We start from the raw sequence: 68,720 nt of genomic DNA, 5'->3' as shown, positions 1-68,720 counted from the left end.
TGGGGACTTCTGGGACTTGTCTAGCTGGGGAATTCTGGGAGTTAAAAGCCCACAAATCTTAACAAGTGCTAAAGTTGAGAAACGCCAGCCTAGGGCGTGCTGCGCTCAATAAGCCTCTATTTAGCCAATCGTAGTTTTTTTTGGGTGGGGGGCGTCTTGCAAAAAAAAAAAACAACCTAGGGGCGCTTTCAATAAACCACCACTAAGCCAAACCCCAGTTTGGGGACTGTCGTGGAATAATAATAATAATAATAATAAAAGCGAGCGGCCGCGAGGGGGCAGCAAAGAGACGCCGGAGCGAAGGCGAAGCTCCGTGGGCGGCGCGGCGCGTCCCTCCGCGGCCGCCGTCCGCTCTTCCGGCAATCCCTCCCACGTGACCCAAACAGCCTGGCGCTTCCGGGGCCTTTCTCGCCGCCGCCGCTTCCCGCTTCCTCGCCGAGCCGGAGCCGCCGGTAAGAGCCTCGCAGCCGTCTCCCCTTCCCGGCCTGGCGGAGGGAAGAGCGGGGCTCTCCTCCAGGGCTGCTCCCGAGGCCGGACTACAAGGCCCATCGTCCCTTGCCGCGGCCGGAGGGGCCCCCGGCCTAGCCCATCATCCCCGGCCAGGCTAATGCGACCTCCCGACCTCCCTCCCTCCGCCTGGGTGGGAGGACGGTCTTTTGCATTTTGCCCCGCCGGGGCTGGCATCCCAAAGTCTGGATAGACTACAAAGCCCATCACCCCACCTCCCACCCTGATCTGCAGCCAGTCCTCTCCTATCTGCCTGCCACCACCCCGGCCCTGGGTGGGGGTTTTCCATTGGGGGGAGGCGGCCGTCTTGACACCGGTTCCTCCCCCCCGACCCGCTTCCGAGGCTTCTGCCCCCCCCCCTGAGTTGGGCTGGATCACAAGACCCATCCTCCTCTGCCAGCCCAGCCATTGGTTGGGGGCTCCATTCTGTATGGGGAATGGCCCACCCCCAATAGAAATCCCTCACGTACACACACAAACACACACACACACACACCCCGCTTTCCTCTGCACAATGGCGTATCCTGGGGTCAGATTAAGAGAGAGCGCCAAATATCTGGGATGTAATTAATATGATGTATAGTTAATATTTGGGGAGGGCCATTCAGCCCCTGAGCAAAAGAACCGCATCAATAAATAGATTTTATCCTGTTCAGCCAAAGTCTTCTTTCCTCCAGCAACTGAACACGCTAAAAACCTCCAAGCTATTCCACCCTCCTCTAAAAGTCAAAAATTTCTCCTAATCATCAAGAATGCAATTCTTGGGGTTTTTTTCCCCCTTATGGGAAAGAGAGAGAGTTCTACTTTCATTTTATCCCATCGTGAGCAAAGAGGGATTTAAATCGAGATCTCCTCGACAATTTATTTATTTATTTATTTAATTTGTATACCGCCCCTTCTCCCGAAGGACTCAGGGTGGTGAACAGGGCAATACGTATCAAAAACAAGATACAAAAATTAAAAACGATTAAACGAAATGCCCACGAATAAGTTAAAACACATTAAAAGTAGGTTAAAACACATTAATAAAACCCGACCCCATCCCATCAGGCCAGGCCAGTTTGTTCGAAAAGGTAGGTTTTGAGATCGCGCCGGAAGGAGCGGAGATCAGGCGCCATCCGGAGCTCGACCGGAAGATGGTTCCATAAATCTGGCGTGCCCACAGAGAAGGCCCTCCCCCTGGGGGCCACCAGTCGGCATTCTTTGACCGGTGGCACCCTGAGGAGGCCCTCTCTGTGGGCACGCACAGGGCGGAGGGAAGTCGACGCCGGCCGCAATCCCTGTTGCTTTTGCTGAGATTCAGCCTGGGTGATTTCCCTCCCCAAATGAGGGATCCGTTTATAGAGAGATCCATCAACCCCTGTGGGGGTTTTTTTGGGGGTAGGGGGGTAGGGAGGGTGTCGCCCCAAATCCTCAGGGCAAAGGCTGAAAGTGTGTTTTGCAGGGTGATTTTTGCTCTCTGCTTGGTGCCCCTTTGGGTAATGAGATGGGTGGCATAGCAATTTAAATAAACCTAATACATAAAAAGTGGGATCGGGAGCTGGAAATTCAACATTTTTGTCTTTTTAGGAGCGAATTTTTGTCTTCTAACAGAACCGCCTTCAGGTCAAGAGCTTATATATCCGGCCACAAAAAAAAACCAACAACTTTGCAATGAGAGAATGTTAAGTTTTGAATCTAATATTTTTGAGCCTCAGGTAAAGAAAAATTTTAACATGTGTGAGGGCAGAATCCTAAGAACACATTTTTTTATTTATTTTTTTACTGTGGGCACATTGGAACCCATTAAAAATGAGATTCTCTTGCCTGCTCTCAAAAGTGCACATACATGACACACATACAGACATGCTATATACATGCATAACCAGGGAAGGCTGCATTAAGGACAAACACACACATTTTCCACTGAAATACAATCTTGACGGATAAAACCCACAGCGTCTCAAAGGCCTAATGTCTTTTTTATTATTATTTTTATTTTGCAGAATTTGCTGGCAGTGACGGTTGTAAGGCCGGCCTGATGGAGAACACAGCGCTGGAAAGTTTAATTGAGATGGGCTTCCCACAGAACCGAGCGTATGTCTCCATCCCGAAAAAGTGTGGGAATACATGTGGGAGGACGCCAGCTTATTTAAGCAATCGGATTATGAAAATGCACACCTGTAGCTTGGGGGGGGAGGTGTTTTTTTGTTGTTTTTTAAACGTGTAGCTGGATTTTTATTGTGAGGCAGCAGGATGTGGAGAAAACATGGAAAAACAGAAGAGTGGGATCCTTGCTGCTCTCTGAGCTGGGTGGTTTTCCTGCAGACGTTTCATGACCCAGCTAGGGAACATCATCCGTGCTAGGAGGAAGGAGACGGTGGCTTGCCCTGTCAGTGTTGGTGGGGGTATTCTTGGCTAGATGGTTGTTTATTGCTTTGCGGTTTATTGAGTTGTAAAATGACAACACTAAAGGCAAGCGTAAAGGTAAAGCTTCCCCCCGCACATGCGTGCTAGTCGTTTCCAATTCTAGGGGCCGGTGCTCATCTCCGTTTCAAAGCCGAAGAGCCAGCGCTTGTCCGAGGACGTCTCCGTGGTCATGTGGCCGGCATGACTAGACGCCAAAGGCGCACGGAACGCTGTTACCTTCCCACCGGAGTGGTCCCTATTTTTCTACTTGCATTTTTACGTGCTTTCGAACTGCTAGGTTGGCAGAAGCTGGGATGAGTAACAGGCGCTCACTCTGCTACGCGGCACTCGGGATTTGACCCGCCAAACTGCCGACCTTCTGATCGATAAGCTCAGCGTCCTAACCCACTGAGCCACTGCGTCCCGCAAGCTACTTGTATATAAATAGAAAGTAACAGACCCACCCCTCTTTCCTTCCCTCCCAGCATTGATAATGTTCCCTAGTTGGGTCTTGAAACATCTCCAAGCCACCAAGCTCAGAGGGCATTAAGGACCCTACAGTGATCCTCCTCCTCCTCCTCCTAGCACTGATGATGTTCCCTAGTTGGGTCATGAAACGTCTGCAAGAAAACCAAGCTCAGAGAGCACCAAGGATCTCACAGTCCTCCTCCTCCTCTGCAATCCCCATTCCCTTCTAACACTGATGGTGATGCCTAGCTGGGTCTTGAAACATCTTCAAGAAAACCACCCAGCTCAAGAGAGCACCAAGCACCCCTCAGTTCAACCCCGAGCTGCAAATCCATCAGAAACGAAGCATCGCCGCATGAATCTTCCTTGTTGATTTACTTGCGACCTTCTCTGTTCCTCAAGGAGCTGTCAGAACGGTGGAACGGGCCTTATTCGGGGGGAGAGCAGGAAAACGGGGTGAAAAATCCTTGGCTTTCCATGGTGTGTGTGTGTGTGTGTTGAATTGCATGCTTTCTGTTCCCCAGGGAGAAGGCCCTGGCGCTGACCGGGAACCAGGGGATCGAACAGGCCATGGATTGGTAGGTATGCTCTCCTTCCGTCCCTTTCTCTGCAGACGCCCTCCTCCTCCCTTTCTCCCTTCTGAGTGGCGCCTCTCTCTTCAACCCAGGTTGGTGGAACATGAGAACGACCCCGGTCTGGACGATCCTTACGTGGCCCCGCAAGGCCACGTTCTGGGCGCGGAGGAAACCCCTGAAACAACGACGCCGGATTCGGTGCAGGGTGGATCGGGTCAGAACAAATTGTGTGTGTGTGTTGGGGAGGGGGCCCTCAGTGCAGGTGGTCCTCGACTTACGACGTTAAAAAAAGGGACGTGGGACCGTTTTTCACACTTACGACCGTTGCAGTTATCCTGCGGTCATGTGGTCAAAATTCAGTCATTCGGCAACTGACTCATACTTATGACGGTCCTGGGGTCACGCGATGCCCCTTTCGCGACCTTTTGACGAGCGAAGTCAACATGGGAAGGCAAGATCCACTTAGCAACCGTGTGGCTAATTTTAACCACTGCAGGGATTGCCCCTTAATGACTGTGGCAAGCGAGGTCATAAGATGGGGCAAAGTTCGCTTGACAAAGGTCTCACTTAGTGACAGAAATGTTGGACTTGATTGCGGTCGTAAGTCGAGGACCACCTGTAGAGTCAGCAGTAGATTGCTGTTTTTATTTGCCCGGTCCCTTGAAAAAGCCATAAATGAACTTTCTTTCTGCCCCCCCCCCCTTTGTAGATGAGCTGGCTGAAGGAGAGACGCAGCGTGCCCTGACGGAGGAGGAAAAGCAGGAACAGACGAAAAGGTTTGACCTCTCCTTCCTTCCCTCCTTCCTCCCTTTTCCTCCTCCTTCCTTTTCTCTTCCCATTCCTCCCTCCCATTCTCTGCTTCCTTCCTTCCTTCCCTCCTCCCTCCCTCCCATTACTTCCCTCTCCCCCTCCTTCCCTTCCTCCCACTCTTCCTTCCCTCCTTCCTTCCATCTTTTTCCTTCCTTCCCCCCTCCCTTCCCTCCTTTCTTCCTTCCTGCCCTCCCTCCCTTTCTCCTCCCTCCTTCCTTCCTTTCCTTTCTTCCTCCCTCCCTTTTTCCCCTCTCCTTTCCTTCCTTCCCTCTTCTTCCTTCCTTCCTTCCTCCCTTTCTCCTCCTTCCTCCCTCTTTCCCTCTCCTTCCTTCCTTCCTTCCTTCCTTCCTTCCTTCTTCCTTCCTTCCTGCCCTCCCTCCCTTTCTTTCCCTCTCCTCCTTTCCTTCCTTCCCTCTCCTCCCTTCCTCCCTTCCCTCCCTCTTGCTCTTCCTTCCTTCCTTCCTGCCCTCCCTTTCTCCTCCTTCCTTCCTTCCTTCCTTCCTTCCTTCCTTCATCCCTCTTTCTTTCCTTCCTTCCCCCTTCTTCCTTCCTTCCTGCCCTCTCTCCCTCCCTTTCTCCTCCCTCCTTCCTTCCTTCCTCCCTCCCTTTTTTCCCTCTCCTTTCCTTCCCTCCCTCTTCTTCCTCCCTTCCCTCCTTCCCTCCTTCTTGGTCTTCCTTCCTTCGGGCTGGAGGGGGGAAGGCAGCTGTGCCCCCTGAGCCCCTCCCCAACGGTTCCTCCTCCTTCCCCCCCCTCCAGGATGCTGGAGCTGATCTCCCAGAAGCAGAAGGAGCGGGAGGAGCGGGAGGAGCGGGAGAGCATCGAGCGGGAGAAGCAGCGCCGGAAGCAAGGCCAGGAGTTGCTGCTCCTCCGCCAGAAGCTGCAGGAGGACGAGATGAAGAAGCTGGCCGAAGAGCGGCGGAGGGAGAAGCTGGAGGAGAAGCTGGCCAAGTGAGGGGGGGGGTGCGCCGGGTGTAGAAGAGCACGGGCGTGTAAACCGGGAGGAATCCAGGGGCAAATCTCTCTCTTAAACCTCCGCCTTTCTGACTCTTTAAGACGGGCGGACTTCAACTCCCAGGATTCCCCAGCCAGCAGCCTTCAAGGGGCTTGGACCTCTGTTGTCTGTCTGAGGAATCCTGGGAGTTGAAGTCCAGCCCTCTCAAAAGTTTCTCAGCTCTGCTTAAACAAGAGGGGGGGGGTCTCTTGGACTACGCCTCCCAGCATCCCTCGGCCATGGCCGTATTGGCTGCCGGGAAGCTGAATTCAGCTCAGTTGTGGGCCTGGGGGGGGGGAGGGACTGAAGCATTGCATTCTGGGTAAAAGGGCTTTGTCCCTCTGCGTTCTCTGCCACCAGTTTCATCCCACGTTCCCCCCCCCCTTTTCCAGGTTCTTCCCATCCTTCCAAGATCTCCAGCTTTGGTGGCTGTCATTTCCCCCCCCCCCTTGCCCCCCAACTCTGCCATGGGTAAGGGGAGCCTTCCAGCGTTAACAACACCCCGCTCCTTTTTTCAGACAGCGAGTGCGAGAGAAGATTGAACGGGACAAGGCCGAGAGAGCCAAGAAGGTGAGGGGAAAAAAATGTTTTTTAAAAAACTTATTTAATGTCTTACGGTTTTCTTCCTCTCCTTACTTCCCTCCCTCTCTCCCTGTTCCTTCCTTCCTTCCCCCATCTCCCTTTCCCCCTCCCTTCTTTCCTTCCCTCCCTCATACTAGTTAGGAAATTCTGGGAGTTGAAGTCCACCCCTCTCAGTTAAGAGGCTCTGGCTTAGGGAGTGCACAACCTGGCAGGTGACTTTTGCCCCCCCCTCCCTGGTTTTTGCCCCCTAGTTCGGATGCAGCAGCGCCACCCAGACCTCGGCCCTGCCTGAGCCAGTGGACCCCGCGCTCATCTCCTCCCCCAGCCAGGAGCCCCCCGTCAAGCGGGAATACGACCAGTGTAAGATCCAGGTAAGGGACTTGGATCCGGATGCCTTTGGCTCCCCCGTTTCCCGCACTTGAATGCCTGTTGCGGCGTCCCCAGTGATCCCGTGACCGACATTGGGACTGTTGGTCCGTGACTCCTATTGATGACGGTCGCGGTGTCCCAGGGGGTGTCACGTGATCCCCTTTCGCGGCCCTCCTGACCGGCAAAGTCGATGCGGAATCCCAATTCGCTTAAGAAGTCGTGTGACTAACTTTAACAACGGTGGCCAGAAAGGTCGTCAAAACGAGGCAGAACTCAACTGCCTCACTTAGCAGCGGAAATGTCGGCCTCCACTGTGGTCGTTAAGTCGAGGACTGGTGTTTCGCTCCGGCAGGTGAGACTCCTGGATGGCACTTCCCTGACCCACACCTTCAAAGCCAAGGAGCAACTGGCAGCCGTGCGGCTTTACGTGGAGCTGAACCGCCAAGACGGCGGCGAAGACCCTTTTCACCTCCTGACGAGTTTTCCCCGGCGGGTCTTCACCGAGGACGACATGGAGAAGCCCCTGCAGGAGCTGGGTGAGTTTGGGCTCCAAGCCAGAGGCATCCCATGCTTTGCCTCCCAGCCTTTGCTCCTGAAATGCCGGGCAAGACCGCCAGCATTAAATAGACAGGCGTTTGTGCATGTGTGTAAAATATATAAGATATAGATATGGATAGATGGTAGAGATAGGTAGATAGCTATAGATATGATAGATTAGATAGGTAAAGGTAAAGGTTCCCCCGCACACGCGTGCTAGTCGTTTCTGACTCTAGGAGCCGGTGCTCATCTCCGTTTCAAAGCCGAAGAGCCAGCGCTTGTCCGAGGACGTCTCCGTGGTCATGTGGCCGGCATGACTAGACGCCAAAGGCCCACGGAACGCTGTTACCTTCCCACCGGAGTGGTCCCTATTTTTCTCCTTGCGTTTTTACGTGCTTTCGAACTGCTAGGTTGGCAGAAGCTGGGACGAGTAACAGGCGCTCGCTCTGCTACGCGGTACTCGGGATTCAACCCGCCAAACTGCTGACCTCAGCATCCTAACCCACTGAGCCACCGCATCCCTGATAGATTAGATAGCGAGAGATATATAGCGATATAGATACATACAGATATATAGAGCGACCTGGCTAGCTATAGTGATACATAAAAATATAGATACAGATAGGTAGATGATAAAGATACAGATGTATAGAAACAGCGAGCTAGATGATAGTGATACACAGAAATAAATAGATACAGATATAGATAGCGATAGAGCGAGCGAGCTAGATAGATGATAGCGATACATAGAAATAGATACAGATAGGTAGATAGATGACACAGAGATACAGATAGAAACACATAGATGATAGCATTTATTGTCCTTTTTTTCTGTAGGCACAACGGCAGACATTAAAAATGAAATTTAATTGCTTGCTCTCAAAGTGTACATTTACATATTTAAACATACTATATACAACATAAGTATAGATCTACACCTTTACATATAAGTAACATAAACATAAATATTTTCCCCTCCCCCTTCCTCTCTTGTCTCCAGGGTTGGTGCCTTCCGCCGTGTTGATAGTGGCGAAGAAGGGCAACAGCTGAGCGCCCCTCTCGGCTTGCAATGGTTGCGGCTCTCCCTCCTTCGCGCCGGTTGACGGAGGCTGACCTAAACCTCTGGCCACCGGGTGCCACCGTAGCACGCCAGCCCCTCCTCTCCCCAGAGACTCTGAAACAGCAGCCCTTGACCCAGGGATACCGAAACAGGCACTGTGTGGGTAGAAGAGTTGTAGAGGACCCAACGTTTTGCAATTGGATACCCCCCCCCACCCTGCCCAAATAAAACCTCTTCACTCTGGCGTGCTGTTGTTGGGTTTTCTTTTTCGCTGGACAGGTAGCTGGATGCAATCTGCCGGCAGGCAACCCTTCCCAAATTCACTCTCTCTCTCTCACACACACACCCAGTTCTGTGTCCCCCGAATACCTGGCACCGTTAGGTAGACTGCCTCGAGAGGAGGAGGCAGGATTGCAGCTTGAAACTCGCACAGTCCAGATGTAGCTGAACTACAGTTACAGTTGTCAATTTCTGAAAGGAACCAGCCCCATAAAAGGGCCAAGTTTGAAGACCCCTGCTTGTGGACTTCAGCTCCCAGAATTCCTCTGCCAGGCATGCTGGCTGAGGAATTCTGGGAGTTGGAAGTCCACGTCACAAAAGGGCTCAGTTTGAAGACCCCTGACGTTGATCAGTTTCACGGGCTGAGCAAAAAGAGAGACGACACACAAAACACACAAGGCAAAACTAGAAGTGGTGTTTTTTTTTCCCTCTATTCACCCGAACAAGCATTATTTTCGTACAATATAATAAAATATAGGAAATATAGCTTCTTCCATTTACTGAAGATAATCAGGTCCACATCCTTCTTGGAGATGATCGCTCAGAATCGTGACTGACCGTTTTGACACAGGAAAAAACAAAAAAGGACACGCCTGCGACAACAAGCAGCCATTTTCCATGGAAGATTAAAAACCCGCAACGTTTCTGTCCCATCTTAATGCGGATTCCAGGATACCCCAACCCCAAAATGAAAGGTGTTCCCCCTTTTAGGTATTGGAAAACCTTGGCTGATGAAGTAGGCCTTTCCTGTTTCACTTCGGCTGGATGGGATCTACGATGACTATGACTGCCCAAGTGGAAATGCCTGAAAAGACACAAAAATAGTTGTCGGCAAGGGGGGGTGGGCGCAATCAAGTTGGCGGACTGATCATTTGTGTTGTTCCGCAAAGAATTATTTCTCCCCACCCCCGGGATGGACAGCTGTATAAATCCAACGCCATAATCTATTGATAATATATTGACACTAAGATAGTAAAAATATTTTGAAAATATCACAGGCCACGTTGGTCTAGTAAGTGAAGCTAGAAACCAGGAGACTGGGAATTATAGTCCCACCTTAGTCACGAGACACAGCTGGGTGACTTTGGGCCAATCACCAGGAGACAGAGTGTTCTAGTCCCATCTTAGCCATGAAAGCCGGCTGGGTGACTTTGGGCCAATCACCAGGAGACAGAGAGTTCTAGTTCCATCTTAGCCATGAAAGCCGGCTGGGTGACTTTGGGCCAACCACCAGGAGACAGAGAGTTCTAGTTCCACCTTAGCCATGAAAGCCGGCTGGGTGACTTTGGGCCAACTACCAGGAGACAGAGAGTTCTAGTTCCATCTTAGGCATGAAAGCCAGCTGGGTGACTTTGGGCCAACCACCAGGAGACAGAGAGTTCTAGTTCCACCTTAGCCATGAAAGCTGGCTGGGTGACTTTGGGCCAATCACCAGGAGACAGAGAGTTCTAGTTCCATCTTAGCCATGAAAGCCGGCTGGGTGACTTTGGGCCAACCACCAGGAGACAGAGAGTTCTAGTTCCATCTTAGGCATGAAAAAAAAAAACTGCTGGGTGATTTTGGGCCAATCCCTCCCTCTCAACCCAGCCCGCCTCACAGGGCTGTTATGGTGGAAAAGAGCAAGAGAAAGAAGCATTGTCTGCTGCCTGGAGTTACTTACAAAGCAATAAAGGAGGGATGAAAAAAAAATAAGTACAGGAAATATCTAACAACAACAGCCTCGTATTTCTGAATAAAAATCTTATTCGAAGGCGCTAGTCCTCGTGATTCAGGCACCAGACTCTCCGCCCCCCACCCCGTTTACAAAAATAATAAAAGGCGGGGATATCACCAATACAACAATCCTTGCTAATAATCTTAATACTTAATTCTTGCGGGGGAAGCCTGCCACCTGGTGACCGAGCCGCGTCATTGCACCCCCCAAAAAAACCCGTCCAAGCGGGGAATGAGCTCCGCTCTGCAAGCACAAAAAGGCGTTGCACGTGTCAACCTTGCACGTCCGAATGTTCCCAGCCCCGCTTACCGATGGCGAAAGCTAGCCGGAAGACGTCAAAAGGCGTCCCGGGCCTCCTTTGCCGCAAGGACTGGCGGACGCCCATGTAGACCCAGGCCCCGGAGGCCAGCAGCCCGCCGCCGGTTAGGAGGCGACAGGCGAAGCAGGACCAGAAGCCGGACTTCTTGGGGGCCGCCGGGGAGGACCCCGCCGCCACGCCGCCACCGGGCTGGACCGCCATGATCCAGATGGCCGAGCCGGAAGCGCTCCAGCCGGACACCGGAAGCGCGGGAAGGAAGGTCGCCAGGGCAGGACGTCCGACCTCTATAAACGTCCGGTTGGGCAACAGGGCTCCTTGCCCTAGGTTCCTCCTCCTCCCCCTTCCTCCCATCTCTTTTCCTTCCTCCCTTTCTCCTCCCCCTTTCTCCCATCTTTTCCTTCCTTCCTTCCTACATATGCATTGATGATTAAATTGCAATTAAAAGTTAACCAGTTAAGCCACATATTATTTTTATTTTTTTTTATTTTAATTCCATTTATATCCCGCCCTTCTCCGAAGACTCAGGGCGGCTTACAAGCTTAGCAGTAGCCTTCATTCTATGTATATGCCTGCTTGTTAGGGCTTTCACACACACCCCAAGCGGCATTATTACAAAGTCATCTTAATTGCCCCCAACAATCTGGGTCCTCATTTTACCTACCTGGGAAGGATGGAAGGCTGAGTCAACCTTGAGCCTGGTGGGATGCGAACCTGCACTAATTGCAGGTTATTAAGTTATTAAAGGGCAGCTATGAAAATTTTAGTTGCTAAATGCCTTGCATAAAAACACAAGTAACTATCTATTTACAAATACACAAATGTCAATAAACGGCAGCCAGCATGCGGCTTCCGCAGTTTTTCTACCGTAAACGTAACTTGCCAGAAGCACTTCTGTTCTTCAGCATCTCTCTTTATCCATTTCTAGATCAACCTATGTTAATATTTTGCCTTGTTTCTTTTACTTTGTCACCTCTAGGCAAGACGGGCAGCTTATAAATTTAAATAAAATGAAACTTTTCAGGACGAACCAGACACTAAGCTAGCAACAGGCAAAACGTTTTGTTGTTGTTGTTGTTGCAGTTTGATGTGTGAATTCGAAGAGCCAGGCAAACACACAAGGATGACAGCGCTGGGCCACCCTAAGGACGTGCATTTGTCTAAGGTCCATTTTTTGATTGTTTTTGTCAGACATGAAACACACACATAATAACACTCCAAGTGCCCTTTTTAATTTATAAAGACAGCTTACCAAGCAAGCCGCAGAAGGACCCCGAGGAATAAACGGGTCGAAGGAAAAACATGATTTTTCATTACAGAGTCACAACACTGTGCAGCCCAAGCAGCCCAAGGCCTCTTTCGAGTCACAGGCATTGCTACTTTTTCCAGGAGAAAGGTTTCCGGGCCCAGTTCTCCTCTGTCGTTGCAGCCTCTTTAAGGATTTCCATCATCAAGGCGTTCTGTCGATGTGTGTCCGTATAGTTCTGACTGGACTCCCGGAATTCCTGCAAGGAGAACAAAGACGTAAGGAAGACAAACCAAAGTTTTTGGACATCCCTGTTGTGTTGATCTGTACATCACCTGAGGTGGACAAACTGCTTGTCCTTTGTGAAATAAGCCACATCTCTTCTCCTAAATAGGCGGAAAAGATTCTAGTTCTCATGGTTTCGAATACGATCTTCTTTAAGAGGCTATTCCTTGTGGCTCTGAATAGGATATGTTATTTAAGGTGCTAATCTTCATGTTTCTGAGCAGAATCCTATTTAAGATGCTAGTCCCTGTGGTGATCTAAAGTGCCACTTTGGTGTAGAGGTGAAGGTATTGATGAAATAAGAATCTAATAAGCAAATAAGTCTAATGAGTGAAATAAAAAAAATCTAACAAATACATAAATAAAAGCCTGATATTTCTGAATGCAATCTTATTTAAGGCACTAGTCCTTCTGATTCAGAACTGGAACTTACATAAGGCACTAGTCCTTCTGATTCAGAACTGGAACTTAGATAAGGCACTAGTCCTTCTGATTCAGAACTGGAACTTACATAAGGCACTAGTCCTTCTGATTCAGAACTGGAACTTACATAAGGCACTAGTCCTCGTGATTCAGAACAAGGTCTCATGCAAGGCACTAAGGTCTTTATGGAAGGTGCTAGTCCTCGTGAGGACTCTATGCAAGGCGCTAGTCCTCGTGATTCAGAACAGGGTTAGTCCTCGTGTTTTAAAGCAGCACCCTCGGGCCAAGGCCTCCGCCTATTTCCTCACCTTGCTGATCTTCGCCGACCGCACCTCGTCGGAGGGCCACAGCTGCAAGAGCAAGAGCCCCCCGGCGAAGATGCCCACCCCGGTGCCCACAGCCTTGACGACGCGCCACTGGATGGCCATGGCGGCGGGCCGAGGCGCCTCTTCCGGGAAGCGGAATGGGGGACAGGAAGCGGCGCGGGAACACCATAGAGAGCAGAAGGGCGCCCGGGCGGAGCGCCGCGGGCAGAGCATGCAGCTCAAGCACAAAGAGAAGCTTGTTAATCGGGTGTTGCGCGCCCTCGTGTGGCGGCCTGAGGAATCTTTATTTTTATTTATTTTATTTTTCAGCGTCCAGGTCTCATATTTGCATTCAGGATGCTGCAGTTTTGCCACTCTTTGGAACGGCGTTTCTCAACCTGGGCAACTTGAAGAGGGTTGGACTTCAACTCCCAGAAATCCCCAGCCAGCATGTCCTCCCATCCTAAAGCATGCCGGCTGGGGGATTCTGGGAGTTGGAGTCCACCCATCTTCTCTTTGCCCAGGTTGACAAAATGCTGTTTCAGGAGGCTCCCAGCTTCTTGCACAGACAGTTTCCAAGCCGGCACCGAACTCTACATTTTCCTCCAAAGCTCAGATGAAAAGCAGGGCAACCCTCTTGCCTTCCCTACAAACTAGATTTAGCCAATGTCTAGAGGTAAAGGTTCCCCCGCACACGCGTGCCAGTCGTTTCCGACTCTAGGGGCCGGTGCTCATCTCCGTTTCAAAGCCGAAGAGCCAGCGCTTGTCCGAGGACGTCTCCGTGGTCATGTGGCCGGCATGACTAGATGCCAAAGGCGCACGGAACGCTGTTACCTTCCCACCGGAGTGGTCCCTATTTTTCTACTTGCATTTTTTGCGTGCTTTCAAACTGCTAGGTTGGCAGAAGCTGGGACGAGTAACAGGCGCTCACTCTGTTACACAGGACAAAAGGCCCGATTTTTTTCAAACAAGAAATAAAAATGGAATTATTTGGATGTGCGCTTTTTCCTCTGCAACACCTCAAAAGCCCAGATTGTGCTTTAAAAAGCTTGTGTGTGTGTGTGTGGGGGGGGAAACTGGGGGAATTCTGGGATTTGAACCCCAGCCATGCCAGCTGGGGAATTCTGGAAGTCGACATGGATTGGAGGGGGAATTCTGGGAGCTGAAGTCCACCCATCATAAAAGTGGCTGAGTTAACAAGCCGTGCCTTAAACAACTTGGCTGACCTCTGTTGAGTCCAGGCGCAGCAGTCGTGGCTCAGGCTGTTGGCCCTCTAACCAGGTTTCTCTGAAAGAAGCTGGAGATGGGTCAAGGCCTCCCAAATAATCGATGTTATCCACGCCTCAGGGGGTCAAGGCTTATCTCCTTTTTGCCCGCCCTCCTCCGTGAAGATTACCCAATATTTCCTTGAGCTCCTTAGCTCTCACTGAAATTTCCATGAGCTCAGAAGGAGATTAAACTGGGCATTGTCACCTGGGCCGCTTCAGATGGTGACTCCAGCCCTGATTCTTCTCCAGCCCCCCCAGTTAGTCGACTGAGGCCAAAGGATGAGCTGCCGTTAGGGACCGTGTCTCCTTCGGCTTCCAAAATTTAGACCAGAGCTATTTTGATTCAAGAAAAGGTAAGCAATGGGGGCGGGGTGGGTGGGTGGGTGAAGAAATGCATGGAGATGGGACGCTTGGGGTTCAAAATTAGCGTCGGTTAAAAGTTGCTGGAATTCATCTCCTTTTCTCCCCTCTTGATTTCTCTGATCTTGCAAACTAGAAGAGGGTGGTATGTTTGGACACCGGCAAGGCTCTTGCTGATCTGCCTTTAACCAAGCCTGGGGTTTGGGGTTGTTTTCTCGCAGACGTTTCAGGACCCAACTAGGTAACATCATTAGTGCTAGAAGGGAGAGAGGTTTGGTGTTTACCTACAAACCAGCTTGCCTTATCCGCATTGTCGGTTTACAACTCAGTGAAAAACGGCCTAGTCAAGGAAAAAAACACTCCCACTAACGCTGGCAGCACAAGCCTCTACGGCAGTATCTGAAAGCTGCCTGGGGGATTCTGGGAGTTTGAAGTCCACGCATCTGAACATCACCCACTTCAAAAACACTGGTTTAGCAGCTGGACCTCCAGTTTCACGTGGGCCACGCACCAGAGCTGCAGCTTAGCCCAAAACAGATGTGCGTTTTTCAGCGTTGCTGCAAATAACTCCTGCTTGGGTGGGGGGTTAGACTAGATGACCTGCAAGGTCCCTCCCAACTCTGTTATTATAATTGTAACTTTCTGGCAAGCTACAGGCCAGCTGTCTCCTATTAAGGTTGCCCCACAGCAGGATGATCTGAAGGGGGGGGGGGTTCCTCTTCTGGCTGACCTCTTCCTCTGCCCCAGGATGATCTTGCCAAAAGGCCAAAGGCCTCTTTGAAATATCAATCCGGACGTTTATCTCTTGAAGGCCGCTAATCCTTGCTTAAAGCGCTTGGGAGGATGGTTTCCAGGAACCGCGGCCAAGGAAAGAGAACCGAGACCTATCTCGATGGTCGATGTAGCTTGAAAGGAATGCACCACGGTTCCCATCATCCCCAGCCAGCCGTGGGGTGGGTTGAGAGCCAGGCCGCCGAGCCCAGCGAATCACCCTCGGATGGATTTGCATTTAATATGGATCGTGAGATGCTGGTTCTTCTCTTTTTTGGTTGTATAGTATCTTTTTTTTCCCCCTCCACTGCTTTTATTTGTGAGCTGCTAAAATCCAAGAGAGGCCGTCCTCGTTTAGCGACTGCCTCATTTCACAACCAGTCGCAGTTGCAAGGGTGCTGAAAAAAAGTCACTTTGTGACCTGGTGCTCCCATTGACCGCCTTCGCGGGTCTGTCCAGCAAAGGAAAACGGAACTCCAGTCCTGGGCACGGCTGCGGTTTCCGCTTACTGACCGCTCCACTGAATGACCAAATGACCAACTTGAGTCCAATTGCGGACGCTAAACGAGGTCTGCTTGCGTTTTTTTTGCTGCCTCCGCAGATGCGAACATGATGGAAATTGTCCAGAAGTGTCAGAATCCCAGGACTTCGGCCGATGAACACAGTCCTTATCGGAGTCTGGCCCAGGATTCGAATCCAACGCCGAGCAGCCAGCCGGATCTAAACGCCAGCCAAGAAATGCAGTGGAGCTTGGCCAAAGAAGATTGCACCTGCTCTGATCCTTCTCTGAACAGGCAGGTAAGGCTCAGGGGTGCTTCTCCTGATTGCAAAACACACACCCCCTCGTTTTAGGGGAACGGCCCCCTCCGGGTCAATCCGCTTCTCTTTCCCAACTCATTCGCGGCCTCCTCGGCGGTTCAAGGCAACACCGGTATCGACTTCCACACAAATCCTGAGCTAGGTAGAAGCCAGTTTGACCTAGTGGTTAAGGCATCAGGCTAGAAAGGAGAAAGTAAGTTCTAGGTCTTAGGAGTGAAAAGCCAGCTGGGTGACTTTGGGCCAATCACCAGGAGACGGGGAGTTCTAGTCCCGTCTTAGGCATGAAAGCCGTCTTGGTGACTTTGGGCCAGTCCCTCCCTCTCAGCCCAACCTACATCACAGGATTGTTGTGATGGGGAACAAGGAGAAAGTGGATACGTTCACCTCCTTAAAAGTTATTTGTAAAATATAAGAAAGGTGGAATAGAGATAATAAAAAAATAAAAAAATAGAATATAGAATAGAATAGATAGAATATACAATAAAATAAACGCCCCATCTGTTCTCAGGCAGATCCCCTTGGTGTTTTATCTTCCCTCCCCCAGGACTTTCTGACTCCACCGCAAGACCTGGGCTGGGAGCTCTCCAAGAGTCCTCCCCTGGACACGGGCCTTCTCTGTGAAGAGATGTGCTGCCAGGATCCCCCGGAGCTTCTGGACAAGGCCGGAAGGCTTTCGGATGGCTTCAAGGAGCCGGACCGGTGGCCTTGTGAGAAGACACCCTTTCTGCTATTCCAGAAGAGCCGTCTGCCCTCCATCGTGGTGGAGCCCAGCCAAGGGAGCGATGGGGAGAGTGGGGAGCTGCTGTGGCCCCCGGAGGACTTCCCATTGCTGGAAGGGGCTGAGCAAGATGAGTTCCTGGCTGAAGAGGAGGAGGAGGAGGAACTGGAGGCTGGTGAGCCTGGGGTTGGGAGAATGGTTGGCCTCCAGGTCATCTGGGACCCTTTGAGTAGCTGGTCGGCCACTGTTTTGCTAGGATCCTAAGCAATCTTCTCAAGGTGTTCCTGGGAAGCTCCTCCAGAGGTTCCTGGGAATCCCTTCTTGGGAACCTCTTCCAGAGGTTCCCGAAAAGCTCCAGCTGATCTTCAGAAGCTCCTTTAGATGCCCCTGGAAACCACCTCCAGGTGTTCCCGGGAATCTCTTCCAAATGTTCCTGGGAATCTCCTCCAGATGTTCCCAGGAACCTCTTCTTGGGAACTTCCTCCAAATGTTCCTGGGAAGTTCTTCCAGATGTTCTTTGGAAGCTCCTCCAGATGTTATCAATCCATCCACGAGCCAAAATCCACCCTGACCAGCTTCACCATTGTGGTCCTACAGGTGGTCCTCGACTTACGCCCACTCATTTAACGGCTGAACCAACAACGGCATTGAAAAATGGGGCTTATGACAATCTTTGCATCCCGAGATCAAAATTGGAGCCCTTGGCCCTTGTCGTATTTAGGATGGTGGCAACATCCCGGGGATCACATGATCACCAAATGCTTCTGGCTTCAATGAGCCAAGTCAATGGGGGGAGAGAGGCTGGATTCACTTAACGACTGCAACTATGGCCAAAGAATTGATAAAATTAGGCATCACTCATTGAACTGCTTTGCTTAGTGACAGACATTCTTGTCCCGACTCTGGCCGTTCAGTCGAGGACTACCCAATTGTGAGCGAGCACCCCAATCCCTGAGGCTACGACTAAATTAACAAATAATAAGTAAATAGTGAGCTTCTTCTAGGGGATTAAGGTATCGTATATTTGTAATAAAATAATGCCAAATAGCGCTCAACTCTTTACCATTTTTTAATTTTTTACCGTTTTTAGGGTTCGCCTCTTTTGAAAGCGACGTGGAAGAGCTCTTAGTATAAAAACCCAAAGCTGGCTTTGTTAACCTGCGACTGACGGGACAAGCCGATGTTTTCATAAACCTCTTATAAACCAGAACCAGGATGGGAAACCTGGCTAGTACCGCCGAGTCAACGTGGAGATTGTGAAGGCCGTTTACCCCCCCTCCCCATTTTGGCCTAGTTCGTCTTCCTCAACCTCCTACACCAACCTTATGTCGTAAGCCGAGGACTGGTTTGAAATGAAAGATTTACACCCACATGGCAACATTTCCACCCGTTCAGCCGAGTTAAAATTCAGCCGGGTTTCCGTTGAAATAGTTGGGAGAATCTTGCAAGGAATTTAGCTGATCCCGGAATAAAATCAGTGTCTCGTGTTTCCTGCAACTTATTGTAAAAGTGGAGTCGGCTTTGGGATCAGACTTGAGAACCTGGCTTGGCCATTTTTCAAGGAAATGGGGACCGTGTTGCAACAGTTAGGAAGTTAGAGATGTACTGCATTCTAAATAATAATAATAATAATAATTAATAATAATAATAATAATAATAATAATAATAATAATAATAATAATAATAATAATTTGCATTGATTGAACATGCTTATATGTTGCCCAACTCTGAAAGACTCTGGATGGTTCCTACCAATTCAATAAATTAATTGCAATGAAATCAAGAGATGGCAGTTTTTGTTTTTTTAAACATATCGCAGTATTCTCAAGTCTCTAGAACGGGGCCAATCTTGTATTTGAACTCAAGAATTCCACTAACCACCATATTTACTTTGTGGTGCTAAGAGCAGAGCTCCTGCCATTAGGAAACTAGCTTTTTTGGCTTCTTGGTCTGCAGGAAACAAGCCAATCGTGGCTTGTTCCCCAAAAGTTGATTGATCTGAACAAAGGCCCTAAGGATGCATGGATGGACAGATAGGATAACGAGAGAGAGATTGCTTGTGTTTATGACTTTGCTTCACAAAGCGGAACTCAGGAGAGTTCAGACTGAGAAAATAAAACAAATTAACTACCGCTAAACAACTGGAGTGTATGATAAAAGATGCATGGGTATTAGGGCGCTTGTTAGATTTCACTCAATGCCGCTCGCCAGTTGGATTCCTCGGAGCTGCGGCGGGTTGCCCCACATCCGAGGGGTCTGGAGCCCGTGGGCTGAGCATGTAAGCATAATACGAGATGCCATTAAGATTGGCAATCTCCCCGACTTTGATGTTGGCTCCGCCGGCTGTTTCCAGGAACGGCACCCTGGCATCCGGATCCTCGTCCGAGATCTGGACGAGACATCCCTCCGGGGTCAGGACTCGTAGACACTCGGACACCAATTGTCTCGCTCGCCGAGGGGATCCTCGCAGGACCGAATCGCAGGTCCCTTTGTCAAGAACCAGGTGGAAGGACCCCAAAGCGAAGAGGTGGGAGAGCTTGGTGGCGTCGCCCAAGTGACACCGCAGCTCGGAAAGAGGGTGGCGCGGCGGGGGGCTATCCTGAAGCATCCGAGAGAGACACCGGATGGCCGGGGAGGAAAAGTCCAGACAACAGATATGAACCTGGACGGATGAATGTCGGTAGAGTTCCAAGCCTAAGGACGAAGTGCCGCAGCCCACATCTAGCACCCGGGCCCGGCCAGGGGGCAGCCCCCCAAGAATGGAGCTGAGAAACGTTGAGATCTCTTTGTAGCCAAAGAACCAGTCAAATGGATGGGGAGGTCCGTTTTTCTCCCTCCGGGAGTAGAAGCGATCCCAGGCTTCCCGCTGGTCCATGTTCCGAAGCAGATCATCTGCAAAGGGGGTGGGTGGGACGGACAGAAATTGAACGTGAGCACCCCACAATCAGACGTAAGGGGGGGCATTTTTTCCATCCTTTTGCGTCAGATACGAGTGCAGAGAAGAGCAACGAAGACGATTACGGGGGCCCCGGAGGTGCAAACAGACGAAGAAGAACGGTTGCAAGAATTGGGGATCTCTAGTTTAATGAAGAGAAGGACCAGGGGTGACAGGATAGCAGGGCTCCAATATTTGAGGGGCTGCCACAAAGAAGGGGGGGGGTTAACTTATTCTCCAAAGCACCAGAAGGCAGAAGAAGCAACGGATGGAAATGAAGCTAAACTAAGCTACACTAAACCACACTAAAGTAATAAAAGAAAATTAAAAGAAAATACATGTTTTTTAACATGTATTGCCCTGTTCACCGCCCTGAGTCCTTCGGGAGAAAGGCGGTATACAAATAAAATTAATAATAATAATAATAATAATAATAATAATAATAATAATAATAATAATAATAATAATAATAATAATAAATAAAATAAAATATTGCATTAAACTACGCTAATAAAATAAAAAAATAAATTCAAAAATTAGACAAGTGAAGCTAAATGAAAATAAGCTAAGGTAAGCTACACTATACACTAAAATAATCAAAGTGGTAAAATTAGAAGAAAAGAAAAGAATATTACATTAAACTAAGCTATTAAAAAAACCAGTTTAAAAATTAGATTAAATGAACTAAATGAAGCTGAGTGAAGGTAAGCTAAGCTAAGCTAAAGTAATAAAATGAAATTGAAACCAATTAAAATAAGAACACATTAAACTAAGCTAATAAACGTAAACATTAGGTGACATTCAATTCGATAAATTAAACGAAGCGAAATTAAGCTAAACCAATCCTAAGCTGAACGACACTAAAGTAAAGTAAATAAAATAAAATAAAATCTCCTTATCTCCTCCACCTGTCCAGGAAGAATAAGGAGCGACCGACGCAGGAAGCCTCTGGATCAGGAGTGTCAGCTTTTCTGCAAACGCCTTCGTGGCTGCCATTTCTCGGAGGGAGGAGGGCTAAGGAGGAGCCAAGGAGGAAAAGCAGAAAGCAAAAATGGCTCAGCAAACGACAATCCTCTCTCTCCATCGCTCCCCTCCTTTTTTTCTCTTCCTTTCCTTTCCCCTCCCCTCCCAAGCAATTAGAAAAGGATCCAAGGATTTCTCTTTCCGCCTGTCGAGCGGTCACCATTCACAGTGATTTACGGACCGATTGCTCATGGATCTTCTTACTTGCAGAGTTGCTAACCAAAGATAAGACAGTGGGTTTGTGGGTTTTTTTGTTTGGTTTGGGTCTTTAAAAGGAAGAGAAGTGACAGGTTTTTCTGATTCTGTTAAGACATTTTAAAAGCCTTTTTTAACCCACTCCTCAATTGAGCACCCCCCCTCCTAGCCTGAAACTGGATCCTTTTCTGATCTATTTAGGGCTTTTGAAGCCTTTTTTAACCCACTCCTCAATTGAGCACCCCTCCACCTCCTAGCCTGAAACTGGATCCTTTTCTGATCTATTTAGGGCATTTAAAGCCTTTTTAACCCACTCCTCAATTGAGCACCCCCCCTCCTAGCCTGAAACTGGATCCTTTTCTGATCTATTTAGGGCATTTAAAGCCTTTTTTAACCCACTCCTCAATTGAGCACCCCCTGCTAGCCTGAAACTGGATCCTTTTCTGATCTATTTAGGGCATTTTTTTTATTAAAGTGTTTTACAAAAACAAAATTTTACAATATATCCCCAAATCCCTCCCACCCCAAACCCGCCCACTTCCCCCCCCCACTTCCCAGAGCTAAATACAGGATTATAGTTACAATGATCATATTCTAAATAAAAATTATGCATAATATACAATTAACCAAATTCATAATGTGCTTTAACTCCCCTTTAACATAACTACAATCAAAGTACCAATAACAATATCCCACTAAGATCTACTCGTAAGCTAAATGGAACTTTTTAGTCCCATATTTGTTCTGAATATAATCTATCCATCTCCTCCAAACTGAAATATATCTTTCCTGTGAATGATCTTTCAAATAAGCAGAAATCTTAGACATTTCTGCAAGATTCGAAACTTTAAATCTATTTAGGGCATTTAAAGCCTTTTTAACCCACTCAATTGAGCACCCCCTGCTAGCCTTAAACTGGATCCTTTTCTGATCTATTCCACCCAACACAGCAACTGACTTCCCCCCGCCTCTCTGTGAGAGTAGATGATGGTGGCAAATGAAAACCAACACCATGGTTCACCCTGGTTAGTGAGAACCTGTGGGAATACCCCAGATAAAAGGACCCCTTCAGAGGATCCCCCTCACAAGGAGCTTCTGATGCAAGATCTGTTTTTTGACCCGTGAGATTCCTCCCAGGGGGAGGTGCACCGTTCCTGGAGGTACTGCAATACCAGGCCGATGCTTGGAGTGGACGGAGCAAGCCCCTATTCCATCTCCCAGTTCCAAAAATCCATTTAATATGTAGTCCTCAAATAGAGGACATATCAGATATTAAACTGATAAGAACAGATACTACACTTGATCTTAGCCAAAAGGCCGAGAAGCGATACCAGAGGCAGGCGGACGGGGCCCGAGACTCCCGTGCAGGGGGTCCTCGAGTTTACGGGGAGCACGAATGGCTTGCAAAGCGATCCCAGTTTAAGATCAGTGGATCGATTCTGCCCGGCTCTTCGCCTGGGCTGGACTACAACCGCATCTCCTGGGGGTGAAAATGGGGGGTTCTCTCTCCCCACTGCGTGTTTCCCATCATGCCAGCTGGCTGTCCTGGCAGCCATTGGTGGAACATTTGCATAGGGTGAGTCACCCTCTCCGTCACTCTCCGCCCCTGTCATTCCTCAGCTGGCCAAGGGGGGGCACTAGCGCCCCCCCTTCTCTGCCTGCACAGCAGGCCTGGAGAGCAGAGACGGGCTGGGGGGCTGAGCTGCTTCCCGCCCAGGGTGCCCCCCCCCAATCTCTGCTGCGGCATCTCTCGAACACGACCCACCAGCCCAGCCTGATGGGCACAGAGGTCCTTCCCCCCCCCTTGGCAGCTGCGGTTTGAGCATCACACGGGCACTTCAGGCCCGAACATCCATGCCACTTTCCTGGCTCTGGGTTCTGAATTACGGAGGGAGTATTTGCAGCAGGGGAGGGAAGAGAAAGCAGGAAGAAGAAAGGAAGGAAGGATGGAAGGAGAGAGAGAAAAGAAAGGAAGAAAGAAAAAGGGAAGGAAGAAAGAAAAAGCAAGGGAAGAAAGGAAAGAAAAGAAAGAAAGAAAGAAAGAAAGAAAGAAAGAAAGAAAGAAAGAAAGAAAGAAAGAAAGAAAGAAGGAGAGAGAGAGGAGAGAGAGAGAGAGAGAGAGAGAAAGAGAGAGAGAGAGAGAAAGAGAGAGAAGGAGGAAGGGAGGAAAGAGAGAGGAAGGAAAGAGGGAGGAAGGAAAGAAAAAGAGAAGGGAGGGAAGGAAGGAAGGAAAAAATAAAAGGAGGGAGGGAGCAAGGGGACAGCTGAAGGAAAGAAATAGGAAAAGGAAGGAAGCTAAGAGAACAAGGAAAAGGAAGAAAAGCAAAAAGAAAGAAAAGGAAGGAAGGAAGGAAGGAAGGAAGGAAGGAAGGAAGGAAGGAGAGAGCCAAAGAAACACAGCAGCTCAATTTGGCATCTGTTCCGATATTCAGTTGTTCCATTTCTATTTTCAAAGTGAGGGCTTAAATCCTCTTTAAGGCCCCAAAGGCAGTTTTAAATCCCAGATTAACACCCAACGTTTCTATCCCAAAGCATCTAGAACGGAGGGATCCTTTTTATTACAGTCAGAGATCTGCAGCCCCCCCCCCTATATCCTCCCCCACCCCCCACCCCAGGTAGAAACAAATGCTCTTGCTTGCCAACTTCTCATTTTGCAAACCTCCAAAATGGCCAGGAGGTGGCAGAACTTTCTGTGCCGTCATGCCGCCCCCTAGCGGCTCTCCAGAGGTTGGCAGCCCTTGCCTTCCTCATCAAAGCCGCAGAGGCAAAAGAGCTCCCACAGGGCAACCTGGCAGCTCTTAATTATCTTTGCAGATTAACTCATCCTGCTTGCTATAAATACAATTTAATTACTGCAGAGGTTGGTTAGGGCAGATAAAAATGCATCTTTGAAGGCTCACTGTGGGTGGGGGAAGGTGACTGGGAAAAGCAGAGGAGGAGGAGGAGGAGGGTCTCCCAACATCTGGCGAACATCTGGCAGGAGAAGCAGAAAGAGACCCTATCCTGAAGGGCCCCCATCTGAAAAAGACAAAAACAAAGAGAGAATAAACATTAAAATGGGAATTTGATGAGGAATTCGGGGAGGGGAAGTCCGCAAGTCATAAAAGGGCCGAGTTTGAAGACCCCTGAATTAAAAGAGCTAAAATTTAAATTTAATTTTAATTTTAACTGGGGTTTTATTTGTTCAGGGACGGATTTAATTTTTTAAAATTTGTTTTTAACTTTTGTATTTTTGTTTTTAATCACCCTGTAAACCGCCCTGAGTCCTTCGGGAAAGGGCGGTATATAAATGTAATAAAATAAATAAATAAACATATTTTTTTTAAAAAAAAACAACTAAAAATTAAATCAACAACTAAAACCTAAAAAACATCTGAAAATTAAAGGAGTAAGACGCACAAAGCAACCCCCACCCCCCAAAAAAAACGAAACCAACGCCTAAAAAATAATATAAACGAACATGAAATAAATAAAAATTAAACAGAAACGAAATCAGCAAATAAAACCGCATATTAAACACCCAACAAAAGGCTGACTTGACGTTGAAGAGGAAAAACCAGCCTCGCCATCCCCCCTTTTAAAAGCCATCCTGGTTTATACATCTTGAAAACCACCCAAGTCGGCCTGTTTATTTTAAAGGCAGCATTTAAATTTTGTAATTATTGTTTTAAGGTAACTTATCTTCTGCATTTGGGCAAAATTAGGGTTTAATTTGTTTTCAATATCTGCATTTGTGGCATTCTGATATTTATGTCACTGTTGACCGCCCTGAGTCCTTAGGGAGAAGGGCGGTATACAAATCAGATAGATAGATAGATAGCTAGATAGCTAGATAGCTAGATAGCTAGCTAGATAGATAGCTAGATAGATAGATAGATAGATAGATAGATATGATTAGACAGATATGATTAGACAGATATAGATGATTGATAGATATTAGATGATAGATAGATAGATAGATAGATAGATAGATAGATAGATAGATAGATAGATAGATAGATAGATAATGAAAAATAAAGCAGTACTGTACTTAAGAGCGAATTGCTCAGTGGGAGAAACCACCAGGCCCCGCCCCACCCCCAATTCCCCTCTCGCCTTTTTTTACCCCCTCCCCCCCGTTTCAATGACAAACTAAGTTGCTAGGCCTCAAGGAGGACGCGAAACACGCGGCCCGGCCTCTTCGGAAAGCAACGGCGACGCCTGGCGGTCCGAGGCGGAAGGAGGGGGCGTGGCTTGGCCTCCCGCCCTCCCCCGATTGGCTGGAGCCGCTCCTTTGTTCTCAAACCGCCACGCCCACGGTTGCTAGGCGACGGCCCAAACAAAACCCCTGCAAAGCCGCGATGGCAACGCATTTCAGCTCGGGGCAGGTGAGAAAAGGAGGGGGGGGCGCCCCCCCCAAACTCCCCCGCCCCCCCAAACTGGGGGATTTAAATGCATGTTGGGGGGAGGCAAAGCTCAGGACGGGCGGGGGGAGGAGGAGGAGGTCGACCCTCCCTGCCCCAAAGCACCCCCCAGATATGTTGGACTACAACTCCCATCTGGATGCAGATGGGGGAGGAGAGATGCTCGGGACTACAAATCCCATAAGGGTGACCTCTTGGAGCGCAGAACGGGGGGGATTGTGCAGGAGGGATTACACACACACACACACACACACACACACACACACACCCCTCCCCACTCCAATTTCACCTCTAAATCCCAAGTTCCCACAGGAGCAAAAGTTTTTCCAATAGAAAGAGAAAAATAAAATAAAATCTTTTTTATTGGGGTGGGTGGGTTTAAAATCCCTTTTCCCGCCGCAAGCGTGCCCCCCCTTTCTTTTCCCAACAGGCTCTGCCCCCATTTCCCCACCCCACCCCCTTAGTCCTGTTTTGGTCTGTTCCCCATTATAAACACATTAATATACTGGTTTCCTATATCAACATATATGTCTCTATCTCTTTTTTTTATTGAAAAGTTTTACAAAAACAAAGTTTTACCCCCAAATCCCCCCCACCCCAAAACCCCCCACTTCCCAGAGCTAAATACCGGATTGTAGTTATAATAATCATATTCTAAATAGAAATTATGCAAGTATATAATTAACCAAGTTCATAATGTGCTTTAACTCCCCTTTAACATAGCTACAATCAAAGTACCAATAACAATATCCCACTAAGATCTACTCATAAACTAAATGGAACTTTTTAATCCCATATTTGTTCTAGATATAATCTATCCATCTCCTCCAAACTGAAACATATCTTTCCTGTGGATGATCCTTCAAATACACAAAAAATCTTAGACATCTCTGCAAGATTCAAAACTTTAGACACCCATTCTTCTATAATAAACAAACTATCCTTTTTATATTCAACATCAAATTAGTTTCTTTAACATCACAATCTACAATAGTACCCCATTATCCAATAGATTCAAAATAAGACTAACATCCCAAACCTTTTCTATCATATACATTGATCTATTTTGATATATTGCTTTAAATATTTCGTTTCCCACCCCCACCCCCCACCCGCCACCTCATTTTCCAGTATGAAGATGCCTATAATCCACGGAATTTGCAAAGCTGGAATCTTCCCAAGGTCACTAAGGCGGTGAGTTGCTTCCAAGACGGGGGAAAAAAAGCCCCCCCCTTTTTTTTTTTTATAAACAGGAGAAGGCACGACCTGCTGAATCCCGGATTGTAGCCAACCGGGGTTGTGTGAACGCGTCTCGTGGTGTTTGCTTGCGTTTCGCGTCTCCTGTGGACTCGCAAAATGGTGGCGGTGCTAATTGCCGCTAACCCTGGGCAAACGGGGTCCTGAAAAATATCACCGGACCTTCGAAATAGATTGAAATTCTAAATTTCCTGGGGTGTTGTTTTTTTTTTCCCCTTGAAAAAAGGCTGATCTTAATCTCAGTTTTAGATCTTGCTTGAATTTAGGGACCGGAAGCTGGTTGGGAAAGTCAGAAATGGTGATCGCGTGTCCTGGGGACTCTGGCAACTCTCGTAAATAAATGCCAGTTTGCCAAGCATCCAAAATTTGATCCTTGGACTGTGAGGATGCTACGACGGTCGTAAGCGTGAGGACCAGCTCCAGGTCCCTGTTTTTAGTGCTGTTGTAACGTCAAACAGTTGCAAAATGGTTGGTTATAAATTCAATAATTTATAAAACAGAATTTATAAAATAAAGGGTAAACCTCTAAGGAAATGTGAACACTTTTTTTTAAAAAAAAATGTCTGTTCTAGGCCTTTGGTTCCACTTTGCGAATTTTGTCATCTTCATCATTTTTCGAGTCAAGATTTGTGTAAAAAAAAATCAAAACAAAAAATGGGATGCGCTTCTCACCGTCCTCTGGGGAAGAGCTTACAGCTCAGATGGGTTTTACGGGTTTTGGCTTCTGGATCCTTGTTCATTAACGAAGGTGGAGGTGAAAAACAAGAGCAGGACAAGTGTTAAATTTGCCAGATGAAGTCTAATGGATGATTGCATTTTGATTTTATTTTATTTTTTCTTGAAAAGAACGTAGGCACGGGAGAATAAGAAGCGAGAGGAGTGGGATGTGCTGGTATTGTGTGCCTGAAATTACCAGAAGGCACCTTAAGAGAGCGAATCTAATGAATAATGCATTTCACGTCCCCGATCCTGTTCCTACCTTCCTGTCGTGTTCTTTTCTATTGCCATCCGTTTTGTATTTGGCATTCTGCACTTATTCCCGTATTTTATTCTGCGTTCCATTCTATTCTTTCTCCATCCCCACCATCCTTTCCATTCCATTCTTTTTCCTTTTCTCTCCTCCCTCTTCCATTCTGTCTTTTCTCTTCCCTTTCTTTTCCTCCTTTCCTTTTTTCCCTTCCTTTCCCTTCTTCTATCTTCCTTTCCATTCCTCCTTCCCTTCCCTTCCCTCTTTTCCTTCTTTCCTTCCCTTCCCTTTCTTTTCCTCCTTTCCCTTCTTCCCTTCTTCCCTTCTTTCCTTTCCTCCCCTCCCCTTCTATCTTCCTTTCCTTTCCTCTTTCCCTTTCCTTTCTTCCCTCCTTCTATCTTCCTTTCCATTCCTCCTTCCCTTCCCTCTTTTCCTTCTTCCCTTCCCTTTCTTTTCCTCCTTTCCCTTCTTCCCTTCTTTCCTTTCCTCCCCTCCCCTTCTTCTATCTTCCTTTCCTTTCCTTTCCTTTCCTTCCCTCTTTCCCTTTCCTTTCTTCCCTCCTTCAATCTTCCTTTCCATTCCCCCTTCCCTTCCCTTCCTTTTCCTCCTTTCCTTTCCTTCCCTCCTTCTAACTTCCTTCCCTTCCCCTTCCCTTCTTTTTCTCCCATCAGCATCCTTCAACCCGGGAAGGATTCACTCAGTTCGTAGCCAATGACCGAGGCCACTTGCTTCCTTCCATCCCGCGCTCCAAGGTGACTTTTATTCTCTTTTTCCCCCCAGCCAGGGATTTCACCCCTTAAACTGACCACCACGACGTAACAATAAGATGAGCATAGGTAGCCCTCAACTTACAGCCACCCTTGCGCCCAAAATTTCTGTCGCTAAGCGAGACCTCGGCTGAGGAAGCCTCCCCCCACTTGACCACCTTTCCTTCCACCCTGGTTAAGGGAATCCCGGCTTCCTCGTTGACTCTGCTTCTCAGAAGGCCACAAAAAGGGGGGAGGGGGGTTTTGTCCCTTGACCCCGGGGGACACTGCAAGCGTCATAAATACGAGTCAGTGGCCAAGCGCCTGGATTTCCATCACGTGACCACAGGGGACGCTGCAGAGGTGTGAAAAAACCATTGTTTTTTTTTAAAATAGGGGCTGCTGCACCTTTGACCGGTCACTGAAACGGTTGTGAGTCAAGGACCCCTTGGCAATAACTTAACAGGCTAAAGCTGGGGTTGGTTTCCCACAAAACCCCCCAGGTTTGCTTGCGCTAAGCCGGCAAAGGTTTCAGGGCTGTTGCCAACGCAGGTTGTCCTTGAGTTACGAACGCAGGCGCGACCTGCACTACAACGGTGGGCTTCTCCAAATCTGTGTCCTGCCGTGTGAATGCCCCCCCCCCGCTTCTTTCCCCCTGGCCTGCAGTGTTGAACCCGTGGCAGAGAGAGGTCTCCCCTTTCCCCTAGGCTTCTCCCTGGGGTACCTATATGACCACCTGGGACATGCCCTTGAAAATCCCACCGGCCAAGGTCTCTCTCACCTCCCGTTCCATCGACGCAGCGGCCCGGCTTACCGAATGGATGAATAAATCGGCGGCCTTAAGCAAAGCCTGCAACGGATTGTGTCCGGAAATTGTTGGCAAGGTAAGCAGCCCCATGCCGCCATGGGCGGGGAGGAATATCTGCAACTCTGGGTTGAAAGGAGGGGTCCTCGGGGTGTTCTGCCAGCTTGGTGGCTTCTTTCCAGACGTTTCAGGACCCCAGCTAGGTAACGTCATCAGCGTAGGAGGGAGTGGGGTTTGTGGAATGGAGGAGGAGGAGAAGAGGAGGAGGAGGAGGAGGAAGACTGTGGGGTGCTTGGCGCTCTTTGAGCTTGGCGGTTTTCTTGCAGACGCTTCACGTAGAAGGGTAAGGGGTTTGTGGAAAGGGGGAGGGGGAGAAGAAGAGGAGGAGGAGGAGGAGGAGGAGGAGGAAGAGGAGGAGAAAAGGAGGAGGACTGTGGGGTCCTTGTGCCCTCTGAGCTTGGCGGTTTTCTTGCAGACGTTTCATGACCTAACTAGCTAACATCAACAGTGTAGAAGGGAAAGGGCTTTGTGGAAAGGAGGAGGGGGAGGAGGAGGAGAAGAGGAGGGGGAGGAGAGGAGGAGGAGGAGGAGGAGGAGGAGGAGGAGGAAGAAGAAGACAACTGTGGGACCCTTGGTGCTTTGAGCTTGATCTCCTTGCAGACGTCCCATGACCCAACTACGTAACATCATCAGTTCTTGAAGGGAGAGGGGTTGGCGAAGAGGAGGAGCACGAGGAGGAGGAGGAGGAAGGGAGGCTAAGGAGGAGTAAACAAACCCCCTTCTATAGGAAGCACCCTTCACGGTTCTCTTTCCCCCCTGGCAGCCCTCCGTGCCCAAGGAAGCCGTCTCTAAGCACAGCCGGACCCCCGGTAAAAGCACCGAGCGACCACCCTCAAGTGGGAAGATGCCAGCTCGAGAAAGCCTTGGGTCCCGGCTAGGCGCTACCCCCAGTGGCCCGCTGTCTCGCCAGCCCGGCAGCATGGACCTCCGGCTGAGAGACGCCGGTGGGCCGGACGCCCTGGAAGCCCCCGAATTGGAGGCCAAGCCGCCGAAGGAGAGAGCGGACGACGATGTCCCGCTTTCCCGCCAGCCGGGTTGCATGGATCTGCGTCTGAAGGACACCAGCCCCCAGCCGCCCACCCCCAGCCGCCCCAGCTCGCGGGAGCCCACCCCGAGGAGGACGATCTCCGCCGAGGCTCCTCCATCCAGGAAAGCCCGGTCCCGAGAAGCAAGGCCCAAAGGCTTGGGGCCCCCGGAGCCTTTGTCTTCTTGCCGTCCGGGGTCTCTGGAGGTCAACCCTCGCCCGGGGTCACTGGAGGTCAACTCTCGGGGTCTCTCTCCTTGCCGTCCGGGGTCTCTGGAGGGGAACCCCCGTCCGGGGTCACTGGAGGTCAACCCCCGGGGTGACCGTTCGCCAGAGGTTCTGCCCTCCAGTCGGCCGCTCACGAAAAGCAGGCAGGGGTTGGAGACGCCGAAGACGGCGAGCGAAAGGACCGCGTCCAGACCCCTTTCCTCCACATAAATCTTCCCGGGAGGCCAGATTTAATAAAACACAACAAAACAAAAAAAAATCAATTACCAATGATTTTTAAAAAAAGTGGAAAGCACCAGTCTTTAAAAGCTTTTTTTTCCCCCACGCGTCCCGGTTCAGATCCATTCTTCCATCCCCCACACCCCGATTCTCCGTTTGTGTCTGAGCACTGTGTGTGTGTCTTTGTGTGTGTGTAAGAGAGAGAGAGAGAGAGAAAACCATCTGTGGGATACCAACACGAGTGCAAGGGTTCGGAAGAAAACCAAAATCACAGGGGTGGCTCAACAGCTGAAGGGGGTCCGTTAACACCGGAGGGGTTGTTTTGCTAATAATTAATAAAGCTAATTGGACACTGAATTTCCAGCTGTTTTTCCTGGCCGGAAAGGGTGGGGATGGGGGGTGGGGTGTCTTCATTTAAGCTAGTGACAATGTATCCCGAGCGTTACTTAAGATACAGGTCGTCCTCAAGGTTACGACCACAATTGGCACCGGTTACAACCATTGTTTTATCAACCGTTCAAAGTTAGGACACTAAAAAAGGAGACTTATGAGCAGTCCTCGCACGTATGACCTCTGCAGCCTCCCTAGTCACATGATCACAATTCAGCCACTTGGCGACTGGCGCGTACTTATATGACTGTAGCAGCCTCCCGGGCTTACGTCATCCCAGCAAGCAATGGGGGAACTGGTTTTACTTAATGACCGTGTGATCCGCCGAACAACTGCAGTGTTTCCCTTAACGACCACGGTGAGAAAAGCTTAAAATTGGACGTAAAACCACTTCACCACCACCTTAGCAATGGAAATTCTAGTCCCAATCGTGGTGGTGCATTCCGCGTTTCCATCTGAATGAATTCTCCTGCAGCAGCATTAAAACGAGGGGGAAGGGGAATTTTAGGCTCCGTGTTTTAAAGTCTCCCCTTTTTTAAAACACGTGCGGGATTTTATTACAAAAAGCAATAAGCTGCAGGAATTGGAAGGCAGAGCTGGCGATAACAGCACCCTTGATTTAAAAAAAAGAGAATTATTTAACGAAAGAGTGTGCATTTGCAGAACCGCGAGGAGGCAGAAAGAAGGTAATTAATTTTGGGAGCTTCAAGGGAACCCATTTGAGTAGGACCCGGCTTTTCGGCTTTGCAAATACTCCGTGCACCTAGATCAAAAGTTTTAAAAACCCAAGACGCCAAACAATTGCCTGGTGCAGAATAAGCCGGGCCGCTAGCAGCAAAGAGACACGTAATTTGCAGAACAGAAGACAAAAAAATCAGCTTGTGCTCCCCGAAAAGCATTTTGACAATCAAGTGTGTTTTTTTGTTTTGTAAAAATGGTTTTCGGATGGATGGAAGCTAAATCTAGGGCTGGGAGAAAACATTTCGTCCATGGGGCAGGCTAGGAAAACGACCTGAGGGCACGTAATTACATTTATTCTTGTTTTTAATTGGTGAACAATTCATTACAAAACTGCTTGAGTCTCCTCCTCGCCCCCCCCCAAAAATAAAATCTGCTTTTATGGTTTGCAAGCAAATTGCTGCCTAACAAGCCTTCAGCATCCTTCTAATCTGGTCCTCGAGCACAACTGGAGCCCAACATTTCTGTCGCTAAGCGAGACACTCGCTAAGCGAGCTTTCTTGCCGCAGTTGTTCAGCAAATCACTGCAGTTAAGTTCGTGATACAGTGGTGCCAATTTAAAAATTCGCAGCGATTCCCTTAACAATAGTTAGAAAGGAGGATTGTTAAAATGGGGCAAAAGTTCGCTTTAGCAAAACATCTCGGACTACCTGTATTGTATTTTTGCAGTATTGCATTTTTTTAAAAAAATCTTTTTTAATATATTTATTATTTTTATTTTTATTACATTTATATCCCGCCCTTCTCCGAAGACTCAGGGCGGCTTACAAGCTTAGCAGTAGCCTTCATTCTATGTACATGCCTGCTTATTAGGGCTTTCACACACACACCCCAAGCGGCATTATTACAAAGTCAGCTTAATTGCCCCCAACAATCTGGGTCCTCAGACAGATTATAAGCCTGTCCAAGGTCACCCTGTGGTAGGATGGGTGGCCAAGAAATTTAATTAATAAATAACAGCTGGGAAAGGAAGGAAGGAGTCAAAGTCCGTATTTTGGGAGGTGGGGCTAAACTGGTCCGTTTTGACGGCTAGTTGACATCTGAAAAGGTCCTCTCCCGTTTCAAACCACAAATGCAAGCGCAGGAGTTTATTTTGCAATGTTTTTATTACTAACCGGAAAATCCTCATCGGGGCACCCCACCCACCGCCGCCACCAGGAGGAAAAATTTCATTCTGGCGAGGGGGCCGTCAGCCTCTCATCATTCACGAATGGAAAAGCAAAATAAGACAATTTATTTACAGAAGATGAACGGGTGGGTTTCATTTTTATTTTTTTTTTGGAGGAGGGGGATGGAGAGGAAAGGCTGAAAATCTTTCCTTGGCTCAAAAGCAAGCAAACAATTAACTGGACGATGAATCCAGCCGGGCCAGGCCAGGCCAGAAAATTTGGCTTCCCCAAAAGTTTAATGCAAAGATAGGACTGGTTTTTTTCCCCCCTTCCTCCTCCTGCAAATGGGATAGAGAAAACTTTGCAAGATTTCGGCCTGCCTCCGTGTCCCCTCCACACACACACACACACGCACCGGGATCCACAGGCCCACTTGGAAAAAAAACATCAGCCAGACTGGAGGTGTCCCCTTCAGCTGTGTGACTCTTCGTGTCGGCTTGCTGTCAATGGACGGTGTTGTGTTTCCTGAAATGTGTTGCACCCACGCCCGTGTGCACGCATACCCTGTGGTTCTTTCAAAGGAAAGGATTGTTCTTGAGAGCGAACGGTTGGCCTTCGCCACCGTGGGAGAACCGTCAGCTTCTTAGCCCAGCCGCCTTTCGAGCGGTGGGATTTTTAGGCTGGGGGAGGGATCCCCCCCCCCAAGAGCCCCTGGAGCAAAATTGTGTCTTCTCGCAATGAAAAGAAATGGGGGAAAAAAAAAATAAAAGGAGAGAAATCCCTACAAAGATCCAAGTAGAACTGTCTCCTTTCTGATTACAACTGGGCAATAATGTGAATTTCGCTGAGGTTGGCCCTTCCGCCCTCACCTGCTATTTTCCTAATTAGCAAACGGGGCAGAAGTCCCCCGTTGTGCCAACTCTGTGGGTGCGGAAGGGGGCAAAAGTGAGAAAGTTGGGGAGCGTGCAGAGAGGCTGTGCCTCTTAATTCTCTTCACATGGCTGCGATCCCAAGGGAAGAGAGAATCGTCAGGACGAGGACGAGAACTCCAGACTGGTACAACTGGGGTATCTTGAAACCCACGCCCATGTCCCAGGCCTACAAAAGAGGGAGACAAGGACGACGTCACAACACGAGGAACTAGAAGATAACCGGTGGGTGGCCACAGCTACCTCAAACCGTCACTAAACGAGCTGTGGTTAAGTCAAGGACTAGCTGTGATGGAATGGCATGTGGGAAAGACTTTGGAACATTGGGGGGAGAAGGGCTGCAGAGGGAGGAGTCAGATCAGATCAGCCCCCAGTTGATACTAGGCAGAGGGGAGAAAGTCCGAACGACCCTCCCTAATTTCTCAGGCTGTAAAAGAGACTGGGGGGGGGGGTCAGAATTATACGAGGGCAATTCGGAAATAAACCCCCGTTTGGTTATTGGTGATGGACACCGATGGCCGATACGGAACTTTCATTACACACGTTAGAAAGCTACATTATCTGGCTTTTTGACATCGCCGCCGTTCAAATTGAGGCACCGGTCGTAACGTCTTAACGAGGTTTGAAATTCCTCAGTCGTCGTCGCAGCCCAAATCTGGGCTCTGGGGTGGGTGGGTGAGATCAAAAACATCCCAACGGAACGGCTTCAAAAGTTCCCGGGTGCATCTAGCAGTGTGCGAGCGAGCATTATTAAGGGGAATTAAAGAGAAACTTCCAGACAGTGAGGACAATCAACCAGTGGAACAGAAGTTGCCTCCTGGAATAGTGGGGGCTCCATCACTGGAGGTTTTTAAGAAGAGACTGGACAGTCACTTGTCTGAGATGCTATAGGTTCTTCTTGAGTGGGGGGCTGGACTAGAAGACCTCCATGGTCCCTTCCAGCTCTTATTTCTATTCTATCCTATCCTATCCTATCCTATTCTATCCTATCCTATCCTCTTCTCTTCTATCCTATCCTATTCTATTCTTCATTCCATTATTCTATTCTATTATCTAATCTATATTCTTCTCTTCTCTTCTTCATTCCATTATTCTATTCTATTCTATTCTATTCTATTCTATTCTATTCTATTCTATTCTATTCTATTCTATTCTATTCTATTCTGTTCTGTTCTGTTCTATTCTATTCTATTATTCTATTCTATTCTATTCTATTCTATTCTATTCTAACCAGTGCCTCAGTCTCAATGGTGATTTAAAGTAATTTAATGATGTAATTTTCTAAGGCGTGTAATAAAAGTTCCATATCTGTGCGTGTCTGTCATTGATAACCAAACGGAGGTTTATTTCAGAATTGTCTCCGTACATTCACCGGGGCAAGATTCCGTCAATGGAGGGTCACCATGAAGTAGGATTAACTCACCTCGTCGGCCCTGCAAGGCTGACATACAAACAGTAATAGTGGCTGCTTACCAGATGCCGAATCCCGTTCCAGGTGTGGTAGGTTATGGGTAGGGCCAAAGCAAACTTGGCCGAGTAAATCAGAGCAGGCGCCAGGCTGAGTGACCTGATCATGTCCAGGTAGTCAGAAAACTGTCCGGGAAGAGCCAAGGCACTTAAGGCGAAGAGCGACACACCTGGTGAAACACATCCAGCAGGACACACAATGCAGGGAGTCCTCGACTTATGACACTTCAGCCCAAAATCTCTCGTTTTGCCCCACTGTATGACTTTTCTCACCACAGTTGTTAAGGGGATCACTGCAGTTGCTCAGTTAGCAACATGGTTGTTAAATGAGTCCGGTTAGGGTTAACCCAAACCCTAACCCCCACCCCACCCCTTGACTTTGCTTGTCAGAAGGTCGCAAAAGAGGATCGCATGACCTCCCGGGAGACACGGCGACCGTCGTCAACGTAAGTCAGTTCCCAGTGTCTTGAGTTTGGATCCTGGGACCGTGGTGGGGGAGGCATAAGTGTGAAAAACGGTCCTAAGTCACTTTTCTTCAGGGCTGTTGTAACTTTGGACGGTCGTTAACTGTTCTTAAGTCGAGGATGACCCTTAGTTTACGAATGGAGGCAAATATACGTGTCCCGGGATGATGTTGCAGGATCCAGTCTGGGTCGATCTCAGGGAACGTCTCTCTGTCCCCGACGAGGGGTTCGAGCACGGATTCAAAAGCTCGGAAGACAAAACCTTTAGTCCCAGTGACCAACCCAGAGCGGATCCTGCAAATTTCGTTTAAATCAACCATCAGCTAATCTCTCTCTCTCTCTAATATATATATATATATATATATATAGAGAGAGAGAGAGAGAGAGAGAGGGTTTTTTAGATTTACTCTTGGGGCTTGAATTTAATTTAATTGTTTTAATTGATTTAAATTTTTGTATTTCATGGTTTTAACTGCCCTGTAAACTGCCCTGAGTCCTACGGGAATAGAGCGGTATACAAATTCAATAAAATAAAATAAATATATCTATATCAACACACACACACACACACACACACACACACACACACACACACAGTGTATGTGTGTGTGTATATATATGTGTGTGTGTGTGTATATCCATCCATTCATCCATCTTCTCTAATATCTTTATCATCCATCCAGCTATCCATCTCTGATCTATCTTTTATCTATCATTATCTATCAATCATCTATCATTATCTATCAATCATTATCTCCATCATCTCTTATCATTTCTATATATCTATCATCTCTATCATTATATCTATCTATCTAATTTATCTCTTATCAAAAATATATGTGGACAATGCTATAGGAGATAAAATATTAAGATAAAACCATGATAAAATGAAGGCATAGAATTGCAATGGGACAGATGTTATAATTCAGCATACCCCCCCACCAACTGCTTCTGATGTGGCTGCCATGAGATCAGCCCAGGTGCCCTGGGAGTTATGGTATCACCTAAGACTGATGATGACGTTAGGTGATACAATAACTCACAGAGGTTTCCCGCTCCTCGCGGGAAACATTCCTTGTCAATCGGGGAAAAGATTGAGAAATTGTGACGCACCAAAACTCATTCCCACACCGGTCCCGCGGTGAATGATGGACATTGACATCGGCAGGGACCACCTAAAAGGAAGGAAAGGGGGATACTGTAAATGACAGCGCTGACATTTATTAAGGGGAAAGAAAGGAGCAAAGGAGAGAGACCAACGAATCGTTGTTAGAACAATTAACCTGTGGAACAGCTTGCCTCCAGAAGTTCTGGGGGCTCCAACCCTGGAGGTTTTTCAGGAGAGATTGTCCAACCCCTTGTCTGGAATGGTACACGGTCTCCTGCTTGAGCGAGGGGTTGGACCAGAAGACTTCAAAGACCCCTCTATTATTCTGCTCTTCTTTTTTCCTTCCTTCCTTCCTTCCCCAACACCGGAGAAGAGATTGGACATCCTTTTGTCTGAAACGGTATAGGGTCTCCTCGCACAGGGGGTTGGACTAGAAGACCTCCAGGCTCCCTTCCTACTCTTTTGTTATTCTGCTCTTCTGTGTCCCAAGCACTGAGCTCAGGCCAGGCCAGGCCAAACTGTTCCAGCTCTTTTGATCTGCTCCCCACTCCGAATTATTTGAGGAATCCCACCAGAACGAACAAGAGAAGGAACACTGGAATCTCTGGAGGCGGCCGAGGAATTAGATGACCGGAGGTGGGGGGGGGAGGGCAAATTCTCCTCGATGGGCAGCAGAGGAACGGGTTCCTTAAAGAGAAAGGAGCCAAGATTTTGAGCTTGGCTGTCAGTGGCAAAAGCTTGGGATGGCATTTCTCCCCCCCCCCCCCAGGGAGCAGCTAAGTGCAGGCAAACTGAGGTGCAAGTAATCCTCGGCTTACGACTGAAAGAGAACCTGTTCAGTGCTATGGGTGGCTGGGGGTGGAGTAGGACATTTCAACCCAGGGGGCTTTTGAGCTTGGTGGTTTTCTGGCAAACATTTCAATGCCCAATTAAGAAACATCATCAATGGTAGAGGGATGGAGGAGGAGGAGGAGGATTGTGACTGTGGGATCCTTGGTGTTCTCTGAGCTGGGTGGTTTTCTTGCAGACGTTTCATGACCCAACGAGGTAACATCTTCAGTTAGAAGGGATTGGGGTTTACAAGGAGGAGGAGGAGGAGGAGGAGGAGGAGGAGGAGGAGGAGGAGGAGGAGGAGGAGGAGGAGGAGGAGGAGGAATGTGAGATCCTTGGTGTTCTCTGAGCTTGGTGGTTTTCTTGGAGACATTTCATGACCCAACAAGGTAACATCTTCAGTTAGAAGGGATTGGGGTTTACAAGGAGGAGGAGGAGGAGGAGGAGGAGGAGGAGGAGGAGGACTATGAGATCCTTGGTGTTCTCTGAGCTGTTTTCTTGCAGACGTTTCATGACCCAACTATGCAATATCATCGGTGCTAGAAGGGAATTAAGTTTGTGGAGGGGAGGAGAAAGAGAAGAGAGAGGGAAAAAGGACGAGGAGAAGGAATGTGGGGGTCTTTGATCTTGGCTCAAAGGCTCTTTGCAGACCTTTCACGACCCAGCTAGGTAACATCATCGGTGCTAGAGGGGAGTGGGCTTTACTCTCTGTTCATATACAAGTAGCTTGCTTGCCGAAGGCAAATCCCCCTGATGACGTTACCTAGTTAGGTCATGAAAGGTCCGTAAGAAACAACCCAACTCAAGAGAGCACCAAGGACACCTCAAAACTTCTCCTTTCTTGTCCTTTCAATCCAGCCTACCTTGCAGGGGCACCTGCAATTATCAAACGCCCAATTAAAGATGTGTCTTACCCATAAATGGTGATATGCGGGGACAAGGGGCGCTGAGATTTGGTGTTCTTCTCCCAAAACTTAGCCATTTCTTCCTTCGCGGTCGTCCCCATGGGGACCACACTGGAACAAAACCACGGAGAATGTGTTAGGAGGCAGGCCCCAAACACCCAATAATGCATACAGGTTAAGTCCATCAAAATTTGGACGCTTGGCAACTGGCGTGTACTTTGCGACGGTTTCCTGGGGTCACGTGATCATCTTCCGACAAGCCAAGCCAATGGGGAAGCCAGCTTCACTTTACAACAAGGTTACTAACTTAACGGATGCAATGTTTCACTGAACCACGGTGGCAAGAAGGCTGAGGTTCCCATAACTGTCTCACTTAGCAACAGAAATGTTGGGCTCCATTGTGTCTCAACTTACAACCACTTTTTTTTAATCTCATTTATATCCCGCCCTTCTCCGAAGATTCAGGGTGGCTTACAATCTAAGAAGCGCAAATCAATGTGCTTAGCAACAGCCTTCATTCTATGTACATGCCTGCTTATTAGGGCTTTCACACACACACACCCCAAGCGGCATTATTACAAAGTCAGCTTAATTGCCCCCAACAATCTGGGTCCTCATTTTACCTACCTGGGAAGGATGGAAGGCTGAGTCAACCTTGAGCCTGGTGGGACTCGAACCTGCACTAATTGCAGGCAGCTGGTGTTACTTAAGGAGGCATTAGCCCCCTGCTCCACCAAGGCTCTTGAGTTACAACAGCACTGAAAAAAGTGACCCTTTATGACCGGTTTTTTTTTCACACTTACGTAAAAAGGCAGTAAACCAGGGGTCTTCAAACTTGGCTGAGGAATTCTGGGAGTCGAAATCCACAAGTCACAAAAGGGCTAAATTTGAAGACCCCTGCCCTAAACTGTAAATCTACTGACTGAGGGGGGGGGGGGGCTTCACCAAAAAATCAAATTTACTGTACAAATGGTATATTCCACTGGGGCTGTTTTATTTATTTATTTATTTTATTTTAATTCCATTTATATCCCGCCCTTCTCCAAAGACTCAGGGCGGCTTACAAGCTTAGCAGTTTTGTTAAAAAAATCTTTCCTTACGTGCAAAGACTTAAGAAAGCGGTAAGCGATAACTTTTTCTTTTCTTCTTCTTCAATAGCATCAGAAACTTACTGTGGCATGTAGGACGCCGGGCTGAGGCGTAGGCAGAGGCAGCGCCGACTTGCTAATCTGAAACAGCCAAAAAAATTACAAGATTTATAGGCAAGAGTTTGTTCTTTTTAGGCCAGGGGTCTTCCAACTTGGCCCTTGGATGACTGGTGGACTTCAACTCCCAGAATTCTTCAGCCGGCGTGCCTGGCTGGGGAATTCTGGGAGTTGAAGTCCACCAGTCACCCAAGGGCAGGGATCTTCAAACTTGGTCCTTTTATGACTTGTGGACTTCAATTCCCAGAATTCCTCAGCCGGCGTGCCTGGCTGAGGAATTCTGGGAGTTGAAGTCCACAAGTCATAAAAGGGCCAAGTTTGAAGACCCCTGCCCAAGGGTCATTTTGGAAGACCCCCTGCTGGGTATCAGCCTACCTCGCAGGGTTAGGGTCAGGTTTTTCTTGAAGGCCCACATGATATTTTGCCAAGGGACAGCAAGGGAGCTTCTGTGGCCGAGGGGGGACTCGAACCCGGGTCTCCACAATCCTATTCCGACACTTTCCTTACGCCGGCTCTGATCCCCTGGTTCAGGCCCAGATTTCAAACGAATCCGGCCAGACTCTCGCTCAGATATGCTGTTAATACTAGCCATCACCAACAGAGGGCGCTGTGTCCGCGGGGCACACTCAGACATGCACATAGACACGTGTACACTCTTTTTTTTGTTTGTTTTGCAGATCCCGGGTCTGAGCTCGCTCCCTTTCGCAAGGCGCAGCTCTGGAAGGGTCGGGTTACAGTGCCCATCGTCCCCGGCTTGCATGGGAGGTGCGGGTCCAGCCCGCCTGGCGAGCTAGCCGGGCATGATGGGTTATGCAGTCCTACCCCTTCCCACCCCAGCAGGGAGGAAGGGGGAAGGACGGTTCGAGGGCACGAGCGGGACAGGGAGGAGGGCGAAACACGTGTCTTTGTGCACGAGAGAATCCGCCCCACGCAGCCGGGGCGCCCTCGAGGTCACCCCGCAGCCTCCCAGCGCGTCAGGATCCGCTTTCCCAGCCCCGAACACGCGTGTTTCCCCACTCCGAGGAGGCGGAAAGCCCTTCCACACGAGCCGGACCCACCCGCCCCCTTTTTTTTTTTTTTCCTCCGCGGTCACCTCAAGACGGAGGCCGCCATCTTGGCCGGGAAGCGCTGAGAACGGGACGCTGCGCGCGGTGACGTCACTGCCCGACTTCCGTCGCCGGAGGCCGGGAAGGGCGGAAGCCGGAAGGAGCCGGGCTTCAGCACGTGCGGGCGGGAAGGAGGGAGCAGGTTGCCCTTCCAGACTACAGTGCCCATCTCTCCTACCCGGGGATGGGGGGTGTAGTCCGATGGGGGGGCGGTGTAGGGGGTTGGACTAGATGACTAGCAAGGTTCTACATTCAGGCAAGAAAAAACAAACGCCCAGGTATAGGATGGATGGTACCTTATTTATTTATTTTATTTATTTTATTTATTTTATTTTATTATTTTATTTTATTATTTTATTTTATTTTATTTTATTTTATTATTTTATTTTATTATTTTATTTTATTTTATTATTTTATTTTATTTTATTATTTATTATTGGGACTTATATGCCGCCCTATCTCCCGAAGGACTCAGGGCGGCTCACAACAGTAACATAGAATAAATACAGAAGTTAAGATAAAAATTAAAATTAAAGGCCTCTGTACAATAAATAAATTAAATTAAAATAAATTAAAAGTTAGAGTTAAAAAATTAAAAACATAATTAAAATGCCTGTCAGTCCAGGTCAGCCAGGTGGAACAGGAGTGTTTTGAGGCCGCGGCGAAAGGACTGGAGATCTTGGGCCATCCGAAGCTCATGGGGGAGCTGGTTCCACAGGCCTGGCGCTCCCACAGAGAAGGCCCTTCCCCTGGGGGTCGCCAGCCGACATTGTCTGGCCGACGGTACCCTGAGGAGGCCTTCTCTGTGTGAGCGTACTGGGCGATGGGAATTCGTTCCTGTTCAGTAGTAACACCTGTGCAAGGGATCTCGGAGTCCTAGTGGACGATCCCTTAGCTAGGAGCCAGCCCTGTGCTGCAGCTGCCCAAAAAGCCAACACAGTGCTAGGTTGCATTAAGAGAGGGAGAGAATCAAGGTCACCTAAAGTGTTAATACCACTTTACAAGGCCGTGGTAAGCCCACCCTTGGAACACTTGTCTCCAGTTTTGCTCACCACGATGTAAAAAAGATGTTGAGACTCTAGAAAGGGTGCAGAGAAGAGCAACAAAGATGATCAGGGGACCGGAGGCTAAAACATATAGGGAACGGTTGCTGGAATTGGGCAGGTCTAGTTTAATGAAGGGTGAGGGGTGACATGATAGCAGTGTTCCAATATCTCAGGGGCTGCCCCAAAGAAGAGGGAGTCAAGCTATTCTCCAAGGCGCCAGAAGGCAGGACAAGAAGCAACGGATGGAAACTAGTCAAGGAGAGAAGCAACCTAGAACTAAGGAGAAATTTCCTGAGAGTGAGAACAATTAACCAGTGGAACCACCTGCCTCCAGAAGTTGTGAATGCTCCAACACTGGAAGTTTTTAAGAAGAGACTGGACAGCCATTTGTCTGAAATGGAGTTTCCTGCCTGAGCAGGGGGTTGAACTAGATGACCTCCAGGGTCCCTTCCAACTTTATTATTGTTATTATTATTACTAACCTGGTTGTTCAGTTGTGAAGCTGGCTGCCCCATTGATTTTGGCTCGTCAGAAAGGTCGCAAAAGGCGATCACATGACCCCAGGACTTTGCGACCATCATAAATACGAGCCAGTTGATCATGTGACCCTGGGAGACAGCAACGCTCATAAATACGAACCGGTTGCCAAGCATTTGAATTTTAATCGCATGATCTTGGGGATGCTGCAAATGTGGTCACTCTGAAAAATGGACATAAGTCCGTTGTTTCAGTGCCGTCATAACTTTCTTGCAGACAGTTCATGACCCAACTAAACAACCTCATCAGGGTTAGGAGGTGAGAGAGGATTGCTCTCTCTTTATGTAAAATCAGCTGGCTTGCAGAGACAGCAAACCCTTTTTCCTTCTAGCAATGACGATGCTCCCTAGTTTGGTCATGAAACGTCTGCAAGAAAACCACCAAGCTCAGAGAGCACCAAGGACCCACAGGCTACAAATATTCTATAAATAAATAAATAAACAGCAGTTTGCAAACCCAACATCTTCCAACTGCCCACTTTGGACTTGGCTAAGACCAAAGAGAACACAACACATGCCTGTGTGTTCTCTGGAATGTGTAACGCCTACTAAAAACCGCAATTGTACTGAAATAGTGGCCTTCAGAGGAAGATTTTGAAAAGATTTGTCTGTTTGTGACATCTGATATTTTTTTTCTTCTGCCTTAGGGTTTTATCTTAACTTTGGCGACAGGTGCCTAATTTTCGGCCCCACCATGAACAAAATCCGAAAGCTCTTTTGTGGGTGTTTTTGTCTAGCATTCACATTTTGAACCCGGATCCGTTGAGGTTTTCCTCAGGCTGCCCACTGCAGTGTTTTCTCCAAAAATAGGGAACTTTTTAATTCTGCAAAAAAAGTTTTGCTGTTCTCTTAAGAGAGAAAATCCTCTTCGAGCATCATAGGGCAAGGAAAATTGTAATTGATTAAGCTGATTTTTTTCCACCTACTGGCTCAGTAAAGAATCTCTTTGCAGTGGTCAGGTCCAGGTGATGTGCAAAACGGCCGAGCAAAATTGACCCAAGGCAGCAGGAATGTAACTTGGATGCTTGATGGTCATTGAGGTGGGCTCCTTGATGCTGTCTGAGTTAGATGGTTTTCTTGCAGACGTTTCATTACCCAACTAGGTAACATCATCAGTGCTTCAAACCCTACAAATCTTCTCTGCTATTGGAATTCACCCTGCCAGCTGTGGATTCTGTGTCAAGAAATCTCCTTAAAAAAAAGACTTTAAAACTGAAATTACAGACCCCCACCCCTCCTATCCCTGGCCGAAGGCTCTGCCTGTCGGGAGGCGAGAAAAATGGCATTTTTCAGAGGCTGTGCCCTCACCCACAGTTTGCCAAGAATGCAGCCTCTTTGCCCAGCTCGCAGGCTGCTCAACAATAGCCACCATAGATGCAAGCTTTTATGTTTTGTTCTCTTTGGGGAGTGGGGGGGAAACTGGTTCATCTCTGCACACACACACACACCCCGTTTTTTTTTCTCCCCAAACGCCACCTTCTCATTGGCTCCAGATTTCTGCAGAGATAGCATCCTTTGCAGCAGGCGAGTTCTTAAACGGACGGTGCCCCCCTCTCCGCCATTCGACGGGAAGGCGTCCTCGGCCTTGCTACCAGCTCTTCCCCTCCATGTGGCTGGGACTTGGACACTAACCCAAAAAAAAAAATGGGGGGTCCAGCTGACGCCGGAAAGAGCCAAGCCTTCCTCTGGTCATTACTCGTGTCCACCGTGGGTAAGTTGCATGACGCTCAAGGAAAAGATTTTGAAAATTTAGAAAAATCTCAAAGAGATCACTGGGTGTGTGTGTGTGTGTCCAAAGTCGTAAGTATCCAAAGGCAGAAGAGGAGAAGAACAAGAGTTGGAAGGGACCTTGGAGGTCTTCTAGTCCAACCCCCTGCTCAAGCAGGCGACCGTAGACATTTCAGGCCAAGGGCTGTCTTCAAAAGTAACACCCCGGAGGAAGAAGAATTAATTAAGAAAATTTTAGATTGTGCAGAAATGGACAGATTGACCTTGAATTGAAGGTAAAAAGAGAAAGAAGATTCAGTATAATTTAGAACACGGGACAATTTTTAACCAGTGGCTAGGAAAACGATCTAGAGAGAAGAACGTAATACGTACTATGTAACATTAAATATGTGTTAAGAAGAAGACTCTCGGGTGGAGAGAAGATTTAAGAACTATATTATCAACTAATATGACATCTATTTGGTGTTTTTTCCCCAACCCTCCCTGATTGTGGGGTCCTTTAGGGGTAGACTGCCTCTGAAGCTGGAGGCTCTGCGCTGGGCGTAGATTGTTGAGAACCAGCCCTGGAGGTCTCCTGCTTTCCTAACGTAATTTCCACAGCATTGTGGCATTGGGAATCTGAGCTTCGGTTTTTCTCTCTCCGGTGCTGCAGCATGGGCTATGTAGTCTTTCGGCCCTCTGCCAGTCTGCTAAGTCCTTTTTGTCACGCTTAAGAGGACTGAAGCAGAGGCCACGGCTTCATGGGCCGTTCTGCATACCTATGCTATTCACCTTCAGATTTCTGGGCGTGGCTTGGCGAATGATGGTTTGGATCGTGGTTTAGTTCAAGGGATGGCTAGCGGGGGCTGACTCGAAGGCGATTCTAGGAAAATTCTGCAGATTCCAGGGGAAAATGAGATTACCGACGGTTTACTTCTCAAAGCCTCAAATGTTTCCATCATATATTCAATTGTCTCCAAAAACGGTGCATCTGAATAAAATCCTCAATAAAATCTAGGCTGAGTTTTGCTTTTCGAGCTTTCTGATGTTGGGTTTTGCGGAGAATTAAGGGGATGGACCAATTTAAGGAGATTTGGTGGGGGGGGGAAAGACGATGGTGACGGATTTGTAAATGACAGGGCCATTAAGGAGAGCCGCGTAGCTAACAATCAGAAGTTAACCCATGTTAAAATTTCCAACTAAAAATACTATTAAATATTGCAAGCTACGCCGACGCTTCTGTCTTTTAATAACATGCATAAATCCAAAAAGTGCCTGCAATTTAAAGCAAGGGAAAGCAGTGACTATATCTTGCTTAATTGAATAATTAACAATCACGATGCCTCTTATCGTTCTGAGAAACAACTGTGTCTTGTCACGCCTTAAAACCTGAGTAATGGGGTTCACACAACACAGAGACTTTTTATTTATTTTTATTTTAATTCCATTTATATCCCGCCCTTCTCCGAAGACTCAGGGCGGCTTACAAGCTTAGCAGTAGCCTTCATTCTATGTATATGCCTGCTTATTAGGGCTTTCACACACACCCCAAGCGGCATTATTACAAAGTCAGCTTAATTGCCTCCAACAATCTGGGTCCTCATTTTACCTACCTGGGAAGGATGGAAGGCTGAGTCAACCTTGAGCCTGGTGGGACTCGAACCTGCACTAATTGCAGGCAGCTGGTGTTACTTAAGGAGGCATTAGCCCACTGCTCCACCAAGGCTCCTGGACTTTGCTGGATTGTGGTTTGTTGGGGGAAAAAAACACACCTTGGGCTGAGTTTTCCTCTTGTGGTTACCCTCAAACTGGACAAAACGTGGTTTGTAGGATGAGTGAAAGCTCGTGGATGACTTTAATCTAGAAAACGATTTATTTATTAAACTTGTACGTCGTCCGTCTCAGCGTCTCGAAAACACAACCCTGTTTTCTGTTGTTTGGGATGCAGCAAAGTGTCTCATTTTTGGAGTGGATCATTCTTTTTTCCAACTCGGGAGGGAAAAAAAAATGCAACCCATTACGGTGCCAGTCAGATTAAATTGGTTCCCATTCAGCCGAAAAGCAAAGCGCATTAGCAGAATAAAAGCAAGATATTTTATAATGCTCTGAAATCTCTTCCTGTTATCTTCAGAGGAGTTAAGGTGGGAACCGGGAGTGGGAAAGGAAAGCCAAGTAAGAACTGTGTTTTAAGAGACACAGGTTTGACCTGAACAAATTAAATTTATCTGCAGCCAGGGGGGGTTAAGTAAAAGAGAATTTTTAAACGATGTTATAAATCTCTAGGTAGTTTAATTCTACCCCTTTTTCTTACATCTTCATTTTAACTCCCGTGCTTATGGATTCTTGAAATTGTCTTTTGGAGCAGGAGATGTTCCCAAGGAAGGGACACCCCCCCCACACACACACACACCCCACCCCGTTTGAAAATTGGGTTTGGGAAATAGGAAAGGAGATCTAAGAAACAAATATTCTTAATTTCTCTGAACGTATTTTTCCACAGTCCCAGTATCTACACAGTGCAATAAAAAAAATAAAAATACTGCCAGTTTATTTCCATCCTGTACCAAAGGTTGAACAAGCCGGGTTATTTTTACTGTGTTCCTTAGCCAAATGCCCTGAGCCCTGGAGAGACAGACTACAGCACTGCAAACAATGTAATTTCCTGGTTTATTTAAGATGGGCAAAGGAATCGAGGTTTATGAACCGTGCAAATCTGGGCTGACATGTTTCACCCAGCTGTTCCTTGCCGAAATGGGTGAAGAGAAGCAGAAAAGACGAGTTCTGTTCGCTTTCAAAACCTCAGTGACAGGGAAGCCAAAAGAACTATTTTATTTATGTTTATTTTAGTTTTTTTTAATATCCCGTATTTATTATTTTTATAAATAAGTCAAGACGGTGAAGGTACCTAGTGCTTAATGCGAACTGCTTTAAAAAATAAAAATAAAATAAAAGTTACAGGAGCGGTGGAGATTAGAAATGAGGAATGGGTGAATACTGGAATGCAGTGGCTTTTAATTCCGGGGAGAGCAACGTTTTGGAAAAATGTTGTAGAATAACACCTTCCTTTGGGATGCTGTCCTCGGCTTAGAAGAAAAGGAAAGGAAAATGAGAAGGAAGGAAGGAAGGAAGAAGAGAGAGAGAAAGGGAAGGAAGGAAGGAGAATGAGAAAGGGAAGGAAGGAAGGAAGGAAGGAAGGAAGGAAGGAAGGAAGGAAGGAAGGAAGGAAGGAAGGAAGGAAGGAAGGAAATTTTACTTTATAGCCATTGCTATAAGTTAAAGGCACCTTGGTCACAATTTGATTTGATAGCAAACTCCCTCAGTACACAGGTTAGAAGGTGCTAATCGAACGCCGTGATTAATTTTTCAATTTATTTTCTTTTACGCTTGCCACAGACACCCGCAGCTACCTCTTGCCATCCCTGAACGTTAATATTTTTTTCCTCCTCTCTCCCTTTTCAAAATCCCTATTGTTCCACTCGCTATTCTGCCTGCTTAATCTTCTATTATCCCTCGGCTTCTGTGCAAACTGGGTGAGCAGAAAGCCTGGGGGTTAAGGTTGCTAAAACCACGTCATCTTCATGCTTTGCCTGCAGAAGGAATATCCCTCCCTCCCCAGCTTTCCAGATGTGACTGACTACATAAACCATGAGGAGGATGAGCAGTATAGGAAGCAAAGCTTATTTGCACTCTCGGTGTCTCCGCCGATAAATTAAAACCCCTCAGCTTGAAACTGCAAACCGGGCTGTGGTGAATATTTCAGGAGAAACCCATTTCTTCAGCTCTGTTCCGTTTAGAATCATGAGGACTAGAATCTTTTCACAAGCGGCTCTTTTCAGGGCCGTTGTAAGACCGAACGGTTGTAAAACAGGATGGTCTGGTTCTCTATAGCTGTCAAAATCAGACCACTCCTGACTCATTTAAACAACGGCAACCTGGGGTTCGTCACAGTTCCAGGTTGTCATTTGCACAAAATCGTGCCAGGAAAAAAAAGGGAAAAAATAGGGAGGGTTAGGAGGGGAGGAAAAGGTTGTTGTTGTTTTTTCCAGCCAAAAATCGGGAGGGAAATTTGCCACTCAATCCGACGGCCCCCGGCAGTTTGGAATTTGCACCCCAAAGGCGGTAGAGAAGGAGACGATTGTTCGGCTGCACAGAAGGGTCCTTTGATTGGAAATGTCGCAATTTCGAGATCACTCAGCAATGTGCTTCAAGGAGCGACTGAGGATCCCTTCCCACTTCCCAGACGGAGGGGTGGGGAGGCAGAAGTGGGGGGGGGGGCTGGAGAAATCCACAAAAACTCAAAAGCGCCTTGTGGGTTTTCGTATCACAACAATGAGGCGGTGTCTCTCTCTCTCTCTTTCTCCTTCCTTCGTTTTGTTTACTCAATTTTTATTCGTCGGGTTTTTATCCCACTTTCATTAGCTTTATCAACAAATCAAGGAGGTGAGCAGACCTCATCCTGGCTCGAAGGGACTGGCTCAAAGTCCTCTAGCCAGGTTTCATGGCTTGGGTGGAACTAGAACTCACCGTCTCCCGGTGATTAGCCAAAAGTCGCCCAGCCGGCTTTCATGCCTAAGGCGAAACTAGCATTCACCGTCTCCTGGTGACTGGCCCAAAGTCACCCAGCCAGCTTTTATGCCTAAGGTGAGACTAGAACTCACCGTCTCCTGGTGATTAACCCAAACTCACCCAGCCAGCTTTTATGCCTAAGGTGAGACTAGAACTCACCGTCTCCTGGTGATTAACCCAAACTCACCCAGCCAGCTTTTATGCCTAAGGTGAGACTAGAACTCACCGTCTCCTGGTGATTAACCCAAACTCACCCAGCCAGCTTTTATGCCTAAGGTGAGACTAGAACTCACCGTCTCCTGGTGATTAACCCAAACTCACCCAGCCAGCTTTTATGCCTAAGGTGAGACTAGAACTCACCGTCTCCTGGTGATTAACCCAAACTCACCCAGCCGGCTTTCATGCCTAAGGTGAGACTAGAACTCACCGTCTCCTGATTTCTAGGCCAGCACCTTCAAAATGGCTCCATGGGCTAATTGTCCCACGGAGGACTACACAGCCACCTCTGGATGTATGACACATCAGTGCAGTGACCATATTTTTGTGTGTGTGTGGGGGAAATTAAGGGCCAATCTGAACAAGGGAGAAACTTTAAAAGAAATTCACACGGATTTTTTTTAAAAAATTTGTTTGATGTGCTTAACTTCTTTTCCCCCCAAATAAGTAACGAAACTGAGAAAAACTTCCCCCAAATGCATAGACTAATTTTTTTTTTTAAAAAAACACCAACAACAATGGAAAATCAGACTAGATAATGACCAATTCTCCGGCCTCCACTGTGGTCATAAGTTGGGAACTATGTGTAAATTCAACAGGTACACAGGAATCCAGGACAGCTACCCCCCCCCCCAAATTTTATTGTTTCTTTTTCATATTTTTACTTTTAATTGTATAATCTGGGAATTGGAAGCTGCCCAAAGCCATTGATTGACATGGGTAGCTATAGAAATTGAATGAATCAATCAATCAATCAAACAAACAAACAAACCATGGTTTCTGGATGTGGCAACTGCCAATGGATTAACTTTTGGGCTTTGAAATTTCATTTAACCTGTTTGTTGTTAAGTGGGGTTGCCTTTTTGGGATCTGGGCAGAAGCCTTAGGAAAGTGATCTGGGATTTACCCATTCATTAATTTACTGATTAATTTCACCTCTCTCTGCTTTTTTTCTTTTCTTTTCTGCAGTGCTCTCTCCAACCTTGGCCATCAAAGTTTACACGGCAAACGAGGTCCACGGCACAGTGGGATCTAAAATTAAGCTCTCTTGCTCTTTCTGGTCCAACGAGTGGATCTCCGATGACATTTCCATCACTTGGCACTTTCAGCCGGAACGTGGAAAGGACAGTATTTCGGTAAAATAATAATATATTATATATATATATATAATTTGTATCTATTGATAAACTAGAACTTGCTAGAAGATGAGCAACTTCAATATTGTAGGAGAACTACATGTAATATTTTGGCTGTAGAACTTCGGATGACCACCAGAGGGCCAGAGCAAAAACAGAGTGTTAGCCTCTGCCGCCTTCTTGTGGTTCCATGTATATTGCAGCCTGATCTGATTCTTCCAGGCGGGTGGTAACTTTCGTCCCACCAATTCTTTTGCTCTTATTCAACCCCAGATATTTCACTACGCCAAAGGCCAGCATTACATTGACAACGTTGGGTCCTTCAAGGAGCGCATTGAGTGGATCGGGGACCCTCGCTGGAAAGACGGTTCCATTATCATCCATGACCTGGAATACACCGACAACGGGACCTACACTTGCGATGTCAAAAACCCACCGGACATTGTGGGGAGAACATCACAAGTCACCCTCTACGTTTTTGAGAACGGTAATGCTCGTTGACCGGCGAGAAATTGTTTGTGGTGTTACCATGACCTTCCCATTTTTAATAAGTGTGACGCCACAACTTTTGGGGCGAACTGAAGTTTCTGGCCTAAGGGGAGGGAGGGAGGGAGGGAGGGAGGGAGGAAGGGAGGGAAGGAAGGAAGGAAGGAAGGAAGGAAGGAAGGAAGGAAGGAAGGAAGGAAGGAAGGAAGGAAGGAACAATTATTTCTGGTCAGACTCTTTCCCCAATTTCTTCCCTCTACATATTAAGCCTGTGCAATCTCTTCTCCTTGGGTTGTCATCCCATCGAACTCAATGGACCAGGATGCAGGGTTTCTATGGGGAAAGGTCAACCTTTTGGGGTGATGTGTGAATGGGTGGCTGGAATAAAATGATTGAGTGGAGGCTGGACTGCTGAACAAACCCAGTTGGAAATGTATATTTTAATAACATTTCCTCCTCCTCCTCTTCCATCTCCTCCTCCATCACCACCTCCTCCTCCTCCTCCTCTTCCATCTCCTCCTCCTCCTCCACTCCTCCTTTTCCATCTTCTCCTTTCCCTTCCTCACCTTCTCCCTCTCCTCCTCCATCTTTTCCTCACTTTTGTCTGTCTTCTCTACCTCTCCCTTCCTCTCTCTCTCTCCCTCTCTCCCCTCCTCTCTTTCTTCTCCAGTTCCTACCAGATACGGCCAAGTCCTGGGTGGCATCATCGGAGGCGTCTTGGCTGTGGTCTTAGTGGTCCTGCTGATAGCCTACCTCATCAGGTACTGCTGGCTGAGGAGACAAGCCACCCTCCAGAGGCGTCTCAGGTAAACCCAGAAACCACACACCCCGGCTCCTCTGTCTGCCACTATCCTTCTCTTGCTAAAGGTGCGGGGAACCCTTCCTTCGAGAGCCCTTTGCCAGCTTTCCAGCCTCATGCCCGGCTGGGGGATGATGGGACCTGTAGTCCTGCCTCACTGCTGGGCCTCAGGTTACTGCTTTCGGCTCTCTCAGCCTTGCCTGGAGTTGTGGCAGTGTTTCCAACCAGGGAGGGCTGGGGGAGGGCTACGCTAATCCCACATCAAAGTCTTCTCACTCCCACTCACTTTGAAACACACACACACACACACACACAGGAAGCACAACGAGAGAGGGAGACCAAAGAAAGGAATGGGGCAATTTCCCCACGATTGTTTGTTTGTTTTAAATGCCGTTAATTGCTCGGCATTTGGGTGCAGGATTTTAGAATAATTGAGGTTTAGGCAAGGGGTTTCCTTGCTCCCCGGTTTTTCATCAACGCACATCTCTGTTCTTGTCTCCAATTAGCGCGATGGAGAAAGGGAAACTGAGGCTGGGGAAGGATTCTTCTAAACGGCGCCATCAGGTGAGACTTTGGGGGGTGCGAGAGGAAGACGTTCCCCCCCCAAGTAAGGATCTGTTAGACGTAAAGGTAGTCCCCAACGTACGACCGTAATTGAACCTGCCTAGTTAGTCTGAAATGGTATAGGGTTTCCTGCCTGAGTAGAGGGTTGGACTAGAAGACCTCCAAGGTCCCTTCCAACTATTCTATTCTATTCTATTCTATTCTATTCTATTCTATTCTATTCTATTCTATTCTATTCTATTCTATTCTATTCTATTCTATTCTATTCTATTCTATTCTATTCTATTCTATTCTATTCTATTCTACTCTATTCCCTGGCTAAACTCTTCTTTTCTCTCCCCTCTTGATAGACCCCCGTCCTGTACGCCATGCTGGACCACAGCCGCCTAACCAAGAGCGACAAGAAATCCAGGGGAGGCTTTGGAGACTCGCGCAAAGATAAGAAATAGCGGTTAGCCGGCAGAGAAGGTATCGAGAAGAAGGCGGCCAAGAGGCAGGTGGTCCTGACCATCGAGATGGAACCGAAGAAGGACCACCTCGAGGCTGAAGGCCTCAAGCCCGCCGTCAAGTCCCCCAGCAAGAACAGCCTCAAAAACGCCCTCATGAATATCATTAAAAGCGATTCGGCCTTATAATTTGAACCCGGGGCCTTTCCTGGCCTTCCTCTTCTCCAGGCGGGGAAGGTGGGAGCCAGGAGGTCCCTTTCTCCTCCACCCAGTCCTCTTGGTTTTGCTAGGACCACCAGATCGGGGGTGCAGTACCTCTGACTGCCAGATGGGGGCAGCAAGGAGTGGGTTTGCAGGTCTCTGCTGCCACCCGCTGGCCCCTTGGAAGATTGCAGCCCACCAATGGTGCTTTAATGCACTTTTCTCAATCTCATCGTCAAGTTTAAAAGGTGTAAACTACAACTCCCAGATTTCTGGCTGGCAAATTCTGGGCATTGTAGTCCTCCCATCTTAAAGCTGAGAAACAAAAGCATAGACAAGTTATGTGGCCATCTGTACTGCTGCAGTAATCTGCCTAATCGGGCTGATAGCATTTGGTATCAAACTGACATAAATTCCTTTTTTTTTCCCCTGCAATTTTGGGGGAGGAATCTTTGTTTGCGTGGCACCATCAGAAAACAAAGTTTAAACCGAAAAAAATCTTGAGATTCCTCCCTCGATGCAGGCAGTCCTCCATTTATGACCACCAGAAAGGCTGGAAAATTTGTTGTTAAGCGGTGTGGTCGTTAAACGAGACACCCCAGGGCAGTGTCTTTCAACCTTCCTTGCTGGCTTCCCCCTACTGGGAAAGATTGCAAATATTAGTCTGTGGAGGCTGCGATTCTTGTCAACACCAGACCGTCGCCAAGGTCATTTCGTTACGGTCGTAAATGCGAGGACCAGTTGCCAGGCACTTTTCCCAGCACTTTCATAACTTTGAATGGTCATAAGTAGAGGACTATCCGTGTTCTAGCCGCTTCTGCTGCAGGAAGCGAGAAACATCCCGTGACTTCCATCTGCTACGATCCAACATTTTGTGTTAGCGTTTTTGGACCCTTCCGAGGTCCCCCAAACTCAAACTCGGGTACACACGTGCGTAAATAAGTCACAAAACCTGCAGGACATAAGCTTATAATTTTCACCAAAGGGAGATTTCCATCAGCCCCCTGGACCCCCCCGTTCATCGCCATGAGGATAAAGCAAACTGGGTGCCCCCATCCTTTTAACCCTCCCGAATTCTTATGAATTGGCCCCAAAGATGCTAAATTGTCCCCAAACGGTGCCTTCTTCTGCTCTAACCACTGTGACACTCTTCCGCTCCGTGATTCGAGCGCAGATGTAATTTTCTTTCCTGTGGTTTTTTTTTTCTTCCTTTCCTTTCCTTTTTTCTTTTTAATCCGAGATTTTAGTCGGTGCATCTCACAAACTCACAAAGGGGATCTAATTTCACTCGGACAGGAGGGACAAAAACATTTTGCTTGCCCCTCCCGAGCGAAAATTAAAACTAAAGAAGAAAATACGATTTTTTTTAAAAAAATAATGCCCCAAAGACTTCTATCGCGCTCTCTCTTTCTCTTTCTGATCCTAAGAGTAGCGATCCTAAGGAGAGATTTCATTTTAGGCCAAATTCGGAGCCTCTCGCTTGAGCAAAGCATCTGAGACATTTCAAGGCAGGTAAAAAAAAATATATTAATATTTAAAAATAACCCACTAAGGCGATCCTTGAAATTTTCTCAAGGAGGGGGTTTTGCTCATTTTTAAAGAGGCTGCCCAATTTGGTCTGCTGGTAAATTCTCGCCCCGTTGCAAAAAGTTGGTGCAAACCAGTTAAATCAATTTTCCCCCCCTATAACAGAGAGAGAGAGAGAGAGAGAGAGAGAGAGAGAGAGAGAGAGGGAGAGAGAGAGAGAGAGAGAGAGAGAGAGAGAGAGAGAGAGAGAAATGCAGATTATTTTCTGCCAGTTTCCCCCAAAGTCTGTCGAAGCAGACGAATTTATATTTCTGCTCTGACTTGTTTGACATTTCCAGGGTGTCTCCCGAGAGGGAAATTAAACCATCGTCTCGACAGCCGCAAAACTTTGCCGTGCGATCTGCAAAAGGGAGGTTGGGATGAAGTTTATGATTAACCTGCGGAAATATATATATATTTCTTTCTTCCTTGCTGTGCTCTGCCCGGTGACCGAATTCTGCATGACGTTACATTGGTAGGCAGAGATCAAAGGTTGCATTCCCCCCCCCCCTCTGCTTCTGTTTAGGTTCTGTTGTTCTTTTTTTAAAAAAATTATTCTGCTCAGATTAACTATTAGGACAACATGTTCCTGCAGCAGCAAAACAGGAGATCCAGGAACATTTTGTTAGCAAACACACCATAGCTTCGGTTTTGCGTGTTTTAACAGAATCACAGATTTTGGAAGGGACCTTTGAAGGTCTTCAAGTCCAACCCGCTGCTCAGACAATTTTCAGACAATTTTCATGTCTCTTTCTTACCGGTGTCCTTCGGCCTCTTTCTTGTCTTCAAATCATGCAACATCGAATGATGGTGCTAAAGCAATGTACATAAGCAGACAATTCCCACTGTGTAGCACATGTTGTCACAAGTAGTCTTAGAAAACTAAACTCGTGTATGTGTGGTTTTTTTTTAAAAAAAACAACAACGATGTGTGTACAATTTCCTAGGGGCTTTTCCCGACCCCATGGATGTCTTTCAAAAAAAAAAAAAAACAGCCGTCGCCAAAAACAAATTAAAATGACAAAGAATTAATTAAAAAGACTGACATTTCTATGCCAAGCTGGTTTCCTTGTGGTCTGTGATCCTGATAGTAAACTTGGAGTAAAAAAGGTAGGGGAATCCCTGCGGATTTTACTCCTTGAGTTGTTGCTGACTAAATGGGGCGCTGCTCACCTCCATTTCAAGGCCACTGAGCCAGTGCTGTCCATAGACATTTTCTATGTATCACTCTTTCTCTATCTTTCTCTATCTATCTATATCACTCTATCTGTATCTGTCTTTCTCACACTATTATCTATTTGTTTCTATCTCTATCATCTATCTATATATCTGTATCTATATATCTTTATATATATTTATCTCTCTCTCTCTCTGGATCTATCCATCCATCCATCTATCATCTATCTATCTATCTATCTATCTATCTATCTATCTATCTATCTATCCATCCATCCATCCATCCATCCATCCATCCATCCATCCATCCATCCATCCATCTATCTATCTATCTATCTATCTATCTATCTATCTATCTATCTATCTATCTATCTATCTATCTATCTATCTACCTACCTACCTACCTACCTACCTACCTACCTACCTACCTATCTATCTATCTATCTATCTATCTATCTATCTATCTAATCTATCAAACTGGAACATTGAAATCTGCAAATAGGAGCTGTGTCAAAAGTGCAGACGAAAGACCAAAACAAGGTTTTTCCCCTGATTATTTTATTAACATGCTAAACGTGTCAGTCTTCAAAGCAGATCAGTCCGTGCCCAAGATGACATAGCTTTTATTCATTCTTGACAATGTGTCCTTGCCCGTCACGAATCTCGCAAACACCACTGGCCCACGAGTGGAATGGCTGTGAGGCAGCTAAGTGGGGGTGGGGGGGGTGGGGAAATGGGTGCATGACCTTGTCGGATAGATTTAGGCTTGTTCCTGGTTTTTTCTGGCTCGTAATAAGCTGGGCCCTGAGGAGGGAAGCATGGCTCTGTAGCTAGCAGCCCTTTTTGTGGGTGAACGGACAGAGAAATCGGGGTGCTGAGATCTGATGGCCCCATAGGACGGACACTGAGTTTGGTAACAACACTCGGATGTTATTTTAGTGAAGTATGGCTTAAGGAAGTTGAAGCTGACTTCGTAAAAAGCATTTTGGACACTCAAAAATATTATTGTGGGAAGGAGCTCCCAATTTTGCAGACGATTTCACTCTTATTGGTGCAAAAGACAGGTGCCTCTAGTGCAAAATATTCCTTTGGGCACAGGGCTGGCTCTTGAGAAAAGTGGGAAGTGAAAAGAGACTTTTCCCCCTTTTCAACACGTTGTCCAGGTTGGCATCGAGTCTCGGGATTCAATTTCCTGTTTTGAAAATAGGCTTATTTTAGAATATTAAACTAATATTTTCCCTGCATCGGGCTTATGGCTCTTTGAATGAATTTGCTTGGTTTTTCATAATGTCTCGGTCAGTGGAATGGAACAAGTCACCATGGCCAACTTGCTGCGGGACAAACTCACCATGAAACAATTGAACAAATGCAAAAATCAAATTAATTTCAATGGAACCGTGGCCAATAATAGGAAAATCAGGAAAGTCAATCCAGAAAGACAAGAATTATGTTAATTTCAAATGAAAACATGGTCACCAGTAATAAAAGTAACTGAATGAAATGATTAATACGGTGTTGAATTGTCCCACATCGAGTGAATTGTCCCACAACATGACAGGTTGGTAGCGCCAAATTGTCCTACACCAGGGGTAGGCAACCTCGGCTCTTTTATGACTGATAGACTTCCTTCTGACTTAGGAATTCTGGGAGTTGAAGTCCATGAATCATAAAAGAGCCGAGGTTGCCTACCCCTGTCCTAGACCTCCATCAGACAGCGAAGGAAAATTTTGGCGACCACATTGGGACACAAAACAGACCCATTTTAAAATCCTACCTTTCACATGGAACTTGGAAGTGGCTTGCAAATTTTCCGTTTTGCAATTTTGCAAGAGGTCCTTAGTGGTCCAGATTTGGTACCCAAAGGATTCAAACGTAACAGCAAGGTTTTAAGGATTTTAGGAGAACCAACCTTTTAGGTGAAAAAAACAATAATTTCCTGTCAATATGGCATCTTCACTATAAATGTTTAGAAGTTGGCATTGAAGTAGGGGAATTGCGTTCCCAATCTGCTAAAAGGGAGACTAAAATCTCAACCCTCCATTTATGGAGTAACAACCTCCCCTCCTTGATGATAGAGGGGAGGAAAAAAGGATGAAGTATTTGGTTCAAATCGACCCAATGGCTATTCTAATCTTCTTAGCCTAGGTTTCCTACCTATATGTTGTCCTCGACTTACGATCACAGCAGAACCCCGATTTTCAGTCATTGTGGTCGTAAGTCGAGGCACCATATAACCGGTCTCAATTTCACGACTGTTTTTACAACCGTTATAAAGCGAGTCATGGTAGTCCTCAAACGAATCACGTGGTTTGTTCTTCCGAAGGGCTGTTTTTTCCAAGAAAGCAGCAAAAAAAGGTCACAAACAGCGACCGTGGGACAACGCAACCATCACAAATGAGAGCTGGTTGCCGAGTTCCTCAATTGCTAATCTGTGCCAAGAGAGGCACAGCGGTCGTAACTTTGAGGATGAGTCATAAGTAGATTTGTTTTTAAGCTCATTGTAACGCTGGTTAAACAACCAGTCGTAAGTCGAGGATTTAGCGACATCTCTCGCTCTGCCCATTATCGGTGGCTTCTGGTGAAGCAGACTGGAAAGCGTGTGTGCCTTTCACCTACCCCACCCCACCCCATCCCCTCCCTTCCTCTGCTTTGACCATTTTTCCAGGACGTGCAAAAATTAAATTAAATGAAGATCAGAGGATTCCCCCCTTCCTCGGGGTGGGAAGACAAGAGAGGAAATGGAACTGCGGCGGGTTTCAGGGATGGGAGAAGGAAAAGCGCGTCAAGGCGAGGCGGGAAGACTCCGGAAAGGCTCATGAACTGGGGTCCTGTTTCCGTTTTTGGAAACGCCGGAATTTCCCCTGGATGGCGAGAGCAGCTTTCTCCGTTTCCGGGGCATTTAAATCTATATCAATTTCTTCCTCTTCTGGCTCCGTTTTCTTGGGGGTTTCGATTTTGTCTGCGGGGAGAAAGCAATCCGTGGAGTTTTTCAGCGGGGTTGCAAACAAGACCCTCGTTAGATCAGACAACGTCCCCCCCTCCGGCCTCCAAAATAATTTGAATATTTTAGATATTCCCCCCCCCCCACAGTTCCCAGTACCTTTGAATTGGTAGCTGTGGGGTTATTGGTTTGAGCCAATAAGGTAGGGGGATCGGTTAAAAAAAAGACAGGGTGATTCAGGAGAAAGAAATAGTAGGACTTACAACTGTCTATAACTGTCGAAAGTTATAATAGTTATAAGTTATGACTTTTTCACAATTATGACCATTGCATCGTCCTCGCGGTCATTTATATTCAGAGGCGTGACAACTGATTCGTATTTATGATAGTCACAGTGTCCTGGGTTCACGTGATCCCCTTTGGCGACCTTCCGACAAGCAAAGTTAACGGGGAATCCATTTTCACTGAACAACCAGGTTATTCATTGAACAACAAGCAGCGAATCCTGATCATCTCAGGATTCAAAGTGACTTTTTTTTAAAACCCTTCGTACGATGCTGTTGTATAGATCCGACGCCGAGGTGCCACCTGGACGTCAACTCCCAGAATTCTCGGTTGCCACAGGAAATTCCTTTCCCCCGCCCCCCCCACACCCCCAGAAAGTCACTCGCTTTTTGCAATATTTCACTTACCAAACTCCAGAGTCCAATTGCTGTTTTTTTAAAAAAGACACCTCGTCATTAAAATACACCCAGATTTTAAAAATGTATTTTTATCCTTGGACAGCGGATGAACCATTTAGCAAAGGAAACCAGGATTTCTGGCTATTGTGTTAACTTACAAGCGGACACGTTAACCTAGCAACCAGAAGCAGACAACCACCCATATTGGAACATAGACAAGAGAGCGTCACTGCTTCCATGTTGCCTAGCAACCACTATCCAATACGGTGAGAGAGCATCCCTGCCTCTTTACCTTTATCCTTTTTTTGCAAAAGATAGTAGGGAAGGTACCAGACGAGGTGCTGGGTTCAAGTTCCAAGCTACAGATGGCTCCTCCTTCTCCACCTAGCCTACCTCACAGGGTTGGTGGTTTTTTGGGCGGGAGAGATGGTAATACTCAAGTTCTAGTCCCGCCTCAGGCAGGAAAGCCAGAAGGAGACTTTGGGCCAAACACCAGGAGACGGTGAGTTCTAATCCTGCCTTTGGCAGGAAAGCCAGCTGGATGACTCTTGGCCAGTCACCAGGAGATGGTGAGTTCTAGTCCTGCCTTAGGCAGGAAAGTCAGCTGGATGACTCTGGGCCAACCCTCCCTCTCAGACCAGCCTACCTCACAGGGTTATTTTTGGGGAGAAAACAGGAGGAAAGTGCATGGGATATGTTCACTGCCTCGAGTTATTGGTAAAAACAATAAAGGCGGGATACCAATAAATAGAATAATCCACGAATAAAGGCACTTGAAAAGGAGTTCTTGACCACCTATCCAAGAAGGAAAGGCACGATTTACAGCCTTTGTGGCCTCCTCCATGTGCCCTAGATAACATTCCTGGTTAATTGATCGGCATAAATATAGGGAAACAGAGTCTCACTCACCTTTTTCTTCCTGCCTCGGGACCTCTCTGGAGATGGGTGACTCATTGGAGGTCAGCTGCGGAGAAGAAAAGAGAGAATGAATTGCGGGGGAAAGAGAGAGAAAGAAGGCGGTCTTGAGACCATGCTGGTTTGGGGAAGATGAATTTCTTCGCTGCCGAGTCACCAGGATTCGGATTCTCCCCACCCTCCCCCCGCCAGGGGTCCTCCTAGAGGGAGCAGCTTTGGAACAGAAGGCTGGCCTCGTGACCTACTGTATTATTATTATTATTATTATTATTATTATTATTATTATTATTATTATTATTATTATTATTATTTTGAACACCTTGTGGAATTGGTTTTGCGGAAGCTCAGTGGGTTTTTTGCTTTGCTTTTCTTATCCCTGCAAAAGAAGGTTTTGTTTTTTTTCGGAATTATTTCCTTCTTCTGGGCCTCCTTCCAAACACGAATGCTGCATCCGTTCAAATAGGTTGCCTGTGTTTTTCCAAAGGTGTTTCACAAAAATTTATATGCCACAAAATTAATCTGTTCATCTGTCTATTCCTCCCTCCCTCCCTCCCTCCCTCTCTCTCTCCCTTTTTTCTTTCCTTCCTTCCTTCCTTCTTTCCTTCCTACCTTCCTACCTTCCTTCCTTCCTTCCTTCTACCATCCCTTCCGTCTGTCTGTCTATATCTATCTATCTTTCTATCCATCTCTATCTGTATTATCTATCTATCTATCTATCTATCTATCTATCTATCTATCTATCTATCCCTATCTGTATTATCTATCTATCTATCTATCTATCTATCTATCTATCTATCTATCTATCACCCATCTCTGTGTATATTCCCTATTATATCTATCCATCTATCTATCCATCCATCTAATCTATCCATCCATAGCTATCTCTATTATCTCTCTGTCTCTCTATCTCTCCGCATTATCTATTTATCATCCATCCATCCATCTCTGTCTATCCTCTAACCCAATTATCCCTCTCTCTTTCTCATTTTCCCCTTTTAGACCCTTCAGAAAAATATAACCAGCCTGGCTGGGAAAATAGAAAGCAAACCAGTGGATTCCTTGAGCAGCCGGGAATTCCTACCGGCCAGCCGAAGCCTGGGTGCGCAGAGGAAGCCTAGCTGATCTTTATTAGACCCCAGTGGGCAATTAAGCTGGAAAAGAGCAATTAAACGCTCTTTGCTCCCCCCCCCCAAAGCAGAGGAAAAGAAGCGAGGAGGAATTGCAAAAGGAAAAAAAGAAAAAGGGGTGGGGTGTGTGTGTGTTCTTTTCTGGTGTGTTTTGGCGATTTTTTCTTTATATGCCACAAAATTAATCTGTTCAATCTGTCTGTTCCTCCCTTGCGCTTTTTCCGAATCCATCCTGACCTCAAGCCCAGGTCACCCCAGAATTATTATTATTATTATTTTTTATATACAGCTAGTCCTCAACGTGTGGCCAAAATGTCTGTTGAAAAGGGAGACATTGGCTCAGCGAGTTTGGCCACCGTTGTGAAGCGAATCACGGCAGGTGTTACAATTGGTAAGGCAAATAAATGTGGCTTCTCCGTTGACTTTGTTCGGCGGAAGGTGGCAAAAAGAGATATCACGTGACCCCGGGACACACCGTGACCGTCATAATTGTGAGTCAGTTGCCGAGCATCTGAATATTGATCATGTGACCCTGGAGGATCCTGAGACGGTCGTTAAGTGTGAAAATGGCCATAATGGGGTTTTAATTGGGGATTTTTATTACGCTACTGTTTTTAGCTCGGGCTCTTATTTAATTCTTTTTTAATTTTTGTATTTTGTATTTTTATGTGCCCTGTTCACCGCCCTGAGTCCTTCGGGAGAAGGGCGGTATATAAATATGATAAAGATAAAGATAAAGATTTTCAGTGCCGTTGGAACTCGGAACGGTCGCTAAATGGTCAGCCCTGAAAAAAGTGACTGAGGACCGTTTTTCGCTTTTACGACCGTTGCAGCATTCCCCCCATTCAGACGCTTGGCAACTGACTCGTATTTATGACGGACGCGGCATCCACCGGGGTCACGTGATCCCCTTTTTGCGACCTTCTGACAAGCAGAGTCAGCGGGGGGAAGCCGGATCCATTTTAACAACCGTGTTATTAATTTAAACAACGGCAGGTCATAAAATGGGGCACTTAGCGAATGTTCCACTTAGCAACAAAAATTTGGCGTGAGTCTGTCCTCTGTCCAGAGTGGCTTTATGCGGACAGAAGTAAGCTATACAGTATAAATTGGCAAAGGGAGTAAATAAATAAACTCAGAAAAGCTTTTTATTTTTCTATTTCGACTGGGTATGAAGCTTCGCTGCTTTCCTTTCCAAGGCAGATGTATTTCTCTCTTTTTTTTTGCTCTGCTTTCCAACTGTTTCCAAAGCCAGCTTCCCTGCTGGGATAACAATACCCATCGCCCTGCTGCTGTCACTCAGGGCCAGGCCAGCAATAGGGCCCAGAGGTGGAGCCGAGGAACAGGATGATGGAGAATATAATGACAAAGCCTTGTTTGAAGCGGAGTGGAACAAATGTGCCGGTGGCAGTTTCCTTCCCTTCGTGTCAAATACCAGTGCAGAGAAGCGCAACAAAGACGATTAGGGTGTCGTTACAACATCACCCTGTCAACAAAAGTGCGTAGAGTCAAGGCTATGGTCTTCCCAGTTGCAATGTATGGCAGTGAAAGTTGGACCACAAAAAAGGCTGAGCGCCAAAGAATTGAGGCCTTTGAACTCTGGTGCTGGAGAAGACTCCTGCGAGTCCCTTGGACTGCAAGGCGATCAAACCGGTCAGTCCTAGAGGAGATCCACCCTGACTGCTCTTTAAAAGGCCAGATCCTGAAGCTAAAACTCAAATCCTTTGGCCACCTAATGAGAAGGAAGGACTCACTGGAGAAGAGCCTAATGCTGGGAAAGGTTGAGGGCAAGAGAAGAAGGGACGACAGAGAATGAGGTGGCTGGATGGAGTCAACGAAGCGGTAGGCGTGAGCTTAAATGGACTCCAGAAGATGGTAGAGGACAGGAAGGCCTGGAGGAACGTTATCCATGGGGTCGTGATGGGTTGGAGATGACTTCGCAGCTAACAACAACATCATCTATTTGTCTATCTATCCAACCATCCATCCATCATCTCTCCCTCTACCTATGTGTCTCTTTTTCTACCTGTCTGTCTGTCTATCCATCCATCCATGCATCCATCCATCTTCCATCTACTTTATGTATCTATATATGTATCTATCATCTATCTTGTGCCTAAAGGGACTCCAGAAGATGGTAGAGGACAGGAAGGCCTGGAGGAACGTTGTCCATGGGGTCGCAATGGGTCGGCCACAACTTCGCAGCTAACAACAACAACAAGATGCCACAACGGAAGCCCTCTGCACATGTTCACATCTGTGATTTTATGTAGTGATTTAGCATATGGCTTCGACAGAGGTCATGCAATCCCTAGAAAAGATCTTGAGACTCCAGAAAGAGCGCAGAGAAGAACAATAAAAAATGATCAGGGGACTGGAGGCTAAAACATACGAAGAACCGGTTGCTGGAATTGAGCAGGTCTAATTTAATTAAAAGAAGGAATGGGCGGGGGGGGAACGTGATACCAGTCTTCCAGTGTTTGAGGGGCTGTCCCAAAGAAGAGGAGGGGGTCCACTTATTCTCCAAAGCCGCTGAAGGTAAGACAAGAAGCAAATGATGGAAACTAACCAAGGAGAGAAGCAACCTGGAACTAAGGGGGAATTTCCTGACGGCGAGAACAATGATCCCGTGGAACTGCTTGCCTCCAGAACTTGTGGGTGGTGTTTTGAGTTTGGAGCTTTGAAAGAAAAGATTGGACAGACGTTGCGTCTGGAATGGTCTAGGCTAGGGGTTTCCTGCTTGAGAAGGGGGTTGGACTAGATGACCTCCGAGGTCCCTTCCAACTCTTGTTATTCTGTTATTCCACAAATGGGTCTCTCAGCGCCCTAATCTAAGTTAAAATGGGGGGGGTATTACAGCCCTTTCTGGATTGAATCAAGTGATTTATTGATTGGCTGGTTCAATTTATTCAGTTTCTAACGCTGCCCTACTCAACCGAGAGACTCTGGGGAGCATAAGACACATCACCCAGTTGCCCAAATAGGTCCCACTTCTGCACACTTGTGTTTTGCAAATCCAAATTTTAGCCCCTGGGCACGTCAGGCAGGCCCTGCCAAGAAACGGGAGCAGCTTGTTTCCCAAGCTAAGCCTCCATAACTTTTGAATGTTACTTATTTATTGGCTTTTTAAAGCGGTAAAAATCTTGTGACCCTTGGGGATGTGCCGAAATTAAAAACATCCATAACACAGCAATATAAACTTGGATAGTTGCTACCTGGCCTCTCTTTCTCCCCCCCCCCCCCTCTCCCCAAAATGGACATTTGGCACTTCCCTGTTCTCCTTTTCAATTGATTTGGTTCATCTGCCAGAAGGTCTTTCGGCAAAGGACAGCCCTATTTTACTTTTTCTGCTCTTAGCAAACCTTGTGGCAGGAAGTTCCAAAATTATATTTTGTGGAAAGAAATTCCTTCCTTCCTTCCTTCCTTCCTTCCTTCCTTCCTTCCTTCCTTCCTTCCTTCCCACTTTCTTTTTCTTTCCTTCCTTCCTTCCTCCCTCCCTCCCTCCCTTCCTTCCTTCCTTCCTTCCCTCCCTCCTTCCTTCCTTCCTTCCTCCCTCCATTCCTTCCTTCCTTCCTTCCTTCCTTCCTTCCTTCCTTCCTTCCTTCCTTCCTCCCTCCCTCTCTCTCTCTCTCTCTCTCTCTCTCTCTCTCTCTCTCTCTGTCTCTGTCTCCTCCTTTCCTCTCTCCCCTTTCCTTTCTCTCCCTCCCTCCTTCTCTCCCTCCCTCTTTCTCTCTTTCTTTCTCCTCCTCTCTCATTCCCTTCTTCTCAGCCCTAAAAACAACAGCAAATAAACTTCACTAAAAAAGAAAAAAAAAACTTCTAAGCAGTTTCTCAGTTACTGCCTATCTTAGCTTCTCCTTCCCCACCCTGGCTTAACATATTGCAGTTTATTGCATATTGCATATTGCATATTGAAGCACATGGATTTTTGCTTTAAATTGTAAGCCGCCCTGAGTCTTCGGAGAAGGGCGGGATATAAATGGGATTAAAAAAATAATAATATTGTATCAACCAAACTCTGCAAAGCCCATGCAATACCTCCCATGCCTTGTTTCCTGAATAAACCCATTTCCTGGACCGGCACAATACCCTAACCTTAAAACCCAACCTAGCTTAAAAGTATTCACAATTAAGCAACTGAGGGGCTGCCGCTAAAGCTTTCAAAACTGCTCAGTGAAGCCTAAATCATTGCTTGCTTTTTAGCATAAGAGAAGTCGCAGCAGGCAGCAGATAAATAAAGCAGGAAAGTTGTTCCCCATTCCCCACCCACCCCTCACTGGCTGGGACTACCCCTTCCATCATCCTGATCATCGCGCCAGCCCTCCGGATGGGACCCCCACCCTCGCAGAATTTGGAGGCGGGGACATTTTGGATGCTGCAAATCAGCCCCATCGCGTCCCCAAATTCTTTCCTTCTCAACCCCCCCCCCCCCGCCTCCTTCCCTGGAATTTTGGAAGGCAGATTGTACTTTTTCCTTTCTTTTTTTAAGCCTTTCTCCTTGAGAAGAGGTCTCTCCTCTCCTTCCTCTGTTGCCAAGGCAACTGCAAATCCATCCCATAGTGAGCACACCATTGCAGACAGGGAAAGACTAGAAAAGAGACAGGAGAAACAGCAGCATATGTTCCGATAATCACCCAGGAAGAAACAAGAGCAGAAGCTTTTGGGGGGCGATGAGAATGGAAATTGCTTCCATTAATGGATCTCTCTCTCTCTCTCTCTCTCTCTCTCTCTCTCTCTCTCTCTCTCTCTCTCTCTCTCTCTCTCTCTCTCTGTCCATCCCTCTATCCCTCTATCTATCTATCTATCTATCTATCTATCTATCTATCTATCTATCTATCTATCTATCTATCTATCTATCTATCTATCTATCTATCTATCTAATCTATCTATCTATCTATCTATCTATCTATCTATCTATCTATCTATCTATCTATCTATCTATCTATCTATCTATCTATCTATCCATCCATCCATCATCTATCTATCATTTATCATCTATCTATCTATCTATCTATCTATCTATCTATCTATCTATCTATCTATCTATCTATGAAAAAAGGCAGTCCTTGTTTCATGACCAAAATAGGGACCGGCAAATCGGTTATTAAGTGAAGCAGTCACTAAGTGAAACCATGACTATGCATATACTCTTACTTCGGCTTGCCTTGGCTTTAGAGTCCCACAAAGGTTGTTAAGGGTTGGTTGTAACTTAAAAACAAACAAACAAACAATGGAGGAAGTTCTTACTTAACGACCGTATTTGCGACTGGCAACTCAGTCGTTAAACGAAGGGGTCACTACGTGAAAGCACAACTGTGCTTACGGTCTTACTTCAGCTTCCCTTCGCTTTGTAGAGCCACAAAGGTGGTCAAGTGTGTTCAGTTGTAAACTTATTTTTGTTTAAAAAAAAATAATCACTGTCCTAACTGGAAATGGGCGCTAAACGAGGCGGTCACTAAACAAGGTGGCGAACTCCCTCCATGCTCTTGCCAGGAAGGTTGCCCCAGAAGCCGCCTCCTGCATGAAGCCACCGCAAATCAAATGAAACACTTCCACGTTTGAACGCATCTTGATAAAGAGCTGAATAAAATTTGTGTAGATTTTTTTTATGAGCCCCAGGACTGTCAATCTAACTACCGGAGTGGGGGGGGGAACGCTGTGGAGACATCCCAATGGGGACATGGTGGTGGTGGGGGGAGGAGACAAGCCCCCCACCCCGAGGCATCCAGAAAAGTCTCAAGTTGTGTTAATTAAGTGTCCCCTTGTGTAACGTTGCAGTCTTAAATTAGCTGGATGCCAACTGGCTTGAGTTTTGCAAATCAATACGTTTCTCGGTTCTGCAACCTTAGCTGGAGCCCGACTCTTTTTATTCCCTTTTTTTAAAAAAATTAATTTACAGCGAGGTGTTCTTCACGAATCCTTTCTCTAAAGCCTTTCTTTAAAAAAATAAATAAATCCAGGATATTTCACACTAGACTGGAAGATCAGATCTGGTTAGCCCCAAAGGACGATATACAGTTCCAGAATAACAGCAGGGATGCTCAAGCAGAATAATAACAAAATAACAGAGTTGGAAAGGGACCTTGGAGGTCATCTAGTCCAACCCCACCCCATTCACCCCACTCAAAGCAGGAGACTTTCTCTCTCCAACATGCAACTGCACGGGTAGTCCTCCGCTTACAACGGTATTCATTTAAAGACCAAAGTTTACAACGGCATTTTAAAAAAGGGACTTAACGACCGTTTTTCATGCCTACGGCCGTTGCGGCATCCTCATGCTCAAGGGGTCAAAATTCAGACGCTTGGCAACTGACTGACATCTGTGACAGTTTTGCAGTGTCCTGGGGTCACGCGATCCCCTATTGCGATCTTCTGAGAAGCGAAGCCAAGGGGGGAAGCGGGATTCCCTTAACGAACTGCAGCGACTCATTTAAGGACGGTGGCAAGAAGGGTTGTAAAACAGGGCAAAATGACCTTAACAACCATCTTGCTTAGCAATACAAATTCTGGTCCCCATTGTCATAAATCAAGGACTACTTGTACATAACTATGTTTGAGCCAGAAATGTTAGCTTTAGAGAAAATATGAAAAAAAAATAACTTAATAATGAAATTCTCAACCATTTTTGTTCCCACCAACCAGAGTCCTACGATGTGAATCCATCCTCAAATTACCTTTCCGTCCTACAGCAGGTGCAGCCTCAAACCCAGATTAACAAACCAAGTTACAAAGAGGCGATGCTGCCAAAATTAAGCCGCGTGCAACCTTGACCGATGGGGCAGGGGGTCGGATTAGACGACCTACAAGTTCCCTTCCGACTCCGTTCTTTTATTTCTATTTCTACTGACTTGCTTCCCCTATCTTGACTGAATTCTCACATGATGCTAGACTCCCAAAGGTTTGCCTGGTGCCCCGTGTCGATTAAGCCAACTATGATAGGTTGTCCTGACCAAACTAGGAAAAAAAAATGTATGGATTTCCATTCTGGCTTTCTCTGAATTTCAAAATGTTGTTCCCACTCGACTTTGGGGATGAAAGGAAGCCGGGATAGTTGCTTGAATCTGTTTATTAAATTGATTTATTCCGCTGACTCTGGAGGTCTCCTGGCAGATTGCAATTAAAACAGAACATCAGATAGGAAACTCGGAGCATTACAAATAATTAAAAACAGCCATCAACAACAGCAGCCAAACGCCTGGCTCAAAAAAAAAAAATCCTTTTCCAACAGATTATATGCGTTGGTTTTATTTATTGACAAGGCTTATACATCACTCACTTGGATAGCCTTATGACCTAACGGTTAAAAAAAAAAGGGTAGAGTTTTAACAATTACAAAACCAGCGCCGGGTTAAAACTCTAGATTTGTCAAATTGGGGATTATAATTGCGGCGGGGAAACAGCTTACAAAATTCTCCTCTGCAAAAGCCAGATTAACGTCTATTTTCCGGGCTGTCTCTTTTGATTTAAATGTGTTGAAGCTCCGTTTATGCTAGTTTTGTCTGCCGCCCAGGTTTCTAATAGGAGCTGGGGGGGGGAAGGAGGCGCGCGCGATACGTTCAGATAAAATAAATATAAATGTTTGAAAAAGACAGAGGGGGGGTTTAAACCGGAGAAAGAGGCATCTCAGGGGAAACGATAGCTTTGCATGGGCAGTCCTCGACTTATGATGGTCCGAAAGAGAATTTCCCCTCCTTATAACCCAT

At 47.1% G+C, this 68,720-nt stretch overlaps 6 protein-coding genes across 10 annotated transcripts; 2 read left to right on the top strand and 4 right to left on the bottom strand.

Annotated features, from left to right (window-relative positions):
* The first annotated feature begins 372 nt into the window (after positions 1-372).
* On the top strand, positions 373-8,532 carry UBXN1 (UBX domain protein 1). 4 transcript variants are annotated; one of them, XM_083374734.1, is made up of 10 exons: positions 373-452; positions 2,493-2,583; positions 3,888-3,941; positions 4,031-4,165; positions 4,648-4,714; positions 5,506-5,697; positions 6,259-6,310; positions 6,574-6,693; positions 7,044-7,227; positions 8,229-8,532. In XM_083374734.1, the coding sequence occupies exons 4-10, from the start codon at positions 4,042-4,044 to the stop codon at positions 8,276-8,278; spliced, it is 789 nt and encodes a 262-aa protein (XP_083230860.1). In that variant the 5' UTR covers positions 373-452; positions 2,493-2,583; positions 3,888-3,941; positions 4,031-4,041; the 3' UTR covers positions 8,279-8,532. The 4 variants fall into 4 exon arrangements, with proteins under 4 accessions (XP_083230860.1, XP_083230858.1, XP_083230859.1 ...); XM_083374732.1 differs by having other exon boundaries at positions 379-452; positions 4,031-4,152; XM_083374733.1 differs by having other exon boundaries at positions 400-446; positions 4,031-4,152.
* A 189-nt stretch (positions 8,533-8,721) lies between these two features.
* On the bottom strand, positions 8,722-10,942 carry DMAC1 (distal membrane arm assembly component 1). The gene is made up of 2 exons (XM_083374741.1): positions 10,591-10,942; positions 8,722-9,372 (listed from the first exon to the last, which is right to left on the bottom strand). Exons 1-2 carry the CDS (start codon positions 10,799-10,801, stop codon positions 9,320-9,322), a joined length of 264 nt encoding a protein of 87 aa, XP_083230867.1. The 5' UTR covers positions 10,802-10,942; the 3' UTR covers positions 8,722-9,319.
* A 6,859-nt stretch (positions 10,943-17,801) lies between these two features.
* On the bottom strand, positions 17,802-20,910 carry CSKMT (citrate synthase lysine methyltransferase). The gene is made up of 2 exons (XM_083374736.1): positions 20,636-20,910; positions 17,802-19,684 (listed from the first exon to the last, which is right to left on the bottom strand). The coding sequence occupies exons 1-2, from the start codon at positions 20,721-20,723 to the stop codon at positions 18,987-18,989; spliced, it is 786 nt and encodes a 261-aa protein (XP_083230862.1). The 5' UTR covers positions 20,724-20,910; the 3' UTR covers positions 17,802-18,986.
* A 12,502-nt stretch (positions 20,911-33,412) lies between these two features.
* On the bottom strand, positions 33,413-40,927 carry SDHC (succinate dehydrogenase complex subunit C). Of its 2 annotated transcripts, XM_083374564.1 has the most exons (6): positions 40,894-40,927; positions 39,768-39,824; positions 38,605-38,706; positions 36,865-36,926; positions 35,294-35,457; positions 33,413-33,989 (listed from the first exon to the last, which is right to left on the bottom strand). In XM_083374564.1, the coding sequence occupies exons 1-6, from the start codon at positions 40,911-40,913 to the stop codon at positions 33,885-33,887; spliced, it is 510 nt and encodes a 169-aa protein (XP_083230690.1). In that variant the 5' UTR covers positions 40,914-40,927; the 3' UTR covers positions 33,413-33,884. The 2 variants fall into 2 exon arrangements, with proteins under 2 accessions (XP_083230690.1, XP_083230691.1); XM_083374565.1 differs by lacking the exon at positions 40,894-40,927 and having other exon boundaries at positions 39,696-40,006.
* Positions 40,928-44,072: 3,145 nt separating this feature from the next.
* Positions 44,073-54,340, top strand: MPZ (myelin protein zero). Its single transcript, XM_083374071.1, has 6 exons — positions 44,073-44,199; positions 49,947-50,113; positions 50,387-50,600; positions 51,270-51,405; positions 51,905-51,962; positions 52,313-54,340. The coding sequence occupies exons 1-6, from the start codon at positions 44,133-44,135 to the stop codon at positions 52,409-52,411; spliced, it is 741 nt and encodes a 246-aa protein (XP_083230197.1). The 5' UTR covers positions 44,073-44,132; the 3' UTR covers positions 52,412-54,340.
* A 3,824-nt stretch (positions 54,341-58,164) lies between these two features.
* PCP4L1 (Purkinje cell protein 4 like 1) lies at positions 58,165-65,409 on the bottom strand (the record flags this gene model as incomplete). Its single annotated transcript, XM_083373953.1, has 3 exons — positions 58,165-58,310; positions 59,885-59,939; positions 65,308-65,409. The coding sequence occupies 3 exons, from the start codon at positions 65,407-65,409 to the stop codon at positions 58,165-58,167; spliced, it is 303 nt and encodes a 100-aa protein (XP_083230079.1).
* Between the last annotated feature and the right edge of the window lie 3,311 nt (positions 65,410-68,720).

Source organism: Vipera ursinii (genome assembly GCF_947247035.1).
Source record: "Vipera ursinii genome assembly, chromosome: 15".
Classification (NCBI taxonomy): Eukaryota; Metazoa; Chordata; class Lepidosauria; order Squamata; family Viperidae; genus Vipera; species Vipera ursinii.
Note: the sequence above shows the minus strand (reverse complement) of the source record. Positions and strands in the feature narration are given on the sequence as shown.

Coding starts and splice junctions, on each gene's coding strand:
- UBXN1 (XM_083374732.1), top strand. CDS start 2,528: ATGGAGAACACAGCGCTGGAAAGTTTAATTGAGATGGGCTTCCCACAG. Junction 4,153..4,647: donor TTCGGTGCAGGGTGGATCGG/GTCAGAACAAAT, acceptor CCCCCTTTGTAG/ATGAGCTGGCTGAAGGAGAG. Junction 6,694..7,043: donor ACGACCAGTGTAAGATCCAG/GTAAGGGACTTG, acceptor TCGCTCCGGCAG/GTGAGACTCCTGGATGGCAC.
- DMAC1 (XM_083374741.1), bottom strand. CDS start 10,801: ATGGCGGTCCAGCCCGGTGGCGGCGTGGCGGCGGGGTCCTCCCCGGCG. Junction 9,373..10,590: donor CCGGCTAGCTTTCGCCATCG/GTAAGCGGGGCT, acceptor GTGTCTTTTCAG/GCATTTCCACTTGGGCAGTC.
- CSKMT (XM_083374736.1), bottom strand. CDS start 20,723: ATGGCAGCCACGAAGGCGTTTGCAGAAAAGCTGACACTCCTGATCCAG. Junction 19,685..20,635: donor TCCTTATTCTTCCTGGACAG/GTGGAGGAGATA, acceptor CCCCCTTTGCAG/ATGATCTGCTTCGGAACATG.
- SDHC (XM_083374564.1), bottom strand. CDS start 40,913: ATGGCGGCCTCCGTCTTGAG. Junction 36,927..38,604: donor CCGCATATCACCATTTATGG/GTAAGACACATC, acceptor CCTTCCTTTTAG/GTGGTCCCTGCCGATGTCAA. Junction 33,990..35,293: donor GGAACGGGATTCGGCATCTG/GTAAGCAGCCAC, acceptor CCTCTTTTGTAG/GCCTGGGACATGGGCGTGGG.
- MPZ (XM_083374071.1), top strand. CDS start 44,133: ATGGGGGGTCCAGCTGACGCCGGAAAGAGCCAAGCCTTCCTCTGGTCA. Junction 51,406..51,904: donor ACCCTCCAGAGGCGTCTCAG/GTAAACCCAGAA, acceptor GTCTCCAATTAG/CGCGATGGAGAAAGGGAAAC. Junction 51,963..52,312: donor CTTCTAAACGGCGCCATCAG/GTGAGACTTTGG, acceptor CCCTCTTGATAG/ACCCCCGTCCTGTACGCCAT.